At 37.3% G+C, this 72,089-nt stretch overlaps 1 protein-coding gene across 1 annotated transcript; it reads left to right on the top strand.

Annotated features, from left to right (window-relative positions):
- The first annotated feature begins 33,824 nt into the window (after nt 1–33,824).
- Nucleotides 33,825–44,039, top strand: Bet1 (Bet1 golgi vesicular membrane trafficking protein). The gene is made up of 4 exons (XM_075953705.1): nt 33,825–33,982; nt 38,624–38,748; nt 41,234–41,290; nt 42,928–44,039. Exons 1-4 carry the CDS (start codon nt 33,964–33,966, stop codon nt 43,081–43,083), a joined length of 357 nt encoding a protein of 118 aa, XP_075809820.1. The 5' UTR covers nt 33,825–33,963; the 3' UTR covers nt 43,084–44,039.
- Nucleotides 44,040–72,089: the final 28,050 nt, after the last annotated feature.

Here is a 72,089-nt window from a genome sequence, read left to right as displayed (position 1 = left end):
TGGTTCTTTGAATCCACAGGGCAACTAAGTAGACTACTTCTTCATATTTCAAGTATTTACAAACAAAAGTGATGAAGATTGCCCTCTGTGTGCTAGTGGGAGTTAAATTCCTGTGCACAAACACCGTGTGAACACCCACCTTTCCCTAGAACTCTTCATCTATAGTTCAGAGTTGTGGCACTAGCCATGATGGTGAGGACCCTCAGTAAATCACAGGCCCTAAAACCTTGTGAGGCCTACTGGTCTGTGACTTGCAATGAAGACTTCTGGGAATTGAAGGTTTGCAGTCTAAAGGCTACATCTCCACTAAGAAGAAGGCCTAGCCACAAAAGACAGTCTGTGTTTTCTAACAATTCTCAGAACAGTGATTTAGAAATAATATGGAAAGAGCCCACTTAGATTTTCAGTCTTATGGTATTTTCTTAAATTTCCCCTTCCCCTGCAACAATTCCCACAACCTGTCTCTTTTGGAAAGTAAAATATTGTAGATCTGCTCGGAGTACTTCCTGATAGAATAGTTGTTTTCCATGAGCTCAGCTTTCAAGGAGATCCCCTTTCACAGTGTGGGTTAACTAGACTGAGAGTTCCTTGCCTTCTGCCCACAAGGCCAGTGTAAGTTCCCCAAGTCCCCTCACAAAGAACAGCTTTTCCTTCATTTGACTCTGTCCTTACGCTGTGTTCTGACAATTTGCCAGCTCACCAATGCTTCATGGTCTTCTACTCACCCCCAAATGAAACTAATGAACAAGTTCTTTCATTCAAGAAGACAAATGATTCTGCCTGACAGCAAATGAGCTAAATTGAGTTATTTCACCTATCCAAAGTCACACAGAGAAAGGGAAAAGAAAAATATGGAAAAGAAACCTAAAGCACACAAATTAAAGAAGCTGTGACAGGTACTTGAAAGTCAGGTATGGGAGTCAGAGCAGGATCTGTGCGAGGTATGTAAAGTGAGATTTGGTGGTCTAAGACTTGTAACAACATGAAAAAAAAATGTGATTGTCCTGGAGGTTGTAAAATAAAAGTCCTCAGGAAACTGCTTTTAGGAGAACAGAATACCAGAAAAGACTGGGGAGACATACTTAAAGAGCCAGTCCTTGTCCCTGAAGCCTAGGATAAAAAACACACTCTAAGCATAGGTATTACTAATAAGATGTGCAAATGTATGCGTGCATATCTATAAGTATATATGTTTGTATGTTTGGGAATTAAAGTTACTTTGGTTTTGGTGACACATATGTCAGAATACAAGAAAGATCAGAAGCTTCATTGAAGAGGCTACAGAGGTCATGTGCCAGACACCCCAGAACAGCACACGCACAAAGGTCATGTGGCCAGGAACCCCCAGAATGTCACGTGCACAGTCTTTCTTAACCAAAGCTAATATAACATGCTCCATATTCCCAGCTGCCCCTGTGCAAGGACCTGGCACCCATTGCAATGGACATCTGGTTGGATTTTGTTGTTCACAATAATTTTTTTTGAATTATGGTTAAAATTGTTCTTCAAAATGAAGATGGAATGAATTTGGAATCACTTTTGGATTTTTTAAAAGAAAGTCTTCTTTAATCGTTCCATTTCACTTTATTGGTTGTGTGTGACCATGTTTCAAGAGTTATTGCAGAGTTCCTGAGCCCAACTTCATCCCCACCCTGTTTGTTTTCCAAAGAGAAATTATTTCTAACCTCCTGATTCCTCTTAGATAGGTTATTGTATTTTTTTATATTTCTCAACATATGCTGCTATTTCTAAACTTCTAAAATTTGAATATTTGTTACTTTTTTATGCTAGAAAGAGATCAATATTCCTCATCCATATTCTTTTTTCTCACCCATCTAACTATAGTATGGTTTCAGATATAGAAAATCTTTTTATATACTAATTCAACTTTATAAATATTGTTTATTACAGGCAGATACTGTTTTACTTCTGTGTTCTCATGTTAATAACTGCATGATTTTACCCTTCATATAATTTTGTAAACCCATTTTTAATTTTCCCATCCTAACGACCATATCAGTGTCACAATAACCACTCAGTAAGTCTCAAGAGCACAGATTTGTCATGAGAGTCCTCCAGTTTTTCAAGCCAGTGGCATCTCTGTTCTCCCTCTCCACTGCCTCTGGCTTTCCTTGGACGTCCTCCTCCCCCAGCGTACACTCTCCATCCTCTTGGGAAACAGAACGCCATCATAGATAGAAAGCAGCAGGGTGCTTGTACCAAGTCATTGACACATCCATTGCTACCTCTCTTAACTGTGAAATGTCGGGACTGGTTCCCGTAGGAACAGGTAGATAGAAACAGAGAGCCTATTTGCACCTGGAAATCCGCTTAGAGGGCCACTGAGAGTGCTGAAGGATTGCCTCTCCATTCTCACGGCTGCTGAGATGCTGATTTAAGATGGTAACTTTCCATGAGGATCCACCCTCTACAACACCGGAGCCATAATTGCTCTTACCTACAGGAAGACTCAGACAAAGATTAATTAAAAACAAAACAAAAACTATATATTATTAATCTTGGACAAACCACAGAATTTCTCAGGATGCAACTTTTAACATGTTCATTTATTAATCTTTGTTTTTGAAACCCATTATGAAATTGTTAAAGAGCAATTACTGTCACTCTGTCAGAAATATAGATCATCAGGGACCCCGTTGTTCACTCTTAGGGGGGAAAAATCAAACAGTACATTTCAGAACAAACTGACTTGGTTTATAATTATTATTCTATTTTTCAAATATGCACAATTAAACTTAGATTTTTTTTTTGGAAGAACATTAGCTTCTTTCCCTCAGCTGCCACTTGTTGTGATTTTGTTCTAAACTAGCACTTTGTCTTGCTCTAGAGGTAAGAAGGTTTCTAGTGAAGACCGGCACACGAACAGCTTATCAATGTATGACACAAGTTCTTGTGCGCTGGTAAGTATTCTGTTACTGTGAAATAAATGACCAAGATGGCCATACAGGGACGCCTTATGTTGGTTCACGGCTTCAACGGTTGATTTCCGTGGCGTCCTAACCCAGTTACTCAGTGAATGTAGTGATGCAGTGCCTCACGAGACATAAGGCAGGAGAAGACTGCTAACTAAGGCATAGTGATTGAGATGCCTAGAAACGGTCATTGGCAAGGGCATCTCTCCAGTTACCCAAGGTCTTTCCAGAGTTCCAGGCAGGCACCAGCCTCTGGGAGTTTACAACCAATGTGGGAAAGCTGGGGTTAGTTAAGTCAAGTTGTAGTTGTGGTTGATTTCTGTACCTTACGACAGAAAAGGAGTAAGTACTGTGATAACAAAACATCTAGCAGAGGAATCTGAGCAGGGGTTCAGGCTGAAATAAGAACTATGTTGCATCTCTTTTTTCACTGCTGGGACAAACTGCATAAAACTCATTGGCCTATGCAGGATAGAATTCCAAGAGCTAAAATTCTTGCAAGTTCTAGGGATAGGATTTGTTGCTGTCTCCTTTCCAGCTTCTAAAAGCCTGCTTTTTTACTTCACCCATATTTTTTTTTCAATGCTACCACCGTGGTATCTTCTGCAGCCATGTCTTATTTCCTATAGCCTTGCTGTCTTCTGATTTTCTTCCATCCACTTCTTCCACTGCTAAGGACCCTTCTGAAATGTTCAGGTCGCATAGATAACCCAGGCTGTGTTCCCCAGATTGAGGTCAGTGAATGAACAAATCAATACTCTCTGCAAGCTTGATAACCCTTTGCCATGTACATATTTGTAGGTTTATGACATTAGAAGATGAATATTTTATTGGAATAGTATTCTGTCAGTTGTAGATGATGTTAATTTAGGAGAGTTGAAAGAAAAATAAAGAAGTAATTCCTCATTTTACAAATTCAATCTGGATTTCAAGGACTCACAAAACATTTATCAGAAGGACCAAGGCAAGACCAAGGCAATTTCCACAGTATCTGTCGGGTCAAACTAGTTTTTCCTTTCCTTTTTCTTTTTCCTTTTTTAGCTCTAATAATATTATTATTGTCCGATGTTATAAGAAAATGCGGTATTGAACTATTTCTGACACCAAACTATCCAGAGATGCCACCAAACAGTCGTTAAGACACACGACACCCCGTCTGTCTGCCTGAGGAAGTCTCTACAGGGGGTGCTTAAAGCTAAATTAAACACAATTCTGTAGCCTAAAGCATGAGCCTTGTTTAGTCTAAAACCCCTTGTGTTACTTCCATATTGCCCAGATATGTCCATTTTCCATACCTATTTTTAGGGAAGAATGGCTGTAATAAAAGAATTTGCTTGATCTTTTACAGCACAAATTGCACCCACCTTAGAGAAAGCACATACTCTTTGTCTCCCAACTTCCTACAGGACGGTTGAAGCAAGCTCATCTTGAATTTAGTCTTGAAAATTAATTTAACTATTAGACTATAAGAAAGAAATATGTCATCAGATATTAATACAGAGCCACTAACGTAGAGACTATTCATATAGATATTCAGTTTTCATATACAGATGTTCATAAGATACATATATAGAGAATAAAGCAATTCATCAAAACTGGTAATTAGTCTCTCCAGACATTGATAACAAACATCACATCCGCCTGCTACCCTGAAGATGGAAATAAGCTTAAAAGAGCTTTTACAGTTCTTTGACCCCATTACCCTCTTCAAAGCCTCATTCACATGATCAAGAAATATCACCTGGCCCCGCCAAAACCAGTGAAACCTAAATCATTCTCAGAGCTCAACCCTGAAGACACGACCACTGGAACATAGTGGGCCCCAAATGCACATCTCTGCTCTTACACCTAATTCAGGGAGTTGGATACTCTTATGAAACATTTTCAAATCACCTTTCATTTTGCACTTTGAAGAATCGTCCACTTTTTTTCTGCCTTCACCCATAAAAATGTTAACGCATTACTATTACAAAACAAAAGAGAGGGAGGATAAAAGAGCAATTTTGTTCAAAGAAATGTTCCATGAACACAGGATGGTCATTGCTTTAATATTTGCAAAGACATTATTCTACATTCTTCTTTCTGAGTCTCTCTTTTCTATTTCTCTATTATAAACACACATACAAGCATATGCTCTATGTACTTAACACATGAATGAATGTATTTAGAGATTAATAGATAACTTTATAGAAGAATATTCAAAATATATTAATTATAATCTAGCACAATTTATATAATGAATAATTTCTCTTTAGCTCTCATTGTATTAAAAACAATGGTAGGAATGTTCAGTGCTCACATCCCTTTGCATTCATATTTTTATCCTGGAAAGAATGTCAGTGTGCTGTTTATAGCTCAAACGAGGCCATCATTTAAACCTCGGCACCTATGGTCAAACTATTTGTCATGCAGGTTTATTGATTTTCAGCTCTGACAACAGTGTCAGGCAGAGTCTCATTAAAGACTGATTTTTAATCTCAGTGTTGCATATGATACCTTGCTAATTCGTGATCTTAACTCCAATAGTTAGTTTTAAAAATAATATTCATCTTATAAATATATGGGCATTTTGCTTTCATGTATGTCTGTGGACCATGTATAAGCCATGTGTCCACAGACGCCAGAAGAGGACGGAGGATTCTTGGAACTGGGGCTGTTGATTGTTGTGAGAAACCACGTGAGCACTTGGAAGTGATTTGAAGATCTCTGAAAGAGCAACAAGTGTTCCTAACCACTGACCCATAACTCCAGTCCCAGATGTTCATTTTTAAATAAAGTTTAAAACTCTTAATTTAGACTATAATTCTTTGTGCTGACCAAAAACACTCATTTCAAGCATATAATCTTAGCTTTGTGTATTGGAATAGATAAAAATTATTAAAAATTCAGGATCCAAGATTCAAATTGCTTGATTCAATGAAGTTGCTCTGCGGCTCATGTGTATTTGAGACTTTGATGTGCCCTTACCCCTTTATTAATATCTTAATATCATGATTAAAATATTAACTATTAATTATTATAATTAATAATATATTTTATTATATAATAATGTATGGGCAGAGGCAAGAAGAATGTACGGACCAAGTGAACTTGCCTGTTAATAAGCTTTGGCCCAGTAGTTAATATGAATTATATTTACTCATATTTCATAAGCAAGAGCAAAACAAGTGGGCACACCTAGTGCCAATCAAAATGAAAGTTTCAATCTCCAGGTCACTACCTCCCAACTAAAGCACACATTCTAATAGGTGAAACAAAACTTAAAGAAGAAATAATACATATTTTTGAAGTATTTTTTTTGTTTTGAAGTTTTCTGGAGACAAAGTTTTTGAAGTTTCATGAAGCTAAACCAATCTGTTTATCTGCATATATGTATGCATACATGTTTCAGGCATGTGCCTGTGCTCCTGTGTGTGTAGATGAGTATGTGCACATGAAGGCTAGAGTTTTACAGTTGATGTCTTCCTTTACAGCTATCGACTCCATCTTGGGGATCCCCCACTCAGTCTGGAGCTCACCAGTTCAACTATTCCAACTGAGCAGCAAGCTGCAGGCTTCCTCTCTCAGCCCCCAACTCTAGAGTCATAAGCGAGTGCCCCTGTGCCTGGCTTTTAGGTTTATTGGTGGATATCCTCATGACTTTTGTGGCAGGCACGTAAGCAAGTGAGTAGTTTCCAATGCCCCAACCATCCTTCCTTTTTTCAGGATATGTCTCAGTTCCTTGCTATGTGGATGTATAAGGACTCTGGAGAATGAATGCTGCCTCTTGAACTTGCAACAGTCCTCTTATGGGACCTGTGTGACAGAGATTAGAGTTCAAAACCCTCAAGACAACAGGATGAGGACAACATGCTGGGAAAGGTGCCCTGTAGATAAATGGCAGACATCTGCAGACCTCTCAAGTTTGCTCTCTCAACTACGTTTGCTGGTTTCTAATTCCACACATAGGGGCAACAGTTCTGAGGCCTCAATGCAGAAACTCCCCCCTTTCTCCTATTGAATATAATTTTTTTTCACACAATATATCCCAATCACAGTTTCCCTTTCTTCATATTTCTTTCCTACCTCTCCTCCCTTTTTGACCCACCCACTTTTATTGGAATGCAAACAGGCTTGTAAGCGATAAAAATAAAATAAGCTCAAACAAAAACTAACACATTGGAAAAGGACAAAACAAGAAGAGGGAAAGCCCCCCCAAAAGTAACAAGAAACAGATATAGATGAGGAGACTCACCCTTTCACATACACAAAACCAACCAAACAAAAAACCCGCCACCACCAACAAAGCAGAAACGTTTAAACCTAGAGCACAATAATGAGGTGGTGACCTGGAAACGACAACGAGCCCTGATTTCTGTTCACAGCTGAAGGTGCTGAACGACACAAGGGAAGGAGTTCAACTCGTGGAGCTTCCAGAGTAAAGTCAAATCCCGTGAAAATCGTTTATACCGATGGCTAGTGATCGGTGAGTGATCCGGGCACTGCCATGATTCTGCCCCCCTCCTTCCATCTCACTGCCCTTGGTTTTGCTTTGACCATTGTAAAGAGTGCTGGTGAACTAACTCCCTTGGAGTTGCAAGATTGCCTGAGATTTTTTTAATTTTTTTCTTCCCCATAAAATATAATCTGTTTGTCTTGACATGAGATAAGCAGACTTAGTGGGGGTATTGCAAAATGCTTTTTCCTTTCCTTTTATCTTTTGTGATCCATGGAGATTCTGGAATGGTGATTTATGATTTATTTTTCTTTGGTTGCAAATTGGGAGTTTTTCAAATATCAACTATCATTGAAAAACAAATTAAAGAAGTAGTTATTTCTTTACATACTAATATAAAAATGTAGTCTCACTATTTAATCAGATTTCTGTCTTTGCTATGTAATTGGGATAGGAAGGACTATGATCTCCTTGCCAACTCTTGTCATTAATTCATAGTGCTAATTTCCCTCAATTTAAATCACATTTCAAATTAAAAAAAAGCAGTTTTAGCATTTTCCAGCAAATTTTCTACCCATTTTGATTTTTAGCAACATTAAAGGAAAAGGAACATGTGGAAAACTAATTCTAGTATAAAAAGGCTCTTTCCAGAAATTAATTTTAACCATTTCTGTAAATATTCTATATTGCTAAAATATGGGGTTTTAAGAACTATAATTTGAGGTTCTGGAAATGGAGTCTTCACCAGGAAGAGAGAAGACTCCTTCTACCATGATATGTGTGAGTGTGTGTGTGCGCCTATGTGTATGCAGTTTCTGTGCATATGTTTGTGTATGTACCTGTGTTTGTGTGTGTCTGTAGTATGTGTATATATTTGTTTGTGTGTGTCTGTTGTGTGTGTGTCTATGTGTGTATATGTTTGTGTATGTGTGTTTGAGTGTGTGTCTGTAGTATGTGTATATGTTGTGAAGTTTCGATTTGTTTAGGCAATGACTTTTGGGGAAGCAAACCCTAAGACATGGTCCTGTTTGCCTACATGACAATTTATAAGCTGAGGGAAAGGGTCTCTTGCTCTCTTTCACTCTCTCTTCCATAGTGGAAGCAGAGCAGGCAGCTTGCTGTTGGTGTTCTTCACCCCCCTAGGAAGAACAACTAGACAAAGGCAGCTGGATCAGTGGCGCCTAACCCATTTTGTATCAGTGAGTGCTTACCTAAATAAATTCTTGAGAACTTCTACTATTTAAAGATGGATAATACACAGAGATGCTGTAGGAAGTCTTACAACCAGGGGTTACCCGCCCACTAGGGGCTTCTTATACTATAGATGCTGAGGCAGAGCTTGCGTCTGGCCTCTTTTCCACGCTCTCTCTCTGTTCTGGTTGTGGATTTTGGTTTTGATCTCCATTCCAGCAGAGGATTCTGATTTGTGAGTTTACCCCTAAATATAACTATCTCTTTCTCAATTCTGAGCTAGTGTGGGATTTCTTCTAAGCCTCCTTCCACATTTGGCTCCCATGTAGCATCGGACTCCACACCTACCAGGTGGACAGTTTGATGGCCTGGCCAGCCCACGGCCCAGACAGTCTTCCAATCCTGCCCACTTGGCTTGCTTTTACCTAAGAAGTTTTTTGTAGAATCCCCACCATGGCGTAGTTTACTGCATGCGGTAACTTGGAATTTTCCCCGAGCACGCACGACTGCTGTATTCCCTGGGGGCTTTTCCCTGGTGCTTGGTGACTTGTGCAGCTTCTGGTTTCTGCTCCCTGCCCACGAGTTCTGGGTTTCTTGTTCCATGTATGGAATTGATTTAATTGCCTTTAATTTTTCAAACAAAGCATATTTCTCCGTATTTATCCAGTACCAAGGTGGAAACTGAAGCAACCCAGGACCATTCCTGTCGCCACCGGTTGCATTGCTTCAAGTCGCAACTCTGCAACCATAACATCTGCTGGGCAATAAAGATTGCAGTTTACCAGATCACATAACAGGTAATAAATAAATCATTATGGCAGACTTCATTAACTTTGCAACTTTTAGTAACTTTTTTTTTTGCTAATACTGTGGATTCTATTATGCGAGGCTTATATGACTATGGTGATACATCAATTTATTGGGTATTAGGATTCAGTTTTCTTCTCCATATTCTATCATATCATTAAGAGAGAATATGGCACTTTTAGGAATGATGCAGTTTTTACAGACTAATAATGAACAGCTAGTTGACAGGATTAATATCGAAAATCAAAAGTTACCTCAAAAAGTTAATACTATTACAGACAAAATTGAATCCATATCTAGCATAAGAAGAAGTTACCTGAAAGAATTCATACTGTTGAATTTGACAATCAAAATTTGTCAAAAAGTTATGATAAGATAATAGAAAAACTGTCTCTCTAGGATGACAATCTGCATGCTATTCAAGTAATGTCCAAGGATGAGATGCTATCTTTGAAGGAGAAACTTCAGAACTTGGAATCATATGTGCAGAATGAAGACCAGAGACTAGGTGCCTCAATAAATCACTAGAAATATATACAGGCCAGGAGATTCAGGCTTTACAAAAGATAATAGTAAAAAGATTTGAAACAATTGAGGAAATTATTGTAGCTGATGAACATGGAAAGAAAGCACAAAGACAGGATTCAACATTGCCAGTAGCTGTCAGAGATGACTTACCCAGGGTTTTAGTTTCTTACCCTGTAATCTACTCTGACAAAGCATCAGGTTCTAAAGGCCTAAAAGGATCCAAATAAGGTAGATGGATACCTATAGGAATGAAAGATCTAAAAGAAATTAAACAAGCTATTGTAACTTATGGTTTGCATTCCACATTTGTTATGGAGATGATAAAGTCATGGCCTTCTAGCATTTAATTCAGTATTATAGTCATAATGCCTTATTAACCTTGAATTTTCTTAACACTAATGAGAAAGGGACAACAGCCATAGACAGACATTGGATAATAGGAAAGTCTTCTGAATTAAATCAACTGGTTTATTTCAAGGATGTGCTGACTTCACAAAGGAAGCCAGAAAATGTGCTGTATTGGAGAAGGAGTTTTGCTCTTGTTTCCACAGGAGAAGAAAGATTATGGATACCATTAAAATTAATAAAGATTCAGTTTGAAAAGAAGAAACCTCTTGAAAAGGAGAAATGACAGCTCATCCACAATGGTGATAACCATAGAGATGGTAAGGAAAGCATATAGGGTGAGGGCAGGGTTCTGATCTTGCCTTTGCAGAAAAATTCTCATCTTCAAAAATTCAAGAGATCCTGGATATTTGGATGCTGACAGAAGAAAAGATAACTATCCAATAAGGATCATCAAGAAAAATGAATATGACTTGTAAGGACAGATGATAAAATACATACAGGTGTGTGTGTGTGTGTGTGTGTGTGTGTGTGTGTGTGTGTGTGTGTGTGTGTGTCTGTGAAAATATAGAGCTGGTTTAAGCGTTAGACAATGGCTCTGTCTTTCTCTAAATCCAAGCATGTTGTTAAAAGAAAAATCCCGAGTTTCTGTCTCATGTCAAGAGCCACCTGGTATGGGACAGAAAGAAAAAAGAATTTAGAAAAATTTTACTTTTCTTTATATATATTTTTGTCTATATCACACCTTTTATTGAATATATATGTCTGTATATGTCTATATAAATAATGCTTAAGTTTTCCACAATGAACAATAAAGCTTCCTGCAGTAATCTTTCAAGTTTCCAGGAATAAAATGGGGCCCTCACAACAACGACTCCACCTGGTTTACATGACGTTATGATGCTGATAACTCTACTACAAGACCTGTTTTTGGTACCAGTTGTTCAAGATAATTCCAACTTGGTTAGCTGAAATGGTGTACTTTTTTACAACGTTCTGGCCAGACCTTTACCAAATACTCAGAGATTATTTGCAATTATACCAGGCATTAATCTTGGAACTTAACCATTATTTTACTTACCATAGAAAGAATGTTGCCCCCATGACAGCTGGAAATAATTCTAGAAGATGACATCCCCTCTCCCAACAGTTTGTCCTCAGGGTTAGGGACATCATATAGGGGTTCACTATAATTGTTATAGGGTTGGGGGATGGGGGAAATTTTATAGGCTCAGGGATCGTTTGAAAAAAAAGGGAAATTGGATGGGATAATAAATTGGTATGAGCATACTCACACTAATAATAATAGTGAGTAATAGAGTTAATACTTGTGAGTTAATATTTATAGACAGTTACATTGGTATAGATTCTTGTATATTGATAGAAAGTTAAAGTACATTGAATATTATATACATGCATGCTTTTATCTCTGCTTAAAACATTTTTATGTGTTGATCGTATTGCAATGTACATTTCTACCTCTGATCAAGATACTTATACATTGTTTACATTTTGAGGTCATTGTCCTCATTTGTTGCACAATTGTTAATTGTATAATATTCTAATATGAAATCTTAGTCTTTAGGTTATATAGGTATTAAGAATTATAGATCAATAGTCATCTATATTTGTCATACTTATAGATAGACTAGTAAGGTTCTTTAGATATATTGAGATTATATTCTGCATAGATAGGTAATCATTAACTGCTTCAAAAAGCTGTAGAATGTGGCATTTAAATAATTTAGGATTCTGTTGAAGTGAAACACAATTGCTCCTGGCAACACTGATCTATTCCCAAGAGAATGTTGAGCACTGAAGACACTTGGAACTTGTTTTCTTCTTGCCAAAACTGGCCTTTGGGCAAAGAAATGCCCATGCCTCCACCACTGACAAGATATATAGTATTCAGAAATAGATAGGCAGGACTGTGAAATCTAGCCAAGAGAGGGTAAGACAGTTCTGAATATTTTCCTGTCTTTGAAAATGGTCTGTCAGTTATTCTAGGCCTTAGCCAAAGTTGGTTGCTTCAACTTTGCAAATGAGCCTTTGGGTGATCGCCCAGGTAGCCAGTTGTCTGTCATTTGTTGCACTATTGGAAGTTGCTTGATTGCACTTCCTGCTTACTCAAGTAATATTACTTCCCTTCTCGGTTCTTCAATGGGGTTGAACACTAGAGAGTTGTGGTTACTTTTTTCATAACTTGGCCAAGTTATTTATTATACAAGGCTTAAACTAGTTAGGATAGGACAATTATTGAATATTTGTTCTTACTGTATATAATTTTGTGTTGGGCTTAGAACTCTCTTATTTAAACAAAAGGAGGAGGTGCTGTAGGAAGTATTACAGCTAGTGGTAACCCAAGCACTGGGGTGTGGCCTGTTACACTATATTTGCTGATGCATAGCACGTGTCCGAACTCTTTCCGGCCTCTCTGTCTGTACCCGTTGTGGATTTAGGTTTCTGATCTTTGTTCCAACAGAGGATCCTGATTTGTGAGTTTACCCCTAAATAAATAACCATCTATTTCTCAATTCTTAGCTAGTGTAGGATTTCTTTTAAGCATCTATTCCACACAGAGAATCTGGATACTGTATGTTATTGTGTTGTCTTTGAATTGTTTAATTGCTGAGGAAGTGGCAACAGCTGCTAAAAGACATTTGATTATAAATACTGCTGCGTTAATTCAACCTATGTATTTTGAAAATGCCTTGACTTTAAAATTTAAGTCAAAAGATATGCTACTTTGGAGAAGAGGTTTTGCTTTTGTTTTCACAGGAAGTAAAAGACTGTGGCTTTATTCTAGGTTAAGAAAAATGAGGTTTGTTCAAGGAACACCCATAAAAAATCTCCGATAGGATTAAATGGCCCAGGTGATCCAACATCTCAGAGCTCCTCTGCTGCAGTTTCCTCTGAGTCCTACATCCAGAACAGCCTCAAAACTGCTGGCTGAGACAATGCAGGCTCCCAGAATACTCCAGGGAGGACTTAACAATAATCCTAAATTTTCTTTGGGTTCCTATAAGGTCATCAGTGCCTCCTGCCAGCACAAAGTAGCCTAGAAAACTATGCCCAGATTCCAAAAAAAAAAAATGAATTATAGATGATTGTCTTTGTTTAATGTATTGGTTACAAGTTGTTATGTGTAATGATCAGGAAAAAGCTAAACAAAGGAAATTAGATTCAAGGTCTTGTTTTGAAAAGAAACAAGAGGGAAATAGATGTAGGATAAAAGGGTAAATTATTGAATCTACTTTGAAAAGAAAAGGGATGATAAAGATATGATAAGATTAAAAGGTAGATTATTGAATCTAATTTTTAAAAGCAACTATTAATTTTAAATGTTTTACAATGGATTGGACTTTTTATATTATAAACATATTTTGTATATTGATACAAATTGAGATTAATTTTGTTAAAAATATAGTACCTACATTTCTAATCTTGTTCAAAGTATTGTACCTATACAGATCATTTAAGAATGTAATGCAAATTTCTAGTTTTTGAAAATTATTATTACCACCCGTTTAGAATAATAAGAAAATACAGTTAGTAATCAGTCATCTATTATAATTGAACTTGTAGTCACATCAGGTACATTTTCAAGGTCAAACAAAGATATATTTTAGACAGGTCACTTTCAAACACTTCAGAGATCTGCAGAAATGGCATTTAAGATGTTTTAATAAAATAGGTTTTTTTATGACAATGAGACATGTCTGCTTCTGGCAGCACCAATCTACTTCAGAGAAGATATTGGGTGTGAGGATTCATGCTACATGTATATATTTGTGTGTGTGTCTTTGAATGTGTATATATGTATATAGTGTGTGTGCATGCTTGTGTGTGTTTGTGCATTTGTTTGTGTATATATATGTTTGAGAGTGTGTCTATAGTGAAAATATGTTTGCATGTTCATGTTTGTGTGTGTGTGTGTGTGTGTGTGTGTGTGTGTGTGTGCATGTATCTGGACTGTGTATGTGGAGAGAACATAAAGAGTCAATTGAAAGTCTCATCTAACTAGTGATAGCATACCAAGATTACTTATCTAACATGAAATCCTGACTTGCTCCCTATAAGTATTGGGAAAATGTTAAATATTGTTTATAATTTTGAGCATTTATCTAAACATAAACATATTTTCTGTAAAGTAGACTAAATTCTATGGGATAATTGGAGAAAAATTAAATACTTTGGTTCCTTAATTTCACTTGAAGTTATTAATGGGAGGGGTTTCTTTTCTGCAATTATTTGAAATGTTTCACAACCAGCCCCTAAAAGGACTTTTTAAAAATAGATGGGATAAATACATTCCTGAGCTGTGGATATCATTCATTTTGTAATTTTAAGGTTTGTGCTTTCCTAATTCTACTCTTCTCTTTTTTAACAGTCTTGGTTCAGAGATTTGTGGTAACTCAAAGTCAGAGCAGCTGCTAGACCCGGGAAGACCTCAACTTACAGGCATCTTGCTTTTAATGTATATAAATATATGTTTTGGCTTTGTATTAATTTGTTTCTATTTTAACCTTTAAAAACATGTCATTATGTTGACTAATTTGAAATATTTGAATAGATGTATATGTCTGTATGTGGGTCTGTGCGCATGAGTACAGGTGCCCAGAAAAACTAGAGGGCCAGATCACTTGGAGCAACTACAGATGCCTATGAGCTGCCTGATGTGGGTATTGGACAGGTCTCTTTATTCCAAACATCTCTATCCCTCCAATTTAACCTTTTCTGAAACTTCTCTTTATTTGCCTAAGTCTTTAGTGTTTTAGGCCTTGTATATTTAAATTAAATCCCACTTAAACTTAAAAACAGTTCACTTAACCAGAAAATGTATCACACTATATCTAGTAACAGAAAAAGCTGAATCTGTTTTATTTTATCAAACATAAAAAATATTTCAAAATTTATAGTGGCATTACAAATAATCCACAATGTAACTGAGTTAAAACAAACATGTTAGCAAAACAAAAAGGGCCATGGAGTGAAAACAAAGGATAAAAGCCAATAAGAACAGATCAGTAAGTGTTAAGCTAGAATCTAATTAAACAATAACAAGTAATATTGTCAAGAAAACATATGAAAATGATCAGAACCTGGTGGCTTTGTGTGAATTTGTCCAAGTATGTAAGTAATAAACCTGGCATACTATTAATTATAAAACCTTAAGAGTCATTCCAAGAAAGAAACATTGCAGGTAATTCTCTAATGTATAAGGACATGTAAGTCATTGATAAATATCTTTAAAATATATATACAAAAGGGACTTAACATTTGGGAAAAAATCAATGTAATTCAGAGTATGAAAAGAAAAATAAAATCTGATCATGTCAATAAGTTTACTAAGTAAGTAAAATATAATAATAAAATTTTATAAAATCCTCTTGGCACACTAGAATGTTTTTGATATGACAAAAATCTTTGAAATTATTAAGTACCAAGAAGACTGTTTACTTAGATATTTTGGCAATGTACGATAGTGAAGATTTTCTTTTGAATTTGGAAATGAAATTGTCACTGTTTGACATTCTTGGAGTCTAGAGACTCTTGGCAACGTAATAAAGGCAAAAATATGAAAAGATATAAAATTTAGTGATGATAAATGAAGCAGTTAAACCCCGTCCACTTTTGTCCACTGTTGGCCACTTTGACTTGCTGTGTTTACTTTCAGTCAACCAGTGCTGTCACCGCGCTCTACCTCATTTCCCTATCATTACCCTCCGTCCCCACGTCTGTAGTTACCGCCACCATAATTTCAATGATGTGTATCATGGTTTCTCTTGGTGGTCCTTATCCTATGTTAGTATAGAGTTTCTACTTGAGGCGTCTTCTTCACTCTTCACCTTTACAGCTTAGGAGATAAATGCAGCAGGCGCATTTTCTCCCACTCCTTGGACCAAATCCTTGAAGAAAGGCTTAGATGGACTTGCCTCAGTTATTTGCCCACACAATAGGACAAGGAGTCTCAATGGCACGACTCATCCCTGTGGAGAGGAAGCGGGAGGGCTTTGTTGCCTGAAGGTGCAAAAACCGCCTGTGAAATGAGTGAGATAACTCTGAATTAGAGACAGGGCTAGAGACTCAAAGTGGACTCTCCAGTTCCTTAGCGATGTGACAAGTGACAATTGTACTCATTTCTCCTAAGTCCAAGGAAACAGTCTGTTGATCACTTTGGCCCAGTTAGAGAAAGCTGGCCTCAGACATCCACTACCAACAGTTGGTCCTTGCATGGACAGGCCACATTTAGTTACTAATTTACCCATCAGTAGAAATGAAAGTTGTTAGCCCAAAAGGTTTAAAACCACAGAGAAAGGCAGAATGAAGTTTTGGAAATCAGAAAATGACTAAAAGTTTTTGGGTTACAGTTGTAGAAAAATAGACACTTAGAGAACGAGCCCTCTGGGATGTTTTAGAACGCAGCACTGCACACCAATGTGAGTGAATATTAGTAACAAGAATAACTGCAGATTTATTGATTATGATTATAGAATAGTGTTATCTAACAAGGCCGGAACAACTAGTCAGCTCAAGGATGACATTCACTTCACTATCTTAGGTTTTTTTTTTTTTTTGATTAAGCTTGACCTCATGCATGCTCTCAAGCATGACAGAAACAAAAGACATTAAATTCCCACCCTAGTCCCATCTACTAATGAGACATTTCAGCATAAGGATATGGCGACAGGAAGTAAAAACATTTGGGGCTATTTTATAAATTTTAAATTACTAACCATTCTTTTTTCCTGTATTCCTTCCAGACTCTTCCTACTGTGTCTACAGTTAAAAAAATAGAACAAACTTGTTATTTAATCAAAATATAAAACAGGATGTGAATTAGGTGACATTTACAGCCAGGAAGAGAAAAATCATTTTTTCTTAATTATCTTATAATTATTGTGGGCAGCATCTATGGTGGAATCCAAGAAAATCGAGATCCGCAGGAGATGCCTTGACTCATGGGAATTGAAATGGTATCATTTTGTCCTGCATACCTACTGATTTCTTGTCTGAAAAACAAGCAGAAAATAATGAGCAGAGTGCTTTGGCTAGAGACGGAGAGGCACCCTAATGAGGAAAAGCTGGATATAGTTTTGAAAGAAAAAGGGACTTTGGGTTCAGATGCAGAACAAATGTCAACCAGCAGGTCTTGACCCCAAAGAAAGTAAGTGTAAATTTAAGGCTGACTTTTGCCACCTCACACGCCAGCTTTGACCTTTTATAGATTTTACTAGGGAAATTACAGGATCCAGGCCATTGGGGAGCTTCAGAATTAAAATGTTATGAACTCTTCACCCTTTTGCCAAATATGTCCTAGAGAATCCACTGAACACCTTCTAACAGTGATGATAAAAAAAATTATAGTCTAAGAAATTCTAGTGTAGTCAGAAGCAGAACATGGAGAAAGTGGAAGTGAGAACAAGTTTGAAAAGTACTATCAATAAAGACTCTTGAACTCCATATTAATACTGTTAGTTTGGTACTGGAAATAGAGAGAAGAAATGAAAAAGAAATGCAAACTGGAGCTTAAATAGGGCTTGATGGGATTTTTTTTTTTAAATAGTAAACAAAACTGAAACTGAGGTTTCAGCCTTAAAAAGGTATTAAGGAAAATTGAGAAAACATGGAAGATGTTATGACTGTAGGAGACGGTTGAGTTTAAGATCATGGTGACACATTCAAGTAGAAACGTGCAAAAGAATGGTAGGAATAAGTTACCAAGAAAATAAAATTATAATTTATAGAGAAGTATAATGTAAGATTCCCCTCTGTAGGTTGTGAAAGTCACTGATTATTAAAGATCCTGCTTTGGGCCCATTGCAGCACAGAATAGGACAAGGCAGGAATTCCAAGTCAGAAAAGCCATGTAGCTGCTTCAGAAGACAGATACCCAATGGGGGGACAGAACCTTACAGGTAGACTGAAACCATGTGATAATACACAGATTCATAGAAATGGGTTAACAGAAGATAGAAGAGCTAGCCAATAAGAAGCGTCAGCTAATAGGCCCAGCAGTGTTGAAATAATACAGTTTCTGTGTGATTCTTTCAAGTATGGGAAGCCAGGAAACGAACAAGCAACCTCTGCCAACAGATTGGCATGCCAACATGGGGCTGACTACACCCATGTAAAACCTGAGAAAGCTTGAAAAGGAATTCTCGATACAAAAGAGAAGAGTTAAACACAACTTCTTAGTAGCCAATATTTTTTTTTTTTATTTTCTTCATGGGTTCTGTTTGCCGGGAGCGAGCAGGGGTGCCACGGTTCTTTTAAAAGAGGTCTTCCTGATGCAGTGGTAGCAGCAAAAACAAAAAAATCAAAAACTGTGCAGTTTCAAAATGGTGACTTCCTGGTTTGTTTTAGTTGCATGAACAGCTCTAGCCCTTTCACTTTCGGGAGGTCAAACACGTAAATGGGGTCTGTGAGCAGCATGTTACAAATTGTTTAATGGTGATTTAGACCCACTGTGATCCTGGAGCTTTGGGGAAGCATGGGTCTGCATAGGAACAGAAAACAGAATAGGTTTTGTGGGTGGACTGGGGGGATGGGAACAAGAGGGAGCAGATGGGGATGGGAGAGTGGAGGGAGAGAATACTGGGAGAATTTAGGGGGCTTTTGCGGGGTGATATAGAAAACTAGTTCAGTGGAAACTCCCTAGAATCCATTTGACTGAGTCTAGTGAAGCCTCGTAGTAATCGGAGATATGGAGCCTGTATTAGTCAGGGTTCCTAGGCTGTGCAGAGACACTATGATCACAGAAACTCTTAAAGAACATTCTCAGTGGCAAGTTGGACTTGGTGGAGCCAACAGGGAGTGCGAAGGAGTTGGTCCTAGCCATGCCTGCTAAGCACTACTAGTCAAAAAATAATTACAGATACACATGCAATAAAGACAAATCCATATGGAAAAGACCTCTATATGGGTCGTGGTGTTGAATAAATGTATGCCAGCTTGGGAGGGAGAATAAATAGTTATAAAAAGAAGTAAATGGTTTTAATCAATAAATAAAGCAAAATCTTTAAAGAGACAGAGTACAGACAGTCATAGATTAAAGGAGTAAAAAAATAAGCTGCATAAAGATGGAAAATATACATAGAGTCAGGATTGTGTATATTATTGTGTTTTCTTTAATTTTTTTGCTGTAAATGAGCTAAGTATAGAAAGATATTTCATTGTATGGGCTGCTAAGCTAAATCAACATATATACTTTCAAGGTATCTTGACTTCTAAATTTGTGTCAAAGGTTATGTTGAATTGGAAAAGAGGTTCTGCTTTTGTTTCCACAGAGGATAAGAACTTGTGGATTACTTCCAGACTAATGTGGCTTAATGGAACAAGAGCCCCTGAAAAGTCTCCATGAAACACCCAAAATTACTTCACCCAACAAAAAGCAGGAAGGAATTTGGAGAAAACTATGTCCAATTTCCCAAATATTGTTTATAAATGCTTGTTTACATCTAAAGAGGTATAAGATATAGAGATGAATATTTTGCATTGGTATGGATCTTGGTCTATTGACACAAATTTAAAGTCAATTTTTTTTTATTGATAAAAGAAGAATAAAGAAAAAAAAAAACAAATTTCCACCTCCTCCCAGCCTCCCCTTTCCCTCCCCCTCCTCCCACTCTTCTCCCCCTCCTCCCACTCTTCTCCCCCTCCTCCCACCCCTCTCCCCTTCCCCCCACTCCTCTCCCCCTCCCTCTCCAGTACAAAGAGCAGTCAGGGTTCCCTGCCCTGTGGTAAGTCCTAAGTCAATTTTGTTATATATTATTCCACTAGCTTGATACCCTTTTTGTATTCCCTGATGCAGTTAATACATTCTGTCCTCTTCAACTGAGTATGGGGATATAGGGAAAACTCCTTTGAGCATGAGGGAAGTTTCTTCATAATCTTTTGTTATCCTATTTTCTTACAACCAACAATGGAATATTGGTTAAATATCCACAGGCATGTGTGATGACTGTCATTAGTCACCATGCCCTGTAATAAAAAACATCTGGAAGTAAACAAACAAGAATCATTTACATTTTAATGGCAGAAAGTTGAAAATAAACAGCTTCAGAGGGTGCTTAAACATGGATATTTATGTCATACATTATCATTTAAAACTCTATCTTTGAAAAGTGTGTGTGTGTGTGTGTGTGCTCCCACTAACCTAGAACACAACATCAATATTATATTCAGAAGTATATTGTTAATACCGTAGCACAATTTGAGGGGCTGGGATAGTAGTGCTTAACTATTTGTCACCCAGACCCATGAACACTGTGTTGGAATTATTTCTTTATCAATTATAATATCTATACAACTCTTTGATAATCTTTAGCAACCAATTTAGCTTTTTGATCTTGAAGCTGTAATATCGGACTTTTGAGGAAAGCTACCTGGTAAGAAAAGAAAGAAAACAATACAAGTAGATTGTAGAGGTAAGAAGACAGCAAACCGAAGGTGACATTTGTTCCAAAAGTTATTCATGGACTCCAGGTTTGTGTCAGAAATGGATTTCTTATAAAAAAGGAAGAATATAAAAATTTGCTAGAGAAAACTTAAGTGTTCATGAAAACGTATCTTTTATTAAAGTTGTGAGGCTAATGTTTTATTTCGGAATTGCTGTCTATGGAATATCCTGTAGACTATATTTATGAGGACCATCTCTGTGAAGATCAGAATCTGAAATTCTGCCTCCACCATACAAGGTGACACAAAGCCTTGGCACAAAGTGCCTCAAAGTTTGGAGTGCTTTAGATGAGACTGTGTCTACTTTCTTTTCTTCCAGAGAAAAGGTGGTCCTCTCATTCCTATAAAACTAATTTCAATAAGACAAAGAGAAGGTATGTGGTCTGGCTCAGTAAAGTTAGGATAATAAGCTGTTTCCCTAATACACAATGGCGTGTGTGGTGAGGCCTCTGGGATGATGCAGACACGTAGCCAGGAGAATCTTTGTTATTCTTCAGTACCAGAGGCTTTTAGGCAAATTCTCTACATTCCAGAAATGCCTAAAAAGCTGCTGATAATGGCCCATCCCCCATCTACCACCTAACTCTCTTAGAGAATCTGCTCTTCCCAATCACACCCTCCTCCCCAGGTGGTACCAGTCAATCTGATTGAACAGGGGAAGGCACCTTATCTGCAGCTCACCAATCTGGTTTTCTCTCTTAGAGACTCTCTAGCAAATATTCCAATATGTAGTAGGGTTACAGAAATACAACTCTCAAGTTTTCCTTTGGAGAAGCTTTAGAGAGAATGATGTGGGCGATACAGAAAGGACAAAAACAGATAAAAAGAATTGGCTGTAGCAGAGATTTCCACAGAGCCTAGCTCTGTTTTGTGCAACTGATTTCCAGGATATTCCCTTTGAAACTCTATCTGTTTGGTTGGCTGCTTTATCTACTTATCTGCCTATCATTTGTGTGTCTATCATTTATCTACCTATTATTTATCTGTATCTATTGTGCTAACCTGTAATCTAAATTTTCCTTTCTTTCTATCTATCTGTTACGGCAAAATGTAGTAATAATTGTGAAAATTAACATTAAATTTATAGATTAGATAGTCATTTTCAGGGGTTACTCTTGAGTAATTAATGATGAAACAATGACAAAACCCTTTAAATTTTTGTATATACAAAATGCTTAAAATATAGGTGGATTGTAATATTTCTCAGTTGATGGCCACTAAAAATGGACATCTCAGATTTACAATGATCCCTGAACTTTGCTAACTGTTTCACGGACTTACCAGTACTCATATAGTACATGAAAGTTCTGTCACACCAAAGTAATGAATCCAAGTCTCCACTGCTTTTCCACTATCTCTGAGATGAACTTACTTTAATATGAGCCAGTTTGGCTTAAGATGATAAAGTTAAGTAAATTTGACAGCTACCATAAATCTATGCAAATAAAGTCTCCAGACTGTTTATGCCTTTAATAGCTTCATTTTACATTTTTAAAAAAATGAACCAGTTATTAGTGTAGATCAGTGTTAGAGCCTTGCTTATCAAATATGAGGGCCTGGATTCCATGTGAAGAACTACAGTGAATGTGTGTGGGTGCGTATATGGGTGTGGATATGTATGTGTGTGTATGTATGTGTATGTATATGTACATGTGTGTGTATGTGGGGGTGTATGTGTGCATGTGTGTGGGTGTGTACATGTGTGTGGGGGGAGTGTGTGCATGTGTGCATTATCCCACAGCAGGTAGAGCAATGTGGTAAAGCTATAACTTAAAATGGGCCCTTAGCCATTTTAATATTCCAATTGTAAATTTTGTTGACATTTCTAAAGCATCTTTTGAGATTAATGAATATATATTTCATTTTCATTATATTTGCTTAAAAGGGCCATGTATCCTACCACTCATGATCAGTTTTGTAAAGTTAACAGTTATTTTGATAGCATTTGTTAAGGAAATTTATTGAAAGATGATGCTGATACATTCAAAGTGCCTAGGGAAGCATAAAGCATACTGCTTGGTTTTGTTCTTAGGCCACTGATACAACTCAGACTGTACAGATATCAGTATACCTCATGTCTTTTTAACCAATGGTACAGATTAGTATTCTACATTTAGGAGACAAAATTTTCAAAGGTTATTAAAAATTAAAATATACCCACTGGTTTTATTTGTAATACTGATTTGTAAATATGAAATTGAGTACATAATGACAATAAGTTGTACATATTCAATTCAAATGCAATTCTCCCCTCTTTTAGCCTGTTAGTGGGGATTTTTGTCAGGACCACCAGCTCGCTAATAAACATAGAGAATTACTAGTTATAAAAGATCAGTCAATAGCTTAGGCTTGTTTCTAACTAGCTCTTGCAACTTAAATTAGCCCATATTTCTTATCTATGTTCTACCACATGGCTCAGTGCCTTTCCTTAGCATGTTATATTCATCTTGCTTCTCTCTGTGTCTGCTAGCAAGTCTGTTCTTCCTCACCAGAACAGTCTCTCTGTCTACAAGTCCTACCTGACCTCTTCCTGCCTAGTTATTGGCCATTTAGGTCTTTATTAAATCAACCAGAGCAGCACATCTTCAAGGTATACAAAAAGATTATTCTACAACATTTCCTTCTTTTTGTCTAACTAAAGGGAAGGTATTAATTTTAATATAGCAAAACTATGTACAACAAAAGCAGTTATCAAATAAGAATTATAGTTATGATATCGAGTCCATTTGTATTTGGTACATTTAGAGAAAATATTCTATTATATATCTTTTCCTTGTGAGTCTGAAGCTTTATATAATTTACCTTTTCATAATTAAGGAAAACTGTAAGTCTAACTATTTAGTCTTCAACTCCATCAAAGACCCCAGAAAGATATAATATTACCTAACAACAGGGACATATGACTGCCTGGAACACAAAGTTCGTCTTATATGTTTGGGCATTCATCTTTGGCCTAGTATATCTGACAGACATTCTTGAGAAGTAGGGAATTTTGAAGGATTTCCCTTCCTTGTCTTGGCAAAATTCTTAAGTTGCTTTCTTTTGTGTCCTGTTGGTCCAGTTTGGACAGTATACTGCTAGCAGCTGGGGCAAGGACAGTTTCTTGCCCAGATGGCTAGCTTCTGTCACAAAGAAAGCAAACTCCATATGGAGGGTTTTTTGATGCCCCTCATCTGCTCTGAAGTAGACAGGTGCTGCCAGGAACAGGTGCATCTCACTGTCATGAAAAGCCTTAAGTTATTAAATATCTTAAATGCCATATTCTATAGATCTCTGAAGTGGCTGAAGACCATGTATCTATCTAAATATATGCTTAAACTTGAAAATATACCTAATATGACTACAAGTTTATTATAGATGACTAACTACTAACCTGCATTTTTATTATGCACTACATTTTTAAATGAGCTTTGTAAACACAATACAATACCTCAAAAAGAGTAGAAACATATGTCTAGTATAACATAAAGAACTTTAAATTTGTGTTAACAAACCAAAATTCATACCCATGTAAAATATTTTGAGATTGATAGTTGATTTTTAGATTAAGGTAGATTCAATAATCTACCTTTTTATCTCATTATTTTTATACATATCCCCACTTTTTTCTTAGAAAGACAGCCTTGGAACAACTCATTTTTAAAAAGCTTTTAAGTTGACTATTACTAATAATAACTTGTAACCAATCCCCCCAAATGATGACAAACATTCATACTTCATCAAATAACCAAAACCCACCAACACATATCTTGGAAACGTGGGTGCTGTTTTTTCTTGACTGCTTTTTGTTATCTGGAACACTGGCACCTTTGAGGCACCGTGAGAAAACTCCTGACTGGAGTAATCTGAGATTGGACCATCTTAGACAGCAGCCTTGAAGCTGTTCTGGATGCTCAACTCTGAGGAAACGGTGACAAAGGCGCTCTGAGATGTTGGATCACCTGCGCCATTTGTTTTCACTGGTGGTTGGTCCTCTTGCTCTGAAAACACAGAAACTTTTAAAGGTAACATACATATCTGCATTTACACAAGTATATACTCGTGTGCTGTACACAATTCAGTCAAAGATGATTATTTGTTTTATGTTTGAGCAGGTAAAATATGCATCATATGTCTTGTAGTTTTTTAAGGTTTATTTGTTTTACGTCTGTAGCCAGGATTTTAAAGTGTCTTTCTTCCCCAATTAAAACTATTTAACCTTGAACAAACTCATTGCTATTTTTCTTTTCTGGAACTAAAAGCATAACCTCTTTCCCACAGTAATATATTTTTACTTTTATTTTGAGGTTAAACATATTGAAAATCTATAGGTTGGCTTAAATGAGCAGTTCCTATACTCCAGTGTCTCTCAGCAGCTATTGTTTGTTTACCAGCAATCAAAGAATTGGAGGTCAATACAAAGTCATACAGGAGCCAGACTCTCTGGGGATTTTTCACCTCTACATGGCTTACTTTTTTATTATTATTATTTTATGTTTTTCTTTGGAGACTTTATTATTTTTAAAATATTTTTCTCTGATTGTCTATATCTTTTCTTCATCGCGTCTTAAACCTATGCACAGTTTCCAACACATTATAATCAGTTTAGACTTTTTTTTTCCATCTTAGTCTGTCTTCACTGAGCATGTTCTCTGATCATGTGATCTGTGTTCTCTGATCATGTGAGATGAATCTTAAGCTGTTAGGTCAGCAGACAGCCATGGCTCAGTTTAGCTCAATATGCTGGCAGGTTGCTATGGCCTGTAGGCAGTCTCTGTATGCCAAACCTATCCAAGTGAACTTGGTCACAAAACCTCACATTGGGTGTCATGTGTAGGCTGGTTTTTTTTTTTGGGGGGGGAACTACTGGTTCTCCAATAAACAAGACAGAAACTTAATATTAATTATAAATCCTTGGTCAGTAGCTTAGTCTTGCTAATAACTACCTCTTACAACTTAAATTAACCCATATTTCTTATCTACGTACTACCACATGGTTTGGTACTGCTCTTTAGCACAGCATGTTTCTCTTGCTTATCCCTGAGTCCCCTGGCAACTCTGCCCTTCTTCGCCCCATTGCTCTCTCCTTGTCTGCAAGTCCCACCTCACCTCTTCCCACCTAGCTATTGGCCATTTAGCTCTTTGTTAAACTAATGAGAGCAATACATCTTCATAGTGTTCAAAAAGATTATTCCATACCACCACCTTGTACTGTTTCCAGCATTTATTAGCATAACACACACACAAGGACATATACATTGCTCTCTAGCTAAGGGACATAGAAAAGTACATAACTTAATATAACAGTTCTGCATCAATTCAGATCTTAAAATTTATTACACGGAAATTCAAAGCAAGTAAGGCTATTTGTTACTTTGTTCTTTTAAAAGCAGGTTAATGTGCCACACTTTCTTTATCCATTCTTCCACTGAGGGGCATCTATTCTGTTTCCAGGTTCTGGCTATTACAAACAATGCTGCTATGAACATAGTTGAACAAATGCTTTTGTAGTATGATTGGGAATCTCTTGGGTATATTCCCAAGAGTGGTATTGCTGGATCCTGAGGTAGGTTGACTCCCAGTTTTCTGAGAAACTACCACACTGATTTCCAAATTGGTTGCACAAGTTTGCATTCCCACAAGCAATGGATGAGTGTTCTCCTTACTCCACATACTCTTCAGCATAAGCTATCATTGGTGTTTTTGATTTTAGCCATTCTGACAGGTGTAAGATGGTATCTCAAAGTTGTTTTGATTTACATTTTCCTGATAGCTAAGGAAGTTGAACATTTTCTTAAGTATCTTTTGGCCATTTGAAATTCTTATGTTGAGAATTCTTCAGTTCAGTACATTAGAGTACTACTCGGCAGTAAAAAAACAATGACATCTTGAATTTTGCATGCAAATGGATGGAAATAGAAAACACTATCCTGAGTGAGATAACCCAGACCCAAAAATAAGAATATGGTATGTACTCAGTCATTAGTGAATTCTAGCCATAAACAAAGGACATTGACCTCATGGTTTGTGATCCTAGAGAATCTAAGTATGAGGTAAACCCAAAGAAAAACATATAGGTCCTCCTAGAAATTGGAAGCAGACAAGATCGCCAGGCAAAAGTTGGGAGTATGAGATAGGGGTGTGATGAGGGGAAGGGGAGAGGCTTGGCTCTGGAAGGGTTCCCTGGAGTCCTCGGGGATGATCCCAGCTAGGACTCTGGGCAGTGGAGGAGAGGGTGCCTGAACTGGCCTTGTCCGTAGTCAGACTGATGACTATCTTGAATATCACCATAGAACCTTTGTCAGGCAACGGATGGAGATAGAGACAGAGACCCACACCGGAGCACTGGACTGAGCTCCCAAGGTCCAGTTGAAGAACGGAAGGAGAACGGAGGGAGACTATGAGCAAGAAAGTCAGGACCACGAGGAGTTGGTCCACTCACTGAGACAGTGTGCCTGAGCAAATGGGAGCTCACCAAATCCAGCTGGACTGGGACTGAAGGAGCATGGGCTCAAACTGGACCCTCTGAATGTGGCTGACAATTGGGGCTGACTGAGAAACCAATGACAATGGCCCTGGGATTTGTCTCTACTGCATGCACTGGCTTTTTGGGATCCTATTCTATTTGGATGAATACTTTCCTAATCCTGGATGGAGGCGGGAGGGCCTTGGATTTCCCAAGGGGCAGGCCTACTTCTCCTAGGCCTGTATCACAAAAAGGAACACATACAAAATGAACAAACAATCATAATTCCCTGTTTGGAGACAATGTCGCAGTCCCTCAGAAGAAATTAAGAAAATGGGTAAAGGAATTTTGGTAAATATATGCATTAGAAACATAAGACAGTAAGAGTAAAAACCTACAGAATATGTGGCAGCATAAAACAATATTACAAACATAATTTTCAGTGAATGAAATTATTGATGTGTGCATTTAGAATGTAGGAGGCTATTAACATAAATTTCATGAATCCCAAATCATCTCCTGATGCTATAACTTTGGAAAGACTGGGTTTTCTTCCAAGTAGGTGAGAGGAGGCAGAGAGGACTTTAGAGATGCTGATAATGCTCTAATATTTTTGTTAAGTCATATAGAATATTAAACCCATGAAAAGACATTAAGTAACACATTTTGTGTGCTCCTATAAGTAATTTACCAAAAAGAAAGGCAGAATTAAATTTCTTCTTTTGTCCAAATGTAATATATAAAAAACTATCAATACTTTGGCCTCACCCCAAGAAAACTATATTAGGAATGAAATGGACTCAGATCCTCTTGAGTACATAGCAGGGCAGAGCCAGAGGACATGTTGCATACTAATAGCATGTGGAGCTGGCTCACTATGAAATGACAGTCAAAATATGGTGAACTCAGACTGTAATCAGTCTTATTTTATTTGTAAGCTATTCCCAATCTGCTCTCCAACTGATGCCAAGTGATGTTCTGTTTGTATATGGTCCTTGTTAGGTCTCTTACCATGTTTGGGTGACTCCTGGTGGGCAAGAGAAGAGCAGAGCCAGCAGAGAGGGAAAGTTGGTATGGTTTTAGGACAGACGACCCGGCCAGTGGAGGCAGGTCTTTAAGAGACTTGACAGTAGAAGGCTGTTGCAGGCACTACTCCCAAGAGCAGGGGCAAGGGGTCTTGAGTCTGGAGGCAACCTGGCCTCAACATGGTGTGCGTTTTATGTACCAGACTAGGCTCCAGGACAAAACTGACAGTAAATTCTCATGCAGATGTCTTAGAAATATTATGATTCAATTGGAAGAACTATAATGGACTGATTATTCACAAATAAAATAAAATTAATTAAAGATATTTTCCCAATTCTTTATGTGAAGTAACTATTTGTCCTCAGGAAAGAGACAGTCTCTACTGAGACATGATCTGGAGACCAGTAATTCCTTCTTAGAAAATGAATGGAGGTTATAATTTCATGAGATTTTTTTTAAGAATGTGTGTGAGTGTGTGTGTGGGAGGGGGGAGATAATGTACACTGTAAAGATTTGTCACTCATGTTGGTTTCCTAAAACACTGATTGGTCAGTACCAGGCAGGAAGTACAGGCTGGGCAACCAGGCTAAAAGAATTCTGGGAAGTGGAAAGGCAGAGAAACAGTCACTAGACAAGCACAGAGGAAGCAAGATGAGAATTCCTCACTGTTAAAAGGTAACAAGTCACATGGCTAAACATAGATAAGAATTACGGGTTAATTTAAGTTGTAATAGATAGTTAACAACAAGCCTGAGCTAATGGGCCAAACAGTTTATAATTACAATAAGGCTCTGTTTGTTTCTTTGGAACTGAATGGTTGCTTTCCCAGTCAGGATAGAAACTTCTCTCTACATTTACCAATTAATTGGCATTAAGGAGGAATCATTTCCCAGAATGAATACTTAGTAAAGCACCTGAAGTACTGGAAGGAAGAATCACCTGGGAGTGGTTTACAGTAGCAGTCTTATTTCCTGTCATCACAACTCAGGTCTGCTACAGTCCCTATCTTGAAGACCACTTTTTATTGCATAAACTTACTAAATCATAAGAAATTCACCCATATATGTTTTATTAACCACATAACCCACTTATTCTACAAAGAAACTTGCTTGGTGAGTGCTTTGGGAAGAGTGTACCACATACAACGTGTTCTTTCTTTCTGTTCCCTTGGAATACCTTGTACATGAACTGCCGTATTTCCTCCCCTCTCAATGTCACTGTTCGCTGAAGGGCCCCACTTTACACAGTGTCTCTGTGCATCTGTGTGTGCCAACCTATTTTCTCTCTATCTACCTATCTCTATATAGCACATCTATCTCATCAATATTACTTCATTTAGTCCTTTCCTCTATCAATTATGGCTTTGCATGCTCATTTCTTTCCTCTGAAGAAAAAGGCAAGTTCATGGGTGTGCAACCTGTGCAGTTGGACTGTGCCTTTACACATGCTCCTAAACTTGTTTAGTGTTCTTAAGTCATTGTTCTGAAATTCTTAATAATTTTTGCCTTTGCATCATGTAAACAAAGTCTAATGGGACAGTTTATTGTGTTAATGAGCAAAAGGTCTATTTGCAGTAAGTGCTTTCATGGTTCTCTGTTAACATGCTTTGGATTCTTGCAGCTTTCGGACCCCATCATAGTTTGGTAAGATACACAAGGAATGCAAGATAAAGAGGGAAAGTTTGTGCCTGAGTCTGTACACTTACAGCCTCCATACTCACATGTTCTATTTGTAAACTTGTAATGAAAAAAGAAAATCACCAAGGATCTTAAAAGATAATTACCTAGAAACAGACAATGAAACAATACTTCTTTTTCCTTCAATTATTAAACTACAGTAAGCTGACGGTGGAACGTTAATAAAACGTGTGTCTATTAAGAAGTGCAATTAAGAACTTCATAATGGCGGTGGTGACATTATGCCTTTAAGTCCAGCACTTAGAAGGTAGAGGCAAGCGTATCTCTGTGAGTTCAATGCCAGCCTGGTCTATAGTGTGAATTCCAAGACAGTCAGTGCTGTTTCACAGAGAAAATATGTCTTGAAAAACAAACAAACGATGTACAATTTAGATGGGCTAGCAACGTAGTTCAGCATCCAAGGGTTCTTGCTGCAAATGACTTTTGTTGTTCCTCTCAGGACCGATGTTGTACAAGGAGAGCATCAACTCCCAAAAGTCATCCTTTGACATCCATACACATGGATAGGCAAACACAAACGAACACACACACACACACACAATTTTAAAGTATAATATATGTTAACTTGATGAACTGTTCCCAATATTTTGACAAGACTGAAATATATATTCATCTATAAGCCATAAAACACCAATTATACAATTGTATTGATTTCACATATTGTTTTGCTCATACTTGAAATTGTCATTGTATAATATAAAGAGTAAACTCATTAATAATTAACTTTCTTCATTAGAATGATGTCAAAATTACATAGATAATAAAATAGCATGATGTTGAGGGTTTGGGGTTAAGAAAAAGCATTATGCTTTAGTATCTTTAATCACAAACATTTATTTTGAACTGGGGGAATGCATTTTCATCTGTATTTTCTTCAAGAAAAGCATAAATTGCTGCAACTCTCCCATATGCTACACAGATTTTGATTATCTGGCATGGGAACTAAGAAAGCCTTGTTTTTTCTGAGCTGGATTTGAAATCTAAACATACTTCACTGCCAGAAAAATCTATTTTTGTGACCAAATAATGAAGTTACAAACTATCTTTTGTTTCATATTCTTTTGGTAAGGCAAAACAACTTGATTTTAGCTTACATTTTTATGTTCAAATGTAATATTTGAGATGCTGAATTTGTTACATAATTTGAAAAAATTATGTTTATGTAACAAGTTTTAAGATCTTTGTAAAATGTTATCCCTTGGTTTGGACTTGGAATGCAGATAGAAACAGAAATTTAAAGAGCACAGGAGAGCACAAAACAGGAAAAATTAAAAAATATATAATTTTGTGGAAAACCTCACAGATTTTTCTGCCTATGTTCTTGCTTTTACAATAAGAATACTTAATGTTACCTTGTCATTTTTAGTTAACAATATCCTGAGAACAGTCAAAAATTACATATTTTTTACAAGATTATCTCTGAAAATAAGGATGAAATCACTGATGCTATTCATCTCCAAATCAATAAAACGACTAGAAATTTTAACAAAATGAAGAAAAGTACAAAAAGAGGAAAAATAATTCTTTCTACTTTCTGTCAATTGTGACCACGATCAGTCATTATTATTCTGTATATTAAACCTACTTTCTGCCTCACATTTGGATGCCAAAAGGGGGTGGGGTGGGAGGAACAACTACCACAGTTTGTACGTGAAAAGGAAAGCCTATCATGTCTCTCATGGGCTTGTTTTTAAAACTACCCCGAGTTTTGTCATCATTTAAGGGTGTTGCTTCTAGAGAATAGTAGCATACTTTAGTTTTATTAAGGTTGTTTTAATGTTATTGAGTTAAGTTTATTTCCTCAGTTAAAATATCACATTGAATATTTTGGAGATCAGCCCTCTGTCCCCTGTGAGGTTGGTGAAGATCTTTTCCCATTCTGTTGGCTGCCCTTCTGTCTTTTGACTGTGTCCTTTGCTTTACGAAAGCTGCTCAGTTCCAGGAGGTCCCATTTATTAATTGTTTCTCTCAGTATCTGTGCTATAGGAATTATAATTAGGAAGTGATCTCCTGTGCCAATGCATTCAACTGTACTTCCCACTTCTATGAGGTTCAGTGTGGTTGGCTTTATGTTGCGGTCTTTGATCCACTGGGACTTGAGTTTTGTGCATGGTGAAAGATATGGATCTATTTTCATTCTTCTACATGTTGGTATCCAGAAATATACAAAGAATATATAAAAAAAAAACTCAAGAAATCAAAAAACTAATAATCCAATAAAAAAAATGGGGTACAGACCTAAACAGAAAACTCTCAACAGAGGAATTTAAAATGGCTGAAAGACACTTAAGGAAATGCTCAACATTCTTAGTCATCAGAGAAATGCAAATCAAAACAACTCTGAGATTCCATATTACACCTGTAAGAATTTCCAAGATCAAAACCCTGATGACAACTTACGCTAGAAAGATTGTGGGGAAAAGGGAATACTCCTCCATTACTGGTGGAAGTGCAAACTGGTACAACCCCTTTCAATATCAGTATAGCTATTTCTCAACCCCAAGACCCAGAAATACTACTTTTGAGTATATATCCAAAGGATGCCCAATCGTCCCACAAGGACAAGTGCTCAACTATGTTCATAGGAGCATTGTTTGCCAAAGCCAGATCCTGGAAACAACCTTAAAAGCCCCTCAAATGAAGAATGAATAAGGAAATTGTGGTACATTTACACAATGGAGTATACACAGCAGAAAAAAAAACGATGACATCTTGAAATTTACAGGCAAATGAATAGATCTAGAAAACTTCATATTGAGTGAGGTAACTCAGACCCAGAAAGACAAATATCATATGAACTCACTCATAACTTGCTTTTAGACATAAAGAAAAATCAGCCTACAATTCACAATCCCAGAGAATGTAGACAACAATGAGGACCCTAAGAGAGACATATATGGATCTAAACTACATGGGACATAGAAAAAGGCAAGATCTCCTGAGTTAACTGGGGACCATGGGAGAGAGTAGAAGGAGAGGAAGGAGGGAGAAAGGGGAGCAGAGAAAACTTTATAGCTCAATAAAAACAATAAAAAATAAATAACCAAAAATTGACATTGAAAACTGTTTTGGGTGTATTTTGCAGATACAGCCTAAAGTAGACACTTAAGCAATTCATTGTTTATGTTTGAAAATTGATTTATATGACCAGTGTTTCTAATGGGAAACCACTTTTCAAAGATTACACTTTCAGAAAGCTCCATTATAAATACTATACCACTGTTATACATTAGCAATAAAACTGTGACGTATCTGAACATGGATTGGGAACAACTCTCAGTTTTCAAAAACCATTATTCCTTTGCAATCCCATAATGATCCTTTGATATACACCACTGCCTTCCCATTCCTCTCAACAAGTTTTTAAGCCCTTACATTGACTCCTTACTCCACGAAAACAAGTATTAGGTATTTATGTGTAAGTTTTAAAAGGTCTAACTGGAAGGGAGAGTTTAAGAGCCAAATGGCACCGTTCTTCCCAGACTTGGAACAAACGCATTGACAAGGGATGAGAGACGCCAGGCTTTCCTACCAGGAGTCCTACTCCAAGGAAATGGGTCTACTGAACTATCAGGAACAAATGGATGAGAGGCTCAGGCACTAAGAGGAGAATAGTCAACCAAGTTTTCCCTGACGTTTCCTCACCCGACTTTGAGAAAGTGGAGTACTAGGGTGAACCAGGAAGGATCAATCAACCATCTTCCCGTCCGTGAAGGAGTAAATACCGTGGGTTAAAGTTTGCCCTAACAACAGAAAGTACCATCCTGGAGGCCCCGGGAAGAGGAAAACACCCAGACATTAGAGCCCCAGCAGCGACAGTCACTCTTCCGGAAGCTCCAGGCCAGCCTCCTCGCCAACAGCCCAGAACTGGCAGAAAACTACATTTCCCAGAATGCAACTAAACCTCATTGCACGGAGCCTATAAGTGTCCGGGTGACGACATAAACCGGCGCGGGGTTTAGACTCTACTGATGTCGTGGCGCTCAGAGGCAAAAAGTTGGTGCTTTGAGGGGCGCTCGAAGTGAAGCCGAGGTCGGGTGGCCCTGACCCTTTCCTACCCACTCCTTCTCGCCCGCCTTTCCCTCTCCAGGCAGGATGAGGCGTGCAGGCCTGGGTAAGAACAGGACAGAGATTCGAGCTTTGGGGACCCTAGGACCATCCGAGCCAGGAGTGGGGGCGTGGGGGGAACTCTACCGGCCTCCTGTCAGGGACTCTGAGGTCGGAAAGACAACTCTTTGGGTTCTTTGAAGGAGGTTCCAAGTGGAAGGGCATCATTTGTCCCAGGTCCGAGCTGCTTCCTTAAGTTTAATTTATAGGAAAGTTGTAGCAGAGTGGCGGAGTATTGGTTGTTTTGATTTTTCTTTTTGATGTGCTAGTTTGGGAAGTAGCCGTGTTTTCCAAGCCTTGCCTAGGTTCCTTTTCTTCACTCATTGTGGATCTTACTTGTCTTAGAAGTGACATTTGGAGAGTAGGTGTTATACTCAAAGCCTGCTAATAATGATCTGTTAGTACAAAGGTAAATTTACACGTCATTATTGTTTAAGTGGCAGTTGTGAGAGGCCTCGGTCAAAGGCGATTTACCTGGAACGTTTCTGAGTTAGACCTTGTCCCACTGTTAAGGCAATAGATGGTGATAAGTTTTGATGACTTAACACTTGTTTTTGTCCTTATGGATCAGGAGAAATAATAACAAAATAATCAGAATAGCATTTTCTGGTTTTGAAGTTCTATTTTAACATGTTTTTTTTGTTTATTTTTTTTAAAGGAAGGGCAGAGTGCTTAAAAAATGAATGAAACATGGAAAAGTATGTTACCATTCCACCATAAGTTGTAAAAAACGTATTTTAAAAAAGTTTCAGGTGTCTAAAGCCAGTGAATAAACACTTTAAATGAGACATGGGAGATAAATAAAGCCTTTTTTTTTTTTCAGCCCAGAACCCACTGCTGTGTATGAATTTTAATTGTATGAGAAGGAATACAGTACTCAGGACAGTGAAGAGAGATAGGTTTTTTTTTTTTTAATGAGGAGTTTATTGAAAGAAGGGTAAAGGGGAAGGACGAGGGAAAGAGAAATACAGAGAGGAAGAGGATAGTGGTATTTTTAATAGGGTTACTTATAGGACTAGAAACCGGGTAATTTAAAACCATGGAAAAATATTGGCGGTGAGACGTGCTAGTAATACAGACTTACACAGTTATCAATAACTAGTTGCTTCTGAAGGAACTTATAAATTTAGTTTTTTTGAATGCTTGCAATCATTGGAAGAAGTAGTCCTTGCCAAATAATGTAAAGAACTAATATCAAGTGACGTTATTCTTCCTAAATTCTTCCATTACTAATGACAACAAACACTTATGGCAACCTAAGTCTTATTGCATGATCATTTGTGAATTAGTGTGGACTTCCCAAAGCTTCACATGTAACTGAGGAGCAGAAGACAAATTGCTTCTGAAACTGATCCAAGGTGGTAATTTTCACCCCAACACCAGTTAAGTTCAATAGATGGTGAATGCCGTAGGGATTTAATACTAAATGGTTCGTTGTGTACTTCCCCAGGCCAGAGCGGGAGAAGTAGGTTCTAAATAGGAAGATGACAGAGATTCAGGCATTGAGTTATGAAGGATGTATGCAAGAGATTATGTGATCAAGTCACTTTGAAGCTAGGACCCTGAAGCATTCTGAAGATCTTTGTTTATGGAAGGAGTTTACATTTCATCAGCAGGCCACTGGCCTATTGGGATGTTTGTGCTAACTGTTTTTATTACATGCAGGGCATGGATTTGATAATGGGTTCTTAGCTCTGGTTATATGTTGGAATTATTCAGAAAGATAGTAAATTAGATTTTCAATTAAAGAAGAGTCTGTAGACAAGAGTCCCTTCCTAATTGTTTCTAAAGTGTCTGTGCAGTTGAGAAGAGCATTGGTGTAAAATTATGGAGACCTATTAAAGTACCAACACACGTTTACTTGAAATTTTAGCAAATATGAAATACTAGCAAATGTGACAGGCATTTATGTGTAAAAATCTGTCACACTTCACATGAGCTGTAAGTGAATTGGCCTGGTTACTGATGGAACATGCTTCACGGAAGGAGCATTTTTCAGAAATAACAGGTTGCAGATGACCTCAGGATTGTTTTTCTACAGCTCTTAATGCTAGTAAGTGATTCACACAGAAAAAAATGGGTTAGGTTTGGAATAGGAGCTCTGGAATTTTAGTTTTGTTTGTTTTTGTTTTTCTGCATTGGATTGGAGGATAGTTTGAAGACAGTCAGATTTGGAACTGCATCAACAATTTCTGAACAAAAAGTGAGAATTTTACTTTAAAGGAAAAAGTGGAAGAACTCTACAATTAAACTTAAGATATGCCAGAGAGTCAAAACAAAAGAAATAAAATAGCCATTAAATTTGAATGAATTCCTTGGTGAAGTTATCCAGTATTTAACTTTAGCTATTCCAGAGTAACTTACTAGACAGTATGTCCTACTGAGATCCTTAGTCACATAGACAAGTTACAGATCTTGCTCTTGTTAGAGGTTACACAGGGTATTTTAGTTGGTGTGTAGGAAGAAATGATTGTGCACAGTTCAGCAGTTTTTAATCTGTTTGAGAACCTCATGGATAGCATGCCAGTATTTGATAGGAGATGTGAGTATGTAACTGTGCCATCTGTTTGGAATATTCAACATTTTGTTGTTGTGGTATAAGGAGAATTGTAGGTTTCTGATGCATAGGAAGTGCTCATAGGTATGGGAGAAAGTAGATGCATAAGATACTCTGCTCTTGATAAAGTTGCTTAGCAGTAAATTAAAATTGTATTCTTTAGTCAGTAATTTACAAGTATTCACTTAAAGTACTGAGGTGGTGGTGGTGTGTGCACACGTGTTCATGTATGTGCCTGTGTGTACATGTGTGTAAATGGAAGTATAGAATGATTAATTTGTGATCTTATAGTTCAATCTAGATGTCAAAGTTGATGTTATACAATCCAAGCTGTAAGGACTCAAGAGTTTTGCTATTTAATAAAATTAAATTTGTGCTGTGCTTTGAAAGAGTTTCTCATTCACACATCAACCATCATTCAGACTTCCTGCTGTCTACCCTCTTGGCTATTACAGTTTTTGTTCTTACTACCATTGCTACTCCGTTTGCTGCTTGCGCCTATGGTAGCCTGTAGCTTTAAGGCTATTCCTTTATTCTGCTTTCTTGGTTCACTAGAGAAGCTGCTTCTAACCGTGGATAATCTAGTCCCGTTAATACATTCTCCACTCTTTTGTCAAACCATACCTGTAGGAGGAGGGCCCGCTTCTTCGTCCCTGCTGCTCAGCTAGTTAGCCCTGAAATAACCACACAGAAACCGAATTAATTAAAAGACTGCTTGGCCCATTAGCTCTAGCTTCTTATTGGCTAACTTTTATATTGATTTAGCCCATTTCTAGTAATCTGTATATTACCACGTGGCAGTGGCTTACCGACAAAGATTCAGCATGTCTGTCTATGGTGGCTCCATGATGTCTCTCTGACTCTGCTTTCTTCCTTCCAGAATTCCGTTCCGTCTTCTCCACCTACCTAAGTTCTGCCCTGTCAACAGGCCAAGGCAGTTTCTTTATTCATTAATGAAAGCAGCACATAGACAGAAGGACCTCTTACACCACATTCCAAAGTTTGGGGGCTTTGTTCTTCTGCAGTCCCAATATCAAAACATATAATTCTAGGTCCATCCAACAGTGTGACTTCTCAACAGCTGACTTGAGACCAAGGAACCCTTTTGTTGAGAGATCTCATATATGGAAAGACAGAAGCTAATCCAGCTATATTGCCACAGTCATTGTCAATTTATTCTCCTAGAAACACTGGATTATTTTGGTCACTGGTCTTCATGATTTTCTTTATTGTTTTATTACAAACAATCACTCTTCTTTGCTGTGTAGCCCACTTTCTTCCTTTGCAATGAAAATTCTGACATCAGTTTATAAAAACCTTGGTGAAATAATATCCCAGTCCCAACACATTTATATATGTATTTGCTGCCCAATGCTCACTATACCTGTTGTTTTCCTAGTGACTATCAAGTACTGTAGTAGACAGAATAATGGATATTGTGATTTTTAAACCATCTCCTATATGCAACATCTTACAAATAGCAGAAAAGTAGAGTTGATACATGGATGTTTCTCGAATACTTGTTGAAAAAAATGAGTGAATTCTTTATAAATCTCAGCTTATAGCCTCTACAAGCTGCTGGACCTTTTTCCTCGGCGTTCACTAATGGCCTCTACTTCCCTTTGTTTCTTCACTTTTCACCACTTGCTTCTTAGAAGAGAAGTTGCTCGTTAAAGAACTAGCATCCTTCTGCCACGGGAACCCCTTCCTCCACCCCTTTTCTCTTATCATCTAGCTTCTCTTTTGGGTGGATGTTTCTATGTCTGTGTCCTTTATTAAAACATGTATTTCTAGTATGCAAGAAGTTTCTCTCAAATATTCTTGTATATCAATGCCTGTTTTAGTGTCTTTAAGCAATTAATAAATGTGTATTGAAAAAAATGCATACTTTCCTTAAAAGAGGGTAGAAAAAGAATTGTTTTAATTTTAATGTTCTGATTTTTTAAAATTGATTTTCAGTGTAACTATTATAAATATATGGGGTCTGCAACACCCTCCAGGGGTCTTTTTCAGTTTGTTTTAACTGCTAGACTTTGGAAAGTAGCTGAAGTTTTTGTTTGCAATCCTACCAGTTGCCTCTGATCCTTGTAGGTGACGGAGCAGCTCCTGGCAGCTATGGGAACTATGGCTATGCCAGTAGTGGATATAATGCCTGTGAAGAAGAGAACGACAGACTCACTGAAAGTCTGAGGAGCAAAGTGGATGCTATCAAATCTGTAAGTACAGCACCAGTGCTTTCCCACTTCACCTTTAGATTTGTGCTTACTGTCATCTTAGTAAGGAACTAACTTAGAAACTTGTGCGGTGAGGTCACAGTGCCGCACAAGTGCAGGCTGCCCATAAGTAAGTTAGAAGATGCCACAAGTTAAAAGATAGGGTACTTTGGTTTAATTTTTCTCAAACCTCAATTGTGTATTTGTGTTTGTGTACCTAGCAAAATCTAAAATGTACTGTACATTTATGCAGTAGTTTAAACAGAGCCAGTCATGTGTTCTCTATAATTTTAAGTTTAGATAGTGCTAACTTGTAATTTCTTTCCAATTTGTTATTATAGTAAAGAAAACATTTAAAACAGTCTAGATTTATAATAAAAGAAATACCATATATTGTTAAGAAAATATTAAATATGTATGTTTGTATTTGACTTGTTTATATGAATACTTGTACATTTTAAATTGTAAGGAATATACAGATGAAAACATTTAATTTTTATGACTGAAGGAGAAAACAGAGTTTGCTAGAATAACATAACCAGAGAGTATTGATAGGTAGGTTGACTACTATGAGAAAGAGAAGTGAGAGGTGCCACTGTTAGAAGGAAGAGAAATTTTAAATTTTCTTGTCCAATAATTCCATTGGACAGAGCATCAGGAGAGCCATTAAATAGCTCTTCTAGCGTTTTCTGATAGAGGCTTGAATACATTACACAAGTCTTTCTCTCCTCTGTCTTTGAGCCTTGTTTGAGTCATGGCTTTCTTGTTGTTCTCTAACACAGTCCTGATTTTTATGCTTAGGCCCCTGGAGGAATCTCTTGACCTGTCTCAGCTTTCCCTGGTCTATGTTATGTTGTCACAGTCATTGGTAGAATTTTGTTAAAGCTTATCCTCCCCGCTCTGAAGTCTTTGGATTCCACTGTTCCTTAAAAGGTTAAGTTCACATTCTGTAGACTGATTGTGCTATATGTTCCTCAGAGCAGAACTTCTCTTCAGCACATCAAGAATGCATCGGATTTGATGCCAGAAAAATAAGAATTCTCTTTTGTTCTCTGCATACTGATGTTGCCCCTATTCCATATTTTCAAAATTAAACTTTGCCTTAAGCAGTTTCATTGTCTTCCTCCTTACTTTGAAGTTGTCTTCTTCATGAAAGGCCCCATCGCTGCATCTGCCTCTTTCCATGCTGTGTCTCAGTACTACATCCAGAATTAACTCACTCGCTATAAACCTAGGGTCATTTGTGACATGCAGTATAATTCCTTCTTAGCAATACTGAGTGAATTTTTGTTAAAGGAATTATAGAAGGTGATGTTAAAAGCATGAGTCTTGATTCTCCAGTACAATAAACATATGATACATGTGAAGCATTCAGTAGATGCTCACATTGTTACATGGAATTGGTATTTAGTTTCAGTCATTGAAAAATTAAACTGTATTCAGCTTGGACTCAAATTAGAGTTTTGATATATGGTATTGTTTCCAAAATCATATTAATTAAAACGATTTAATCTATGGACCTAATCATGTATAATGTTCAGAGGTTAAGAAACATAAGTTTGGGAAGGACATAGAATTGAATGTCTTAAATAAACAAGCAGAACCCTCTAGTGTTGATTATTGAGCTCCCATATTAGAAGACTGGAGATTTTATTCCTTTTGCCTGAATGGCATGTTAAGTAGGTGGGTGAGTTGGGCTGCCTGCTTTGTTATCTCTGATTTGATGAATTTGGAGGAAAACTTCATATCTGATCGCCATAATTTTAGTATAATTCCATATCAGTATTATCTGTGATTGGTTTTCACTCAGATTAAATTGAGAAGAACATTTAATAGTTGTTTACAAAGACTCTCAGTAATTAATTGTGTTTAAGTTCATTAGAAGGGAAATCTGATGAATTTGTTTTGTAAGCTATAAGGTATAGTTTTGCATAGCAACTGTTGTTTTACATACTCATATTCTTTTTATATAATTTTAGGTTATAGATAATACTAACCTTAAGGGTTTTTCCAATTTATTATTATTTTAAACCCAAAGTCTTTAAAATAACGAATTACACTTATATTCAAATAAATGCCATATTTTGTTAAGAGAATACTAAATGTATATGTCTGTATTTGAATTGGTCATGTGAGTGTTTGTATTTGCTAAAATATAAAAACGGAATCTGCGGGTGAATACTTTTATATGACTAAAAAAAAAAACCAAAACAGAAGAAAGAATACAAGAATAGGGGAGCCAGGAGGAGAATGTTAACATAGAGATTGAATATTAGGAAGAGAAGAGAGATATGTTCATTGTTGGAAGGGGAAAATGTTAAATTTATATTCCAATATTTTTACTGGACAAAGTGTGAGGAGAGAGTGTATATTTTTAGAATACAGTTTCATCTGAGAAATTAAATATGCTAAGTAGGGCATTGTTGCTTTTACTTTATCACTTTTGAATACCTTCATGTAAATAGTAATGTATATGCTTTCTTCCTAGCTTTCCATTGAAATAGGCCATGAAGTTAGAAACCAAAACAAACTATTATCTGAAATGGTAAGTTATAATGATTTTAACTAAGAAATTTTATCTAATGTTTTCAAATTCAGTTTGTTGACCAGGTATAAGGAATTACATTTTTAAAAACATTTTTTGTTAACAACTCTATACAGATATAATTTATGCACTAATACTTTTTAAAAATAAAATTTTAATACGTTCTTCAAGAATTTCCCATGATGTATTTTGATATATTCAACTCTCATGGCTCCCCCTCTTACTCTTCCCCACCCTATCCTTTATTTTTATCCAGTTAAACAGACCTTGGCATTGTAAGTCCTGTTGGACTTTACTCAGTTTTTAGCTAATCAGTTTAGAATTTCTATCAAGTGTATTTTTGCGTTGTTCTTGTCTAAGATGTAAATAAGAAGTGAACATTGAAGCCAATGCACTTTAACTCTGGTATAAAGCACCTTTGAGAACTGAATGGTGATGGTTATTAGAGTGGTCTTAGAAATTGTAATGGGTAGGCACTTGTAATTTATTAACCTAGCCATAAAAAAGCATTTTATGTCCAACCAGCTAAGTGCCTTTCACTTAACAGACACTTCCTCCGCCAACTTTATTTCCTAAGGTTTACTGCTGAGCAAATTCCTCAGATTTGAGTAGACAAGGTCTCTTTATTTCTAGTCTAAACAAACTCAAGAGCATGTACCTTTTCTTCTCAGAGCAGCCGTCCAATCAGTCACTGATGCTAACTTTGGATACCCAGCTTCTCTAGACCTTCCTTTGTTTCTTCACATGCATTCAAAACAGCTATCTAAAAGCAAATATGGCATCAAATGCAGTGTTCTTTGAAAACAGATATTCCTGGGTTGTTTTTTTTTTTATGTGAGCTCATTCAAAATCTCATTTAGGGGAGCCCAACATTTAGATTGTGTGAGAAGCATCCCAAGTGGCCCTGATGAAGAAGCAAGGGTTTCAGGTGCATGAGCTATGTGGAGACTAAGCTGTGTGGAGCCTCGTTGTGCTGGTGCCTGCTCATCTCAGCATATTGTGATCTTAAAGCAAGTGTGTTGTCTCTCGCCTCTGCTAGTCTACGTGTCTTAAAGGCTTTTCTGGCTTTATTTTAATATGGCATTTTTCATGTATGTATTTAAATCCTCTCCACTTACTGCTCTGTCAACTTCTATATTCTCTTAACTTTTAGTAAATCTCTCTGTATTTCAAAGTCATCTGTCTAAACAAAAGACTCTACCATTTTTGGCACTAACCATATTAAATTTTAGCTGAAGTATCTAAACACTCACACATTTGACCTTGGGAAAAAAATATCTAAACAGAAAGTGGACAAAGACATGCTGACTAGCACAGAGATGACTTGCCTTTATTGTTAATGACTTTTTATTCATATAATTGAAATAAGAAAGTCCTAAATCATTTGAGTTTTGAGTTTTTTAATGATTCTCGGGAACTGAAAGAAATCCTTATTGGATAATGAAAGAACCACTAAAGAAAACTGCTTTATTTTACATAGAATAATCAGGCTGATTTCCTAAGCTAATAGATAGATAATTGAGTTGATTACATACAAATTATCTTTAAAAATACATACTAATAATCTTATGTAAATTGCTTAGAATGAGCATGTGTAGAATATTAGAATTTATTATGTTTTTCTTATTCTTTCATAGGATTCACAATTTGATTCTACAACTGGATTTCTAGGTAAAACCATGGGAAGACTGAAGATTTTGTCCAGAGGAAGCCAAACAAAATTGCTATGCTATATGATGTTGTTTTCATTGTTTGTCTTTTTTGTCATTTATTGGATTATTAAACTGAGGTGATACAAGTTAGTGTGGACTTGGAATCTGTTGCAGTTAATATCTTGGGGTACCACTTTGATAGCCAGCATCCCAACGTTTCTAATGGCTTTCTTCATTGAAGATTACTGGAGCTTTCTTCTTTCAGAAACCATACTTTACCACCCAGCGCTTTTTGACTGCTCTTCCATCTTGACTCATTTTGACTCCTATTTTCAGGGGTATGGAGTTAGCCTGAAATCTGTGTGGCTGTACTGATGTTTTTCCATTCAGATTAAATACCAATATTATATATACCCTGTGCTACACTAAGGGTAACTTTCTGAAGCAAGTGGAAGAGCAATAGAATGCTGTAGAAGCTGACATCCACTTTTGTGGTAGCTGTTGGCTGGTGGTAGAATGTTCCCTTTCTTTGCTTGCTGTCATCACTGGGATGATGGGCTTGCCTTGCTTGTTACCATACATGTACCAACTTCCTTTTCCTGATAATTGTCTTAATACGTTTGTATAAGAACTTCTTTGCATAAAACTATTGACATATTTCTGTGGGAGCGTACTACACATGTGCATCAGTATAGGTATGGTTCTATATTAATGATAAATTCTGTTGGTGTGCTTTAGAACTGTTTTCTGATGTCTACCTGCATGGGTGGGCCATTTGGTGATTATTTGTGTCAGAATAATGTGAAGTTCAGTGTTGCTAAGCTCTGTGGAGAAATGAAGTGTTGAAGAAAATCAATTGCCTTTGTTTTAGCACATGTTCTACCATTCCCTGGGGACTGAAAATCTGCCGGTACTGAAACCAGAGCACAGAGGATTGTTGTTCTGCACCATTTTATTTGCTTACAGAGATCAAAATGCAAGGTGAATTTAAGTAAAAAAAAAAAAACATATTAAAATACTGCGAAACATTCTGTATTGTTCCTACTTTAGAAATTTGCATATTTCTAGGTTCAAAAATAAACTTTTATGAAAATGTATTTGTGGCTTCTTCAAGTGATTTATATTCTTGACACAGAATCTTAGAAATATCCCCAAAGCTCAAGATTCTAAACAAAATGAGTCAAAATGAACACTTGTATTAAACAGAACAAATGAGACAAATTTTGACTGCTACTTCAAAATCTTTATTCTCTCTATTTTTACTTAGGAGTCTATCCATTTGGGCCTGCATGTGTTTTCAATTCTTTTCGCTCATTGATAATTCCCTACTAAGTTCAAGAGCTCTTCTGTGCTGTATCCTTTGGGCCTATATTTTACTGGTTACAAACACTAAATCTGAGTACAGTTAAGTGACGTGAGGAGACAGGGCTGAGGTGTAGGAAGAAATGCTAACATGAGATGGATGATCTGCGCTCCCTGAGCACATCTTTACCTGCCCGAGGCTTGTAGCCTCTGTTTCTTCACTTCACATTTTCACAGGACTGAGCGCTGTCCATAGACAGTGGAGAGGAAGCTCCTGACTCTCCATAGTCAGGAAGGGTTACTAATGTCCAGTAGTTTGGTTTCAGTTCTTGAGATAATTATATAACCTCCAAGCAGGTATTTTTATTATGTATTGAGAGTGTGACTCATTGTTTCCAGACATTTTTAACTGTCCTCTGCCAATTGCATGACATTAGAGCTTAAGACTTAGACGTCACCATTCGTAATTTAAGTTGTAGTTGGAACTAATGGAAACAGCAGGAGCCACATGTGATGGGGTAGAAGCTATTCTACAGCACCCATCAATATTACATCTTTATTTTTGTGGAGAGCTAAGCCTGACATATCACTCTGCTGTGTGCTGAGATGCCTGCGGGTAGGCACTCCTCTGGAAGTACTTGCCCCCACTGTTCCATTCAGGATCCCTGGCCAATATTCTACTTGCTTTTGTTTTGAAGCCATTAAGAAAGGGCATTCTTATGAATCAGTTTTGGTGATATTTCAAAATACAAAAAATGTCCTATTTATAATAGTTTATAAACTCATTGCTAATTCTCTAAGAGATGTGCATTTTAGAGAAGTTGATTATGATCACAGGCTTGATAAACTTCACAGTACCATCTCTATTTGAATGATCTGAGACTAGCAGCTGTTTGGATAGTGTGTAGGACAGTAGATATCTCTATTTTATGTGGTAAAAATTAAGAAAGCAGCTTCATTTTTTAAATTTTACTGATTTTTATTGAGCTCTACATTTTCTTCTGCTCCCCTCCCTTGCTCTTCCTTCCCCTTCAACCCTATCCCACCATCCCCATGCACCCAATTTACTCAGGAGATCTTGTCTTTTTCTACTTCCCATGTAGATTAGATCAATGTCTTAGGGTCCTCATTGTTGTCTAGGTTCTCTGGGATTGTGGTTTGTAGGCTGGTTTTCTTTGCTTTATGTTTAAAAACCACTTATGAGTACATGTGATAATTATCTTCCTGGGTCTGGATTACCTCACTCAAAATGATGTTTTCTAGCTCCATCCATTTGCCTGCAAAATTCAAGATGTCATTTTTTTTCCTGCTGTGTAGTACTCCATTGTATAATTGTACCACATTTTCTTTAGCCATTCTTCATTCAAGGGGCATTTAGGTTGCCGAAAGCAACTTCTAAAGATACCAAAGGTCCAAGTTTTTCCTAAAACGTAGTCACTTTTGAGCCGGGCAATGGCACACACCTTTAATCCTAGCACTTGGGAGGCAGAGGCAGGCAGACCTCTGTGAGTTCAAGGCCAGCCTGGTCTATAGAGCAAGTTCCAGGTCAGCCTCCAAAGCAACAGAGAAATCCCATCTTGAAAAACCTCAGTCACTTTTAATTTACTATGTCTTGTAAATAATAGAACGTACAATTTATTCTTATGGAAATAATAGATGTCTATGAGTAGAAAGGGATAAACTATGTATGTTATTCTTGTCGCTTAAATTATAATATTCTTGAATATTGTTTGAGTTGAGAATAGGTTAAATCTGACGTAATATTTTGATGCAGAGCTAGAAGCTTGGAGTGGGGAGCCTTGGCACCTGCATCCATGTAAAAAGCTGTTTCTACAAAATTGGCTTTACTGTATTGGGTTTACTTAAGGAGGTAGTTGAAATCATGTTTGATAATTGGAGTTCAGTCATCAGGCTCTATTGATGGATAGATAAACTTACTGGCAAACTGCTTCAGAACTAACTTGCCTGACATAAACCCTGGCTGTGGCCTTCTTCTGATTTCAAGCTGATTTTGTGAAACAGGAATTAAAGTCACATATAGAAATAATGCACTTCTAAGCTCTTTGTGACAATTGAATGGAATCCAAGGCTAGGCACTTGGCAGGTGCTTTTTGTTGAGATTCTTGGGATTCTGACCTGTCACATCACCTCATACACTGATGAATTTTGGCTTACTTCTCCCACTGTCCTGACTGTCTTTTCTAGGAATTTTTCTGGTATTTAGTTCATTTAGGCTTCTTTGCATCATCAGCAATCTGATGGAATTGTGTTTCAATCCCCAGGCTGTCTTGAGTTATTAGAGAGAACAGACCTTTCAGCATTCTAGAAGCAAATGTTTGACATGAGAGAAGTAGAAGAAAGTTGCTGAACTGTGCAGGGCCAAGTCCTACCAACCTTTGTTTAATCCTCAAGATAGATAAAAAATTAGAAACACATACATGACGTTTTTAGTTGAAAAAGTCAAACATAGTAGATCTGACTTTAAACTTCATGTGAGCTTCGTTAATTATAACCTTTGAAACTAAAGTGTAACTAAAGTATAACCACATTCGTATTTTAAGTATATGTATTCTACAGATTTTATGGCACTTAGGGCTGTGCTTTTAATGAAGTAAGTTAGCTTTGCAGGCTTCAACAAGTGTCAGCGCTATACAACTGTATATAGTTGGAGTTTTGCATATTTATATCCTGCTGTGTTTTAACACGTATCTATTCCTGCGGTATGGCTCATAAGAATGCACAGCTGAGTCCGTGTGGATTCTTTGATGCTTGTAATGAATGTTAAAATGAACAGAAACATGAGACATCATCTTTTTAAAATACAGAAAACATGCTAATATATGAAAGCTTTAAGTTATCAATTTAAACTTTAAAATAATATAATTATTCCTTTCTCCTGAATCCTTTTATCATTTGTCAGTAATGAGTACATGTTATAGAAGCTAAAAACTTATTAGACTTTTTCATTATTTAGGAACCATTTGCTTTAGAACTCTCAAGATAAACTCATTCTTCCAGGGAAATTAGATGAGTGTTATAGGCAATAGTGTATTTCAGAAAAATTATCAAAATAAAGTGCATTGGACTTTAACAGATTTTATGCTTGGTTGTTTAAAATGCCTCCTTTTAACTTTGTAATTGCACACTTAAGTTTAATATTGAAATACATTAGAGGCAAGTTGCTTTTCTTTACACAGACACAAAACAATTATAAGATGTCTGACTGTGGTAAAGTCAGCTAAAGAGATTCATATTGTTAGATTAAAACTCTTGCAATAATTATAGTATTATGTTTTAGATTATTGTTTTAAAGAGAAGCCAATTTCAAAGCAGTATATGTTAGTCGGCTCCATTAAATGTTTACTTTGCATTTATTTCTCATGACTAAATAGTTTGAATTTAACTGTGTTATTTCTAGAATGGATTTTAGTAGTCAGAGAACATTTATTCTAGAGTGACCAATGGAACATAGAAACTCTACTTTCATTGATGACAATGGTTTGGCTCATTGGAAACTGAGTATGAGGGACATGTAATGGTAATGATTCCAGGCAGAGACTGAAAAGGAACAGAAATATGTTTATTTTTCCACAGCCAGTGACATAGGCAACTGGTGATGCCAGGCTCTGACTTGTGAAGTCCAGAGAGACACCACACAGTACAAAGCTAAGTTGGCCAGCCTATGCTTCACAGGGTGTTTCTGCCTCTACCAAACCACTGGTAGAGTCCTCAAAGTTCACCTTCTAAACTTCATACTTTTAATTAATTTAAGTATATATAAGCAAAGCTACCTCCTAGAAAGCATTCTAATATTCAGATTCATAGGGCCACGGTGACTTAACTATGCTTAAGTCCTTTGTGCCATCGTTTATTCTAGAGTAGATTATCAGGGAGGTCTTTTGTAATAAGGTTTACTATGATGCAATGGATGCAGGAGAAATGAACAGGAAGGCATGCAAAGGGGAAAAGCATACAGGATCTATGTTTCCATCATTACTGTACTTTTGTAGTCTTTGGTCAAAATTATATTAACCTAGTTTGAAGGATGTAGGAAAATTAAAATATACATTAAGTGGTTTAATTAATAAAACATCCAAACATTGGTTTATTCAAAATATAATTTTTCTTTTGTTCTTTGTAATTGAATAGTATGTTTTCAGGAAATTTGATCCATTTTAGATTAAATAGTTTTTACGGGTATTAACTTACGCCAGGTAAATTTAAGGGATATTTTTCGGTTAATATAAATATTTAAATTTTAGTGTTTTCATTTTTCTTAACTCTTATTAACATAAATCCATATTACAACTACAATATCAAGTATGTAAAAGTCACATTTTCCTTATCAATGACCATTTTATAAACTGTTAGAACTTGTCTATAATTTTCTAACTTTGATATTAATTCATAACAGTAAAGTAATACATACAAACTTTGATAATCAAAAATAAAAATAGATGGCTAAAGAGGTTCCTCAAGGGTTGAAAGCATACACTGCTGTTCAGAGGACCCAAGTGCTATTCCATATAAGCTCCAGGTGATCTGATCCATGCAGCCTCTAAGGGCATTTGTATTCATATGCACATACCTCTAGCACATTTAAAATCTTGAATTAATTTGAATTAATTCAAGAATAAAGTCTTTGGTGTATACATTATGTTCAATTACCTGTGCTTTCTGTAAATATTCAGTGCAATGTAGACACCAACACATGTTTGAGGAATAAATTAATGTTGGATTGATTATTCCTGCTAAAGGACATACCTTTATTTTGTCATCTCTTACTAAAATTCTAGTACTGAGTCGATGGAATGTCTGCAATTAAAAGGTGGCTTTGGTCATATAGCTGAGTTTTAAATTTTGAATATTGGAAGAACAACATATAGCCATTGGGTTAATTGGGGTATAAATGTTTTGCTAATTAATTTTGTCCTATAATATTCTCATTTATAAAGCTGACAGTATGTGGTTTAAATTTAATGTTTTGTTTATAGGGTCAAGAATGGGGCTCCCATGCTGAGGGGATCCAGAGAGGTAAGTGGTCACAGGGCCAGACAGTCCGGGGGAACTGAATCCAGGCGCCCTCCAATTCCCTAAGTGTTTCTGGCTATTCAACAGGGTATGTCCCCTGCTGCTGGCCTTCTTTACCCCATTCAACCCTGCCCCCAAGCACTCCTTTTCCTCTTCGAGGTTCTTGGATCCCCCAATACAGCCTGCTTCTGCTGGCTGAGGGGTCCAGAGAGCCAGCGGGGAGTGTTCCTGCTCTTTGTACCATCCCACCCTGCCCCCCAAGTCTGCCTTTTTGTCTGCGAGGTTTTTAGAATACAGCAAGAAACCCTGTTCCCATGCTGAGGGGATCCGGAGAGGTGAGCAAGTGGCCACACAGCCAGACAGTCCTGAGAAACTGAATCCAGGCTTCCTCCAACTCCTTAAGCCTTTCTGGCCAGGGAGAACTTTCCAGCAGGGTGAGTTCACTGCTGCTGGGTTTTTTTTTTTTTTTTTTTTTTTGATCAATGAGTCTATCTCCTTTAGAGTATTCAGTGCCTGAGATTCTCTCTACTATCTCTTGTATTCTGTTGGTTATACTTGTCTCTGTAGTTTACCCAGATTTTCCCTCTGCCTTCCAAGTCCGCCTTTTCATCTGCAAGGTCCTTGGATCCCCCAACACATTCCGGGGGGAAGGGGGGTCTGAGAGCCTGCTTCAGTGCTGAGGGGACCTAAGAGAGGGCAGACAAAGAAAAATTCCCAAGTACCTAGTCAGCCACAACAAAGATTGAACCAAGATGCCTAGTCTCTGCTGGCCACATTTGAAGGAAGAGATGGGCAAGTGCCAATGCAAGAATTTTTCCAACATCCTGAAATGAAACATGATATCACCAGAATCCAGCGAACATGCAACAGGAAGACTTGACCATCCTAACCCAGAAGTAGAAGAAAGACTATAAACGTAACCTTATGAAAATGATGGAGACCCTTAAAGAAATGGAAGAAAAGACAAACAAAAAGTTAGAAGAAATTAATCCCTCAAAGTTACCCAAGAAAACCAAGGAAAAGCATTCAAACAGGTAAAGGAAACAGTTCAAGACTTGAAGACCGAAATGGAGGTAATAAAGAAAACAGAAACTGAAGAAACAGAATAAGAAACAGAAGCTGGATATGGAAAATCTGGGTAAACTACAGAGACAAGTATAACCAACAGAATACAAGAGATAGTAGAGAGAATCTCAGGCGCTGAATACTGTAAAGGAGATAGACTCATTGATCAAAGAAAACATCAAATCCAACAAATTCTTAACACAAAATATCCAGGAACTCTGGGACACCATGAAAAGACCAAACCTAAGAATAATAGGGGTAGAAGAAGGAGAATAAATCCAGTTCAAAGACCCAGAAAATTAACAAAATTATAGAAGAAAACTTGCCCAACCTAAAGAAGAATATTCCTATGAAGGTACAAGAAGCTTACAGAACACCAAATAGACTGGATCAAAAAAAAATTCTCCATATAATAATCAAAACACAAAACATACAAAATAAAGAAAGAATATTAAGAACTGCAAAAAAAAAAGTCAAGTAACATATAAAGGTAAGCCTATCAGAATTATACCTGACTTTTCAATAGAAACCATGAAAGCCAGAAGGTTTTGGATAGATGTGCTGCAGACACTAAGAGACCACGGATGCAAGCCCAGACTACTCTACCCAGCAAAGCTTTCTTTCACCATCGATAAAGAAAACAAGATATTCCATGACAAAAACAGATTTAAACAATCTGTATCCACAAACCCAACCTTACAGAAAGTACTAGAAGGAAAACATCAACCCAAGGAAGCCAACAACACCCACAATAGCAAAGATATTTTGCTATCTGAAGATATCTGAAAGCCCTCCACCAACACAGAGAAAAGAAACACACAAACACTACCACCAAAAAAATAACCAAAGTTAACAACCACTGGTCATTAATACCGCTTATTATCATTGAACTCAGTTCACCTATAAAAAGGCACTGTTAAGAGAGTGGATATGAAAACAGGATCTAACATTCTGCTGTTTACAAGAAACACACCTCAACCTCAAAGACAGAAACTACCTCAGAGTAAAGGGTTGGGAGAAGGTTTTCCAAGTAAACGGACCTAAGAAACTAGTGGGTGTGGCTATCCTAATATTGAACAAAATTGATTTCAAATTAAAACCAATCAAAAGAGATGGAGAATGACTCTTTATACTCATAACAGGAACAATTCATCAAGATGAAGTCTCAATTCTGAATATCTTTGCCCTTAATATAAAAGTACCAAAGAAACATTACTAGAACTCAAATCACACATCAAACCACACACAGTAAGAAGAGATTTCAACACTCCTCTCTCATCAATGGACAGGTTAACCAGACAGAAACTTAACAGAGAAATAAGAGAAACATAACAAATGTAATGAGTCAAATGGACTTAACAGACATCTATAGAACATTCTACTCAAATAGGAAAAAATATACCTTCTTCTCAGCATCTCATGGAACCTTCTTGAAAATTGATCAAATACTTGATAACGAAGCAAACATCCACACATACAAAAAAATTGGGATAACCACCTGTGTCCTATCGGATCACAATGGAGTATAGTGCTAAGAGGAACGTTCATAGTACTAAGTGCCCACATAAAGAAAACAGAGAAAGCTCACATTTGAGACTTAACAGCACACCTAAAAGCTATAGAAAAAAAAAGAAGCAATGACATCTTGAATTTTGCATGCAAATGGATGGAAATAGAAACTGCTATCCTGAGAGAGATAACCCAGACACAAAAAATATGAATATGGTATGTACTCACTCATTAGTGGATTCTAGCCATAAACAATGGATATTGAGCCTATAGTTCACAATCCTAGAGAAGCTAAGTAAAACGGTGAACACAAAGAAAAACCGGTATAGATCCTCCTGGAAATTGGAAGCAGACAAGATTGCCAGGCAAAATTTGGGAGCATGTCGTGGGAGTGGGTGAGGGAATGGGAGAGGGGGAGAGAGAAGGGAGAAAGGGGAGGGTTGGGGAGAGCTTGGGGGAGTGGGATGGTTGAGATGGAGGAAGGACGGATATGGGAGCAGGGAAGAAGATATCTTAATTGAGGCACACATTTTGGGGTTGGCAAGAGACTTGGCTCTGGAGGGGTTCCCAGGAGTCCATGAGGATGACCCTAGCTAGGACCCTGGGCAGTGGAGGAGAGGCTGCCTGAACTGGTCTTGTCCCATAGTCAGACTGATGACTGTCTTAAATATCACCATAGAACTTTGTCAGGCGATAGATGGAGATAGAGACAGAGACCCACATTGGAGCACTAGACTAAGCTTCCAATGTCCAGTTGAAGAGCAGAAGGAGAGAAAATATGAACAAGGAAGTCAGGACCACGAGGAGTTGGTCAACCCACTGAGACAGTGTGCCTGAGCATAGGAGAGCTCACCAAATCCAGCTGGACTGAAAGAGCATGGGATCAAACTGGACCCTTTGAATGTGGCTGACAATTGGGACTGAAGGAGCATGGATGGAGGGGAGAGGGCCTTGGACTTCCCATTCTTAGGACTGGAGGGGGAGAGGGGAGGTTGAGTGGGGGAGCAGGAGGGAAGTGGGAGGAGGGGAGAAAGTAGAAATTTTGATTGGTATTATTTATAAAGTAATAAAAAAAATAATCTGCTGAAAAAAAAAGAAAAAAGTAAGGGTCTAAGGTTAGCTTTGGTGTTCAACCTCTATGCTAGGCAAAGACATAAAAAGGGAGCATTGATTTAAAAAAATGGATGTGATTTAAGCTCAAGGCAAAGAGTAATTGAAGAAAACTGTTCTAATATTCTTTCTTTTCTATCAAAATACATATTTCAAGATAACTACTCTGACCCAAGTTGATCCTATAATTAATAAACTATATTCCAGAAAGACTAGAATTTTCATCTTAAAAATGTTCTATTTCTAAATAATAAAACTTAACTGATGACCATAGCTAAGTTATCTGCATTTTATCCAAAACCCAAGGGTATGGTGTGGGAAACATTAGACATAGTCTAAGCTGTATCCTCTCATTTTCAAGAGGATTTCACTGACACACTGATTAAGGGTTTATTCAGGTGAGTTTTGAGATTTATCACAGCTATCTGAAGTTAAGCACTGGTAGTCACCATGGCACCCATGGCTGGTTGGCGATTCAGTCATTCATTGGCTTTTCCCCATCTGTTGCAAAAGAGAACCAGAGAAAATGGAAGCTTCATTATTCAGCTTTCAGAGCAGACACTCTATTAATGAGTTCATGAAAGGCAAGTGATGAATATCAACAACTTAAGAATTCGATTCTTTATTTCTACCATGAATTCTCAGAGCTTAAATTTTCTACCAGATAATAGAACTCTGAATTTCAAAGGACGCTTTATTTAATTAGAATATATCTCATAAATTCAAAGTTCTGACTTACACCCTTTCACAGATAAAAATCAAAAGGGAACTGATAACTAATTAAGTCAAGGGAGGACTCAGAGAGACAGCTATGCTTTTCAGACCGAGATATGATGATATTTCATTGTCAACATTTTGGTTTTAGCCGGACAAAGAGCAGTATAACTTTTGAAGAAAGAAAACTCGGATGCCGGCACAAATAAGATGGGCATGAACAGACATGCTAACATGGACAGAGAGAGTTCATAGGACAACAGCCCTACCCAAAGAATAACAGGCAACTAAGGAATCCTGAGAGTGAGAGAATAGTCTTCCCCAGGGACAAACACACAGTTGGTCATTCAATACCAATTATATATAAAATATATACACAAATATCTATCTATCTATCTATCTATCTATATATATATATATATATATATATATATATATATATATACTGAAAGTCCTGAAAAACATTTATAATTTCAGAAAAATAAAAGATAAAAAATTTAAGAAGACTTAAGTCCAATGTCACAGAACTGCTGTGGTGCACTGCAAGCCCCAGCCCACAAACTCAAAGAGGCTCTAGGCCTTCGGTGGGTTGGGTGTCACCATTTTGCTCTATTTTATCATCACAGAGGAAGTTATTTGAAGGACTGTGTCTCAGTGTCTTCAAATATATCTATATTCATTGAATCCCTTTCTATTCGGTTCCATCAGCCACTCATAAAAGCTGGGTTACTACAAACTTCAAGTATGTTCACCATGAGAAGCTACGTTTTCTTTCCAGAATTCTTCATAGTTTACTTTGAATTCAGATGTATTTTTTTCTGTGTTCATACTAGCATCACATTAGTTGGTAATCATACCTAATTATGGGGCCGGGGGCCATATTTTCTATTGTGACTTTTCTCAGGTTTGTAATATTTTGGAGGCATTATTAATAGCATTATTTTTATAATAAAATTCTTTTTTTCAAAACAATAAGCAACCCAAAATCACACATAAAATTTGGAATTAAGGCAGCCTGGTCCTAAAGTCTGTAGTGGTTAGAAAAACAATGCCTTTGCTGTTCACAATACAATTTGTAGACATTTTCATAGCCTGATGAGAGATGGAGAGCTAGCAAACAGGTGCTTTGCGAACTGGTTGGACGAACTAGGGGACACACAATATAGAAGAAGTCAAAGTGAAGGAAATGGGAAAATGGAATAGTAAGGTTATCTTGCTGAGAACTGAACCGTGTTTAAAAATTCTGTATTTTCAAAATACAATGCAAAGTAGAGGTATCAATTTCTATTTTTGTTGCTTTTTTATTTTTATTATTTTATTTTATTTTGTTTTCTTTTTCTTTCTTGTATTGTTTTATAAATAATACCATTCAAAATTTCCAACTCCTCCCCTCCTCCCATTTCCCTCCCACTCCCCCAGGCCTAGGAAGGTGAGCATCCAAACAGACTAGGATCCCAAAAAGCCAGTACATGCAGTAGACTCAAATCCCAGTGCCATTATCATTGGATTCTCAGTCACCCCCCATTGTCAGCCACATTCAGAGAGTTTGGTTTGATCACATGTTTGTTCAGTCCCAGTCCAGCTGGTCTTGGTGAGCTCCCATAAGATCAGTCACACTGTCTCAGTGGGTGGATGAACCCCTCGTGGTTCTGACTTCCTTGCTCATCTTCTCCCTCCTTCTGCTCTTCAACTGGACCTTGGGAGCTCAGCCTAGTGCTTCAGTGTGGGTCTCTGTCTCTATCTCCATCCATGGCCGGACAATGCTCCCAACTTTTGCCCGGCGATCTTGTCTGCTTCCAATTTCCAGGAGGATCTATATATGTTTTTCTTTGGGTTCACCTTCTTATTTAGCTTCTCTAGGATCACAAACTATAGGCTCAAGGTTCTTTGTTTATAGCTAGAATCCACTAATGAGTGAGTACATACCATATTCATCTTTTTTGGGTCTGGGTTACCTCACTCAGGATAGTGTTTTCTATTTCCATCCATTTTCATGCAAAATTCAAGATGTCATTGTTTTTTACCCCTGAGTAGTACTCTAATGTGTATATTGCCACACTTTCTTTATCCATTCTTCTGTTGATTGGCATCTAGGTTGTTTCCAGGTTCTGGTTATTACAAATAATGCTGCTTTGAACATAGTTGAACAAATGCTGTTGTAGTATGTTTGGGCATTCCAAAGAGTGGAATTGCTGAATCCCGAAGCAGGTTGACTCTCAGTTTCCTGAGAAACCGCCACACTGATTTCCAAAGTGGTTGTCAGAAAGGCTAAAATCAAAACCACCAATAATAACCTATGCTGGATCGAGGGGATATGGAGCAAGGGGAACACTCATCCATTGCTGGTGGGAATGCAAACTTGTGCAACCACTTTGAGGTATCAATTTCTTACAACTTTGAAACAGCCTAAAATATCTAAACCTGCTGATCTGTGAACTTAATTTTTAAAACTCAGAAGCTGACTTTGTGAGCAAATGTAATAGGTATAATCACATGTAACCCCATAGATGACATTTCTATCTTATGGTAATACAGTACATTTCTAAGGAATAATATTTATTTATTTATTTATTTAGCCAAACTTATGTCTAAATTTTCCTGGCAGACCCTTTTGTAGCTTGTGTTATAATCTACAATGGTCTCATCTTATCTTGCATCAGACATTTGCAATCATGGTCTGAACATTTGCTGTAGCAATTATGCTAATAAGGTATACAGGAGGAGTGATTACAAATAAGAACTTAATTGGCACTATTTTGCTATTCTAAATACCAATGCTTTTTGCAAAGCATTGTGTTTGTCTTGACTTCTGATGTAATAGTAAGGACTTCCTTTAAGACAAGTCTTACCTCAAAGATGGAATTTAACATTAAATCTCCTTAACAGAAGGTTGTTTTAACACAACAAAAAGGTTGCTAACTACTAACTGACTGCTAGCTGGCATTTCCTAAAGACTCATGTCTACTCAGACTCTCAAAACTTATTTGGAAATAGTGCTTTGGGGATTAATGTAGTCAAGAATAAGTCAAATGGATTAGGATGGGCACAGTCTATGCCTGATATCCAGAAGGATATTTAGGGGACACTGAAAGAAGAACAGAATGAGGAGACAGAGAATGGGCGATGCATTTCTCCAGAGAAGATCATAATAGTTCACCAGCAGCTAACATGAACTGGATGTGGTTGAGGAAAAATCCTCCCTGGGTCTCTTCAAAAGGAATATGGCTCTACCAACACTTTGGGCATGAAGTTATGTGCACAGAAGTGTGAGAAAACAAAATTCTGCTGTTTTGAGCTACTGGTTTGTGTCAATTTTAACCCTGTCTCTAGGAAACAAATACATAGACATAAAGTGCTCACAGGTTTCTGAAGAGTGCCTGAATGATGTCTCAGATGCCCAACATGCAGACTGATAGGGAGGGCTGTGGGGCTCTGGCCGCCCTGTGTTGTGTGTGTCAGCCTAACCCTAAGCAGACAGTCATAGAAACTCTAGAGTTACCCAAAAGACTTCATCATGATTTCTTTCTTTACTTCCCCCATTCATAAACATATGATTGATATATTATAATTCTGAATTTTGTAAATAATGCAGATAGATTAATGGGGTCAATATCTGAAAGAAAGTTGTAGTTAATGAAAAGACTGTAAAATTAGAACCCACAATGGATTGATAGGAAACTGACTCATTCCAGTGAACAGAGTATAATGCTGGAACATTTTTTTCCATTACAGTTTTGATTTGAAAACTAACCAAATTTCATGTGTCAAAATTAACCTTTGATACATGAAATATATAGTTTTCACATATTTGAATGCTTGTGAATTTTGACCTCCAAAATAAAGCACAAATTTCATGTACCTCTGTTGACTGAGTTTTCTGTCCTGCTCTGTTCTCGCAGTCATTAAGTCCCAAAGAAATCACACAGAGTTCTACATTAGTTATAAACTGATTGGGCCATTAGCTTAGGCTTCTTATTAACTAATTCTTATAACTTACATTAGGCAATAATTTTTGTCTGAGTTTCCATGTGGCTGGTACCTTACTCAGCAAGGCCGTCACATCTTGCTTCTTCTGCATCTGGGTCATGACTGGGGACTGAAACTTCCCTCTTCCCGGCATTCTCATTGCCCTGCCTCTACTTCCTGCCTGGCAACTAGCCAATCAGTATTTTATTAAAATTATATAAGTAACATGATAAAAGACCATTGTCCCACAGCATACCTCATTTCAATATATGGATTTTAATATATGGAAATTAGACACCATTGTTATAATGTTTTGAAGCACAAGCATCAGCTTGGTGTGGCATAAAGGAATAATAAGTCTCCGTAAAGTCACAGGGTACTTATATGAAAATTAGAGTAACAGAGAGTAATGAGCTCAGACAGCATATTTTGTCACTGATAGAAAGTAGCCTGTGACAAATGAGAAATAACCACCAAACCATTGATCAACCTTGGCCATTGATAAAGGTGGAAAAGGGAGACTACCACCACAATCTCCTGGTGGGTTTTAGCATCAGAACACACTGTGTCTGTAAGATGGATTGCTTGAAGAGTCCAACAATTGATGTATCTCGTTTTCCCTTCATATTTATGAAAAATGTACTTCCTCTTTTTCTCAAGTATAGGTGGCACAGATCACTATTCCTATTGGAATGTGGAGAGGTATTTCCAGAATCAAGCACAAATAAGTAAACTGTCTTTGTAAACAAATAAGTAAACTGTCTTTGCTGATGTCCTTACTCCTGGGAATAAGGAATTGGATCTTTCATTGTGTATCAATCTCTTTTGTGCCTTTCTGATTATACTCTGATATACTCTGTTCTCTTGAGTACAGGAAAAGGATAGAACATATCAGTATTTATTACTTGTATTAAACACAATAACTGGCAAAGAGCAGAAAGTTGGTGGAATAAATAAATGAATAACATGTTAATCTTCCTTGTCAAAGTAACTGGATTTAGAATCATCTAGAACACACAGTCCTGGGTATGTTTGGAGAGTGTTTCCAGGGAGTTTACTGAATGTTGATGAGGTTTAGCCTTCAGTATAGGTGGCTGCAGCCTGAAGGCTGTTGTTCCAAACTGCATATAAAGAGGAAAAGTGAGCCAGGGGAGGCCAGCACCACCATTTACCTCTCTCTGCATCCTGCCTGTGGATGCAGCAGGACCAACTGCCTCATACTCCTGTTTGCCATGCCTTCCCTGATGGATTCAGTATACACTCAAACTGTGAGCCAAAACAAATTCCTTTACTAAAGTTGCTTTTGTTATTGTGTCAATTTAAATGAGAATGCCCCCTTATGCTCATATATTTGACTCAACCATTGGTGAAAATGTTTGTGAAGAATTAGGAGGTATGGTCTTATGGGGGAGGTGTGTCCCTGGGAGCATGTTTTGAGATTTCAAAAGCCCATACCATTCACAGTCAGCCCTCTTTCTCCCGGGTGCCATGTGAAACAGACATAAGCTATGAGCTACTGCTCCAGTGTCATGCTTACCTGTCTGCATCCTTGCGCCCTGACATGATGGTCATAGACTCACCGTCTGCAACTGGAAGCTCCATTTAATGCTTTCTTCTATAAGTTGTCTTGGACGTGGCATTTTGTCACAAAGTAAGACAATCGTGCATTTGTTAAAGAAAGAAAAGTTATAGAAGAATAACCAAATTATAGAGTTGTCGGAGGCAGAATGAGTGAAATGGTGATTTGCTTTGCCTAACTGCTTTATTTGGGATTTGAGAGCTGAACAGAAGTGACAACCGCGAGCTTCTTTGTCTTGTTCCCTGACCTTACGATTTTTTTCTTTTTCACTGTGGGGCATAACATTCCATCCTGAAATACTCTTTACTACATTAAAGTGTGATCCTGTTGAGGTGCTTTTGGTGGTGACTCATAAATGTTTCATGTTCTTAAGGAACACTGGCCAAAAGTATTTATGCAGTGTCTGATTTGGGTGCCAGAGAAATACTGGCCTCCTAAGATGAATTCAGAATTGTGCCTTCCTCTGTGGCTGTTGGGGAGACATTGAGAAAGAATGGTGAGAAGTTTTCAGACATGAGTAGAGTTCAGTCAAGCGCTGACTCAGACTTGGTACTCTTGTAAAATTTTGATATCTGATTTAATCTTTCTTTTTAGCTATGGCTATATCGAGTTTTTTATTTCTTTCATGACTTAATCTTAGTGTTCTTTATCTTACTAGAAATGTGTACATTGAAGAAAGAGAAATACTGTCACATTGGTCACATGGGTCAAATACCTCCCACCTCAAGGAAAAGTTGAAATCTAGTTTGCGTTTTTATTAGACTACTTGAGATGTGTGCTAGAACAAACTGTCATCTTTGTTCTCAGTGAGTCTAACACCTGGGGTGCCAAAGACCTGGGACGTAGAAGTCAGTCTTTTGGAACACCCTCTTAAAAGTCAAATGTCGGGTGCATAATTCAGTTATTACTGCCCATCCATATGGAGAAAGTAGAGAAAGAGTTCCCCTTTTGTCACTTCAGAGAGTAAGTGCAGTGGAGGAATGTGCCTTGCGTATTCCTGCTGGCTTTAGCATGACTCATCTTATTGCTGTCTGGGGTTTAGAAGGCTTTCAGCTTGCTTATGAACTTCTTGCCGAAGGTTCTTCTATATGTTGTTGTTGGACATTTATCTTCGTGGGAAAGAGTGAGTTTAGGATCTCCTCTTCTGTTACCTTGATGACATGACAGTTCCTGCCTGTATACTCATAATGAAAAGATAATAGTTTTCAAAAATAAGGTGTTTGTTATGTTTTCCTTTGTATGACATACCACTACGGCAATCTTCTCCTACTTCCAGGTAACCTAAGCATATGTATATAACAAAGTAATTGTAGTGTATCTATAATTGATTTGTATTTCTTCATCATTGCATTGAATAGTATCATAATAGGTGTGTGGTGGAAACTGGTTGTTTTATGCATCCAGAAAATCTTTTAATATGGGGCATTTCTTAGATATATTCCTTAGAATAGCATTCCATTCTAGAAGATAAGGGTGTATAGAAATTCTTTTCTTTCCCTTGTGAAAGCCTGAGCTTGGCCAATTGAGGGCATCCAAATAACGTTTCAAGAGATAGGGAAGCTGAAGGAATGTTAATGAGAGAACTGATGGCATCAATTATTTCATGGTGCCAGACTGAACTTGTTAAGAGACCAGAATTTTCAGGATCTTAAAAAAAATCTTTTTCTAAGCCAACATACTCTTTACTTCCTGTTAAGAACCTAAACACTCAGGCTTTAGAATTAAGACAGAGGTTGGATAAGATTTAGCCTTATCCAAGTTACTGAAGCATTCTGAATACTTTAAGAAATATATTTTGGATTCTGAAATAGTGTTCTTTAGTTTTAAAGCCCTGTGAATACAGTATCAGCCCCTGATCAACCCTTCTTTCTCTTCAACCTTTCTGCAGAGACATCATTAGAAAAATGGTTGGGAGCAAATAATGTTTTTTTATGTAAAAAACCTACAAACAAAAAATAGCACAGTTTTTTGGAAAATATAGTTTAGGTGAAAAAATGTAAATCAATATTTTCTAACCAGTGTAAGACTATAGAGACCTATGAAAAGATTAAATATGTTGTCTATTAATTGTACAGCTCTGAGAGAAATCTGTGGCACTCTGGGTAGCCAGCTCTTATGATATTCTCTATTCCAGCACACAGACGTTTATCTAAAATCTTGAGCTAAAGCCTGAAACCAACTGATCATGCAGGGCACATTTTAGTCATTGCTTTCCAAGTTTGGCTTACAAACATTCTATGTGAAATATGGCCCTCATTATATTTATTTCAAATAACAATAGTTATATTTTCTGAAAATGGGACTTCTGGTTAGTCTCCCACCATAGACACAGGCTTAGGAAAATAAAAATATTATTTCTGTGTTGGAATAGTGTTTATGATTGCAGAAAATTGATTAAATAGTGAATAAGTATATATTGCTAATGCATACTTGTCAATTGAAGGAGATAAAGTACAATGAATTGAAGGATAAACTAATTAGTTTGTCGAAAAGAAATATTCTTCACTAGTCTTGATGACAAGTAAGTAATTATTGTGGATTTTGACAGCTGGGATAATTCTGCCTAGTAGTCTGTCTTCCGCTGCTTTTCAAAGAAAAAAAAAACTGGTTACAGAGAGGCACATGTCAGGTTTAACTAGGCAATGTATCGCCTGAATGTATTGCAGTAATAACGCTTGTGGTCCATACACTGATCTACCTTCCCTTGGTGGTCATCAGTGGCAGTTAACTCAGGACTTGCTGAGATTACTTAACTTCAAACTCCTACCTCGAAACACAGCATAGATGGAGGAAGTGATCTCCAGCCCCCACCCTTTCCTAAGGAGCTATTGGCAGTGGATAGCTGCTGGGGAGAGAATCATTCTTTATTGAGGAAATGTCCCCTGGTAGTTTTCCTGTGCTCTTTGATGGTCTCCTCAGTGTGCGCATATGGGCAGCTCTAACTGGACTTAGTGGATTATCAAAAATAATTTCTGAATGACAGAAAAACCAAAAAACTGAGAGAAGGAGATACAGAGACACTAGAGGGAGGCAGATGTGACCATGTTTTATCACGTACATTGAGCTTCTCAAAAACAAAGAAAAATAAAAAAAATTCCTCTGAGAACTACATAGTATTCAACCAGAATAACTTGTACGCTTTAAGTAACTTAAGAGATTGCCTCACATCTTCATAATTTTTGTGCAACAAAACTTTATACTATTCCAAGTGGATTTCAATAACATAATTTATAATATAATTATATATATATATATATATATCAGTTCTTATACTTCTACACACAAACACAATTTTATTTCATTTATTAATTCAGAGATACCTCATGTTATGAATTTAGAACTGAATACTTAGAAAAAATTTAAAAACATGCTCTAACTTAAATGGAAGGAAGATACAAATAAAGCAAATATTCATTTTTTTCCAAAACCCGGTTGCAAAAAAAGTCATTATTGTTTATATCAGCAATGCAAAAGTGCCATGGTTTGAATAAAACTGCTCTCCGTAGGTTCATAAGGAATGGCAGTATTAGAAGGTGTGGGTTTACTGGGTTAAGTGTGGTCTTTTTGGAGAAAGTATGTCATTTTGGAGAAAGTATGAAACTTTTAAGTTTCCAAAGCTCAAGTCACACTAGTCTCACTCCCTCTTCCTGCAGATCCAGATGTAGATCTCCCAACTACCTCTCCAGCATCATGTCTGCCTGCATGCCACCATGCTTTCTGCCATGACAATAATAGAGGACTAAACCTCTGAAATTGCAAGCCAGTCTCCATTAAGTATTTTCCTTTGTAAGAATTGTCATGGTCATGGTGTCTCTTCACAGCAATAGAACACTGACTAGTAAGATAATTGTGGATAATGAGTCCACAAATAATTATGTTTAATGATTTACTTTTGAGAGGTTGGACTAGGAAAGAATTCCTCCCTGAATTGTGGGAGCCCACATGTGACTCAGTTTCCACCTGGAGTCATTTCTGACTTAAAGAAGTCATTTGAGTTCAAGCTTGCCTGCTCTACTTTTTCCTATAACCTTGAGGGCTGTGAGAGACTTCTGATTTAGCCTGTGAGAAAAGAACACTCTGTCTAGTAGAAAGTATACTGCTGACGACAAACCTCAGGAACATCAAAATAGAAATTAAGGCTGCTCCCAAGCAGCAAGCACGTGTTGGAGAGGAGGTTGCTCACTCAAGGACAGGAATAATCTTGTCAGATACTGACCGTCTGTGCTGTGCTTTGTTCTGCTTTTGTATATAAGCAAGTTCTGAGATACACTCTGGGCTGTTTGGCTGCTTTGGCATGATATCCCGATTCTGTCCTGTCTTCTGTTTCTTCCATCTGACTTTTCTTTGGCCTCAAGGATTCCTTTTCCACGAACCCTAGCTGACTTTGTAGGAGCGGCTCCTACACTCAGTAACCTTGCAGGAAGAATTCTTTGTCCATGGGTTCCAGTACTCTAACCAAAGAACAAAGGATTTTCTCTTTTGGCTCCTCTTTAGTTGATATTAGCAGATATTAATTATTCGGTTTCTGTACATGCTATTACCCTTCACTATTAAATTGGATCTATATACATTTTACTTATGTATAAGTATTTTATAGACATAATTTAAATATAACAATTATACAAAATATCTGTTGGAGAGTGGAGAAATGCAGCTTTTGTCCAAGTCTTCTGGAGAGGTAGATTAATGTTTTCAAGTTAAAAAGTATATTATGTTACTGACTTCCAGGACCACACAAAAAGAATAATGAAAAGCCTGTGCAGATAACTGTCTGGGTAAATCCCTGCCTATTAGTTAAAAACTAATATATTTAAAATTGAAATATCTTCTTAAGTCACAGGATAAAAGTTCAATATATAGAATATAATGTTAAAAAGAAAAACCGGCCACCACATGCTTTTCTTAATAGCTTTCTCGCTAAAAATTAAAACAGTGATAAAATTTTACTTATTTATATTTGAATCAAGAAGTTATTTAAAGCTATAATTTCTGACAGCTGCTTGCTTCTAGGACAAAAATAGTAAAACAAAAATAATAGCAATAAAAGTAGTGATTATGGAAGATATTTTAGAGGCAACACAGTTCAAAGTATTGTTTTTACGAATGGTGAAGTAGAATCGTGTCACTTGAATTAACAATCCCACATAGGCAGGAGCTCACAACCTTTCCGCTATGTCACCTGCTGTTGTTCATCACTCTATTGAGATTCCATCACAACCATGTGCCTTGCAGCCACATTTGTCATGGATTTTATTTGATGAAAATGGTGTAGTTGACAACACACTTATTGTGTATTTGTGTGGTATCTCTCTAGTGGCTCTCTCTCTGCCTTTCACTGGACCTGTTAGCCTGGCTAGTCAGTGAGTTTCTTGTCTCTACATCTGCCCACCAGCACTGAGACTTCAGAAGAGAGTCCATAGCTTTTTTATTTGGATGCTGGGATCCAAACGCAAGTCCTCAAGCTTCCACAGCAGGTGTCTTACCAACCAAATCACCTCCCTAGCTCTAAAAATGTTTACTTGGAAGTTTGGCTTCATGTCACAGATGCTGAAGGTTTCTTTCATGGATGAGCTTTATAATTGCTCAGGGAGGAATAGTGGAACACTGAAAAGAGCACTTTCTGGTTTTTGTTCTAAAGTAACCCAGAACATTCTGTTGACATTTCAGATTTCACTGACAGATCCTGGTTCATGGACTTTCAAACTTCAAGACAGTGAAGAAGGTAGTCCCATCATGTTCTCGGCAGAAGGAGAGACAATTGTCTCAAGAGTGAGGTTATTGAGGAAGGCATTTTATATGTAACACTTTTCTTTCTTTCTTTCTTTCTTTCTTTCTTTCTTTCTTCTTCTTCTTCTTCTTCTTCTTCTTCTTCTTCTTCTTCTTCTTCTTCTTCTTCTTCTTCTTCTTCTTCTTCTTCTTCTTCTTTTTGGTTTTTCAAGACAGGGTTTCTCTGTAGCTTTGGATCCTGTCTTGGAACTAGCTCTTGTAGACCAGTCTGGCTTCAAACTCACAGAAATCTGCCTGTCTCTGCCTCCCGAATGCTAGGATTAAAGGTGTGCGCTACTGCCGCCTGGCTGTAACACAGAACTTGGATGGGAGTATGTTCACCTCTTTATGCAGTCAATGATTAATGAATATAGATCTGGGGAAATGTCACTAGAAACAAAAAGTTAATGGAATTTGAGTTTTATTAGTTAATTTGGAACATGCTGATCCAAGTACTTGACAGAAGCACTTCAGCGAAGAAAAGTTTATTTTGGCTCGTGAATTCTGAAGATTTTAGACATCCTGGAGAACATTTTCCTGATTCTCGTGGTCGTAAAAGCATGTGACAAATACTCTTTACAAGGCGAAAGATGAGAAAGCAGACTGTGAGCTAGACCAAACCACATTGAACACCAAGGCATTCAGAGAGCTAGCTTCATTTGTAGAGTACTGTGTATTTGAAATCACTGTTGAAGAAAATTGTTCCATTTACTTTGGATTAAAAGCGCATAGTCCCAAATTATAATGATTGACAACAGATCAGATGAAGTACCTGCATGCCTACCACTGAGAAATGAATTTCAAGTGACCACAAATAATCCAGAAAACACAAACTATAAAACAAGTAGCCAAGCAGAACTGTTATGCTAAGCCAATCCTCATTTATAGTAACCTGGAAACATTACTTCAGAGAGCCTTCCTACTTTCGAGTTTGACTAGTATATAAAAAGTTGATATGTAAAACATTCCGATAGTTATATTGTACTGTCTGAAGAGAATGGAATATTAGTTGAAGACTTGTTACTTTTTTTATGTTGTGGAACATTTGTTTAATGATACAAAGATGTTTGCATTTTTTATGTTGTATTTAACTCTGTGAAACTGTGTTACTTTGCCTGTCCAATACACCTTATTGGTCTAATAAAGAGCTGAAAGGTCAGTTGCTAGGCAGGAGAAAGGATAGGCAGGGCTGCCAGACAGAGAGAATATGTAGGTGGAGAAGTGAGAGAAGGGAGAGGAATCAGGCTTCAGTCGTTCAGACAGAAAGCAAGTAACAGAGTAAGCAGTAAAGAAAGGCATACAGAGAGAGATAAAAAGCCCAGAGGCAAAAGATATCTTTTAAGAAAACAGTTTAAGAAAAGTTGACTAGAAACCAGGCAAGCTAAGATTGGGCATTTATAAGAAAAAAATAAGTCTCCATGTTTATATTTATTTGGGAGCTGGGTGGCAGGCCCCCAAAGAGCAAAGAGTGTAAAAAACAACTAACTATAGAAATGCATCTATGATACGTAAATATATTAAATGTTTCCAGCTTGTTAAAAACTCTTAAGATATCCTTGTCATTTTTAGACTGCTTAATTGTGGCCACTTTCTTTTATGGTGTTTGCTGGTTCACATCCAGAAGCATTTTCTTCTGGGACAATGCACCCAACGGGGAAAGGGCACCACCAAGAACAGCTGAGAAAGCTGGTTTCTGCCATGTTGCTGGCTTTCTCACTTTTCATGCAATTCTTTTGAAAATTATGTCTTCTTTAACTTTAAATAGCATTTTTTTCAAGAAATTTGGAAACTACGATTAAGTATTTATCCAGCAGATCCTTCAGGTTCAAAAACGTAACAGTGGTGACTTCAGATCCTGTGTACATTCATCCTGAAGCCTAAGAAAATACAGGCTTCCCTCAGTCTTCCCTGGGCATGGTCACATAACAAAATGTCATCTTGAAATTTAAAATCCATTCCAACACCTCTAATAAAGGTGTATTTTCTGTAGGCTCATAATATCTAAGCATTAAAAATCAGTATCAGGTATGTATGGTTGAGCACAATATTAAAAGATACTATCGTAGCAGCCTTCAGTTACTCAAAAGAAAAACATTTTCTGTATAAACTTATGACATCTAGGATCACCTCAGCTTTCAAATATGGTAAGCAGATATCTTATAATTAAAATATAAAGGATGACTCAGTGATGGCTTAAGTGTCTGCGTAAAAACAGCCTGTCCTGGAATGTCTGTGGTTACCAAAAGGCCAAATCCCGTTTGCTGTTGAGGCTCTCAGACACCATGGAAGCTGAGCTATTACTTTTTTTCTGTATCATTTCACAATCAAAAAACAATTTGTTGTTATTCACAATTATGTATATCAGCTTTCCTAACCAGAGTATAAAGCAGCAATATCAAAATATATATTTTCTGAGAAATCCAAGCTCATTTCAGCAATTTTAGAAGACAAAATGAGAAGGGAAATTAAAACCATCTTTATTTCCCCCTCAAAAGGCTATCATTATTAATATTAGGGTATTTTTTCTAGTTTTTAAAATTAGTTTTTAAAGGAATTTAGCATGCTAAACATTGCAAAGGCCATTTCCTTATATTTTTTTCATACTATTTCCCTTTATGTCAATAGTGTGTATAACAGGGTACAATTTTAACTACAGCTTTTCTGTAGATTACTAGATTTTTCTACTGTGCTCTAGAACCTCCTGTTATCCTTGCTCCATGATCTCCTCTACTAGACAGTGAATACTGTGGAGGAGTACTTAAAGGCAACTTCACAAAACTTTTACCGTTTTTGGTGGTATTTGATATTTATTTGTAGGCTGTTATTCAATACCATGCATTTTGACAATAATTTTTATTGTTTTATTGAACTATAAATTTTCTTCATTGCCTCTCCCTTCCTCCCCGCCCCCTTCTATCCTCTTCTGTGACTCTCATGCTCCCAATTTACTCAGGAAATCTTGTCTTTTGTTCCTTCCTATGTAAGATCATCTATGTCTCTTTTAGGGTCATCTTTGTTTTCTGGGGTTGTGGACTGTAGGCTGGTTTTTCTTTGCTTTATGTCTAAAAGCCACTTATGAATGAGTACATTTATTTGCCTTTCTGGGTCAATATGGATTTTTCTAGATCTATTCATTGCCTACATTATTTTTTATCGCTGTGTAGCACACCATTTTCTTTATTCATTCTTCAGTTCAGGGGCACGTAGGTTGTTTCCAGGTTCTGGATAATACAAATAATGCTGCTATGAACATAGATGAATATATGTCCTTGTGGTATGATTGAACATCCTTTGGGTTTATAAACAAAAGTGTTGTTGCTGATTCTTTTTTTTTAAAGAATATCAGAATTTTTTATTATGTGGGTACTTGTGAAATGGCTTTTCTTTGGCCATGCATGTTTTTCTTTAGTCAATAATTAGGTTTCCTCCTGGTATTTATAATCTCTTTCTTCATTTGATGTTTCATGGCTAGTACACGTTGAGCCAGGGAAAACTTCTTGATATGTCCACATTAAAAAGGTAAACTTTCCATAGGAAATGTTTTTACTTTTCCTTCATATAGGACTTTCTCCACAATAAAACTCCAGCTTAGAATAAACACCTAGTACCAGGTCAGACAAGGGTTAAGTTGGTCTTTAGGGTCATGAGGAGCATTGCTTGTTAGGGTACTATACACATGCTCTTTTTTTTTTTCCTTTAAAAATAATACCAATCAAAATTCCAACTTCCTGCCCTCCTCCCACTTTCCTCCTGCTCCCCTCACATACCATCCCTCCCACCACCCTCCAGTCCTAAGACAAGGCAAGGCATCCTGCCCTGTGGGAAGTCCAAGGCCCTCCCCACTATATCCAGGCTGAGCAAGGTATGCATTTAAAAAGAATAGGATCCCAAAAAGCCAGTACATGCAGTAGAAACAAATCCCAGTGCCATTGTCATTGGCCCCTCAGTCTGCCCCAACTGTCAACTGCATTCAGAGGGACCAGTTTGATCCCATGTTCATTCATTCCCAGTCCAGGTGGAGTTGGTAAACTTCCATTAGCTTAGGCACACTGTCTCAGTGGGTGAACCCCTCATGACTTCCTTTGCTCATATTCTCCTTCTGCTCTTTAACTGGACCTTGGGAGCTCAGTCCAGTGCTCCGGTGTGGGTCTCTGTGTCTGTCGCCAGATGGACAAAGGTTCTATGGTGATATTCAAGATAGTCATCAGTCTGACTACAGGACAAGACCAGTTTCGGCAGCCTCACCTTCATTGCCCAGGGTCCTAGCTGGGGTCATCCTTGTGGACTCCAGGGAACCCCTCTAGAGCCAAACCTCTTGCCAACCCTAAAATGGTTCCCTCAATTAAGAAATCTTCTTCTCCCTGCTCCCATATCCCTCTTTCCTTCATCTCAACCATCCAACACATCCAAGCTCTCCCCAGCCCTCCCCTTCTTCCCTTTTTCCCTCCACCTCCTCCTCTCCCTTTCCCTCTTCCTCCACTCCTATGTTCCCAACTTTTGCTAGGTGATCTTGTCTGCTTCCAGTTTCCAGGTGGATGTATATATGTTTTTCTTTGGGTTCACCTTATTACTTAGCTTCTCTAGAATCATAAAAAGCTCAATATCCTTTATTTATGGCTAGAATCCATTCATGAGTGAGTACATACCATATTCATCTTTTTTGGGTCTGGGTTATCTCACTCAGGATAGTGTTTTCTATTTCCATCCATTTTCATGCAAAATTCAAGATGTCATTGTTTTTTTTACCACTGAGTAGTACTCTAATGTGTAGATGTGCCACACTTTATCCATTCTTCTGTTGATTGGCATCTAGATTGTTTCCAGGTTCTGGCTATTACAAATAATGCTGCTATGACCATAGTTGAACAAATGCTTTTGTAGTATGATTGGGCATCTTTTGGGTGTATTTCCAAGAGTGGTATTGCTGGATTTTGAGGTAGGTTGACTCCCAAAGCCTGCTTTATTGCGTCTGCCCTGGAGAGCAGAGGCATGGCCTCTGAGCTCACTTCCTCTTCCTCCCAGCATTCTGTTCTGTTTACTCCACCCACCTAAAGGCTGTCCTATCAAATGGGCCAAGGCAGTTTCTTTATTAGCCAATGACCTTCCTCCATCAACGCTGTCTCTTTATATATTTCCTCAAGTTTCAGATGAAATGTGAACTTTGATGTTTTAAACAGTCTTGTGATTATTATAGAGTATGGGGACTTTTAAAGCTGAACTGGATACATTTTACAAAATGAAATGGCCACAAGCCTATGGAGACAAAGAGTGGAAAGAGAGGACTTAAAAGTTATGTCTTTGGGTGTCAAGTTGAGAATTAGAGCTGTGATTTAGATTACATTAATTGGGGTGGAAAACTTACCCTAAATGCTGGTGCGTCCACTCCGTATTCTGGAGTGCTGGCCTGAACATAAAGGGAAAATCTAGATCAGCCTAAGCATTCTTTGTTCTCTGCTTCCTGCTTATCAGTTGCCTAAAGCGCCTACCACCTCATCTTTCCCACGATGATGTACTGCACCATCAAACTACGAGCCAAAACACTTTCATTCTTAAGTTAGTTTTGCTGGCTACGTTAACACATCAATTAGAAAGTGACCAAGCAATACAGTCAGAGAATCCTTTATTACTTAAGTGTAATCTCATGGGGTTATGGATATTTGTTTTATTCTTTGGACTACAATTTCATCCATTTTTCCTTATTTAATAAATTGTGGTGCTTCCTATCTCCTGAAACACAGCTTGCTCTTTAGCTTTTCTTTATTCTAGTTTTAACACTGAGATATTTTATATTTGTTTCTTGTGTGTGTGTGCCTTTTTTTAAAAAAAAACTTTTATCCCTGTATTTTTGAATATCACTCTATTTTCTGTCACTACCAAAAATTATACAGATTTTTATCTTGCTTATTTTCTATTCTAGCATTGTGTAAACTACACATTCTTGCAAAAAGACCTGGTATCTTTTATTAGGATGGCCCTACAAATCAAGGTCTATATAGTAGTTGTATTTATCACTTCCAGAATGAGTGCCACGACTTAGACTCCTCACAATCAATAAACCTTGAGAATATGTGTATATGTGTTGGCCCGTGTATATTTTTGAACCTCTCTCCCCACTTGATTCATTGTGATTCTGGAACATTATTATAGGCTTTATTTTTGGCATCCCTCTTCCTACATTTATAACTTTTTTAGATTTCACACTGGAGAAAACTGACTTTCCTATTTTTCCGGCACATACGTCATTTCTTAACCCCAGTGTACAAAGAAAATGGTTGCTAAAACATGAGTGCATTCTTATGTGAGAAACATATTTACTGTGTAAAATACATTATTTGTAATTTAACTTTCTTCAGAGCACTGCTTTCCAAAGTAGCTTAGGTTATTTTTCCCTTTCTACCCCCTCCAGTGTTGTATTATTCATTTGTAATAACTATATTCATTTTCTACAATTTCTGCTCCATTTGGCCTTCTTCCTGAATCTGAACTTTTTTCTGTAAATCACATAATGTACAAATGACTCTTTCTAGGTTAGAGCTCCAAAGGTTCTGACAAATACATTGGTTGTGTCCATCACCATAGTGATAAAATAGAACACACATGTATCCTTCACGTCCATCCCCTACAAAAAGCAAAGAGTCTGAGACACACCCCAGAGCATCTCACTAAAACCACAATAATGTTTTTTTTTTAAAAAAAGTCTGATTAGCTTTTCTTGTTTTTCTGCTTTCTCATCACAGAGCCCCAAGAACAGAAGTCTATACAGAGGAATCCTACACAACTGCCCCATCTCTCCATGTTCTTGCCAGTGAATACTTTATGAACAAGAGTCACAAGCCTTTATAAAATTAAGGTTTGATTTGTGAATTCAATTGTTCACTCTGCCGCGTATTTCTTAAGATGTTTGTAGCACAAATAGTAAAAACCCAGAGACAGATATTGGGCTTCAACCTGAAGGTCAGGAAAGCAAAGCAGTCATTCCACTAGAGAGCTTTTACCCCCTATAAAATCTTCAGACTGAACGAGAGCGAGTTCCTGTTTCATTCTGTCTTATGTTCCTCTCTAGAGCTGCTATTAAAGGCATGCGCCACCACCGCCTGGTCTCTAT

This window comes from Microtus pennsylvanicus, chromosome 19, assembly GCF_037038515.1.
Source record: "Microtus pennsylvanicus isolate mMicPen1 chromosome 19, mMicPen1.hap1, whole genome shotgun sequence".
Taxonomy (NCBI): domain Eukaryota; kingdom Metazoa; phylum Chordata; class Mammalia; order Rodentia; family Cricetidae; genus Microtus; species Microtus pennsylvanicus.
Note: the sequence above shows the minus strand (reverse complement) of the source record. Positions and strands in the feature narration are given on the sequence as shown.

What these genes read in the sequence shown, in the direction of transcription:
- Bet1 (XM_075953705.1), top strand. An exon ending in AAGTGGATGCTATCAAATCT is followed by an intron (nt 38,749 to 41,233) that starts GTAAGTACAGCA and finishes CTTTCTTCCTAG; the next exon opens with CTTTCCATTGAAATAGGCCA. An exon ending in ACAAACTATTATCTGAAATG is followed by an intron (nt 41,291 to 42,927) that starts GTAAGTTATAAT and finishes ATTCTTTCATAG; the next exon opens with GATTCACAATTTGATTCTAC.